The sequence below is a fragment of the Anopheles marshallii genome, chromosome X (assembly GCF_943734725.1).
Source record: "Anopheles marshallii chromosome X, idAnoMarsDA_429_01, whole genome shotgun sequence".
Lineage (NCBI taxonomy): Eukaryota > Metazoa > Arthropoda > Insecta > Diptera > Culicidae > Anopheles > Anopheles marshallii.
Window position 1 is genome coordinate 18,549,828 of NC_071325.1, and position 72,089 is coordinate 18,621,916.

At 38.2% G+C, this 72,089-nt stretch overlaps 5 protein-coding genes across 5 annotated transcripts; 2 read left to right on the top strand and 3 right to left on the bottom strand.

Moving 5' to 3' along the window:
* Nucleotides 1-40: 40 nt before the first annotated feature.
* On the top strand, nucleotides 41-7,601 carry LOC128711220 (protein GVQW3-like). Its single transcript, XM_053806090.1, has 3 exons — nucleotides 41-140; nucleotides 7,069-7,371; nucleotides 7,483-7,601. The coding sequence occupies exons 1-3, from the start codon at nucleotides 41-43 to the stop codon at nucleotides 7,599-7,601; spliced, it is 522 nt and encodes a 173-aa protein (XP_053662065.1).
* Nucleotides 7,602-14,595: 6,994 nt separating this feature from the next.
* On the bottom strand, nucleotides 14,596-17,705 carry LOC128708105 (ubiquitin carboxyl-terminal hydrolase 45). The gene is made up of 2 exons (XM_053803067.1): nucleotides 17,352-17,705; nucleotides 14,596-17,223 (listed from the first exon to the last, which is right to left on the bottom strand). Exons 1-2 carry the CDS (start codon nucleotides 17,703-17,705, stop codon nucleotides 14,596-14,598), a joined length of 2,982 nt encoding a protein of 993 aa, XP_053659042.1.
* A 7,334-nt stretch (nucleotides 17,706-25,039) lies between these two features.
* LOC128711998 (nitric oxide-associated protein 1) lies at nucleotides 25,040-27,207 on the top strand. The gene is made up of 2 exons (XM_053806895.1): nucleotides 25,040-25,699; nucleotides 25,783-27,207. Exons 1-2 carry the CDS (start codon nucleotides 25,040-25,042, stop codon nucleotides 27,205-27,207), a joined length of 2,085 nt encoding a protein of 694 aa, XP_053662870.1.
* A 59-nt stretch (nucleotides 27,208-27,266) lies between these two features.
* Nucleotides 27,267-28,785, bottom strand: LOC128712447 (glycosaminoglycan xylosylkinase homolog). Its single transcript, XM_053807343.1, has 4 exons — nucleotides 28,429-28,785; nucleotides 28,004-28,361; nucleotides 27,536-27,941; nucleotides 27,267-27,468 (listed from the first exon to the last, which is right to left on the bottom strand). Exons 1-4 carry the CDS (start codon nucleotides 28,783-28,785, stop codon nucleotides 27,267-27,269), a joined length of 1,323 nt encoding a protein of 440 aa, XP_053663318.1.
* Nucleotides 28,786-30,619: 1,834 nt separating this feature from the next.
* Nucleotides 30,620-33,031, bottom strand: LOC128711231 (chondroitin sulfate synthase 2). The gene has a single exon (XM_053806101.1). The coding sequence runs from the start codon at nucleotides 33,029-33,031 to the stop codon at nucleotides 30,620-30,622; it is 2,412 nt and encodes an 803-aa protein (XP_053662076.1).
* Nucleotides 33,032-72,089: the final 39,058 nt, after the last annotated feature.

Here is a 72,089-nt window from a genome sequence, read left to right on the forward strand (position 1 = left end):
GCTCACTCAACTCATGAGTCCATAAAATTTGGGTTCCTCGATGGCTCAAACTGCTGCAATCCGGAACTATTCGGGACCACATTTCGGAGGACCAAACTCGGTTGAGAATAGTTCCAAAACTCCGGATTTTGTTCCCTTGGGTAGGTCTAAATGTTCCCCTTGGGCAAACTCCGGATTTTGTTCCCTTGGGTATTCGGGACCACATTTCGGAGGACCAAACTCGGTTGAGAATAGTTCCCAAACTCCAGATTTTGTTCCCTTGGGTTACCATTGTTTATGGCGCCTAAAGACTCATTATCATCAACAACGAACTCATACAATTCGAGGGGGAGTGGTTTGACACGTGTGCTGCAATTCTTTAATTAAAGATTAAAGCATTTGCCGTTACAATTGCACGGATGGCATACTTACAATCATCATGACAAACAAAATTAGTTCGTCACAACATATGACCAGACAAACAACAAACAAACCACAAAACATCACACGTGAATCTACAATAGATTTCTGTAATTATAATTGTACCAGTGGAATGACCGGTAAAGTACAAAACATCCTCTGGGATAGTGTTATGGATATTAAAATATGTTGAGAATCTCACTATGAGCGAAATACATGCGTGCATTGAGCGAATAAATAGCTCTACAATGTTTAAAATGAGTTTTTTGCCATGAATCCCTCTGCGCAAAGTAAATTCACCATTAAAAAGTGAGGTTAAAAACGAAGTATTTTTACAACAGTGGGCTGTGTGTGTACGTTTGTTGACGTTTGTGTATACCTGCAACGGACACGACCGAGAAGGAATGACTTCGAAGAAACGAACAGCACAAGAAATTTCGATCCGATCGGGAGAGCTTTCGAGGGGGGTTCGATTTGGCGAGAGTGAAAGCAGGAGCGAAATAGCTGTTAGAGCGAGCACTTTCCGATTTTGTATGGAAGAGGTCCAATTGTTTTCCTTGGGTAATATGTTACCATTCTTTATGGCGCCTATCGACTCATTCATGTGGGATTTTATACACTCATGTGTATGTTGTTTTACACATGGTTGCGTGCAATAAGAATGGGTTTCAATTTAGTGAGATAAATCAGCGATTTGTTTGTTTTTTTTTTAATGGTATCGGTATCGCTATCAGTACGTATCATTGAAACTAAAATTTAATTAGCAAAATAGGATCAAAAACCATAATATCTTTATTCGCTATATTGATTGTTATGTTATGTTTTAGGATATTTACGGATATTAACGTGGATATTTCAGATACGCGGATTTCTTTGGAACGCATTATCCGCGTATCTCAACGGTATTTAATTTTGATGAAGTGCACTTACTATTTTCAATTTTTATTTCAATTTTATTTCAACAACTATGGTTATTTCAGTTTGTTTACATTAAACTACATCGTACTAAACCATCGTGTCAAATTAGAGAGCTTATTTGCAAAATTTTAAAGAATACTATTCTTGTAAAGATGTAAAGATGTTTTTATATGAATTTTTCAACCAAAAACCTTACCTTATCTCCCATTAGTGACTAGTCGTGTTATCAAAATGAGCGATCACAACTTCAGCCATGAAATCGCACAGCTATTATTTGTCCTGTAGGAACTACAACCGAGTAACAAATAATTTTCCAAGTTAAAAAAACTGCTCAAAGCTACCCACTATTTCTGACATTACACCCTGTCAGTCTTTTATTTTATGTATTTCGTTTCCATTTTCGGAGGACTAGCATATATGCTCACGTGTTCTATAAAAGTTATACAAGTGATGATGAAAAAACTGGTTAACAACAAGAGAAGCTTTTACTTTTCAGAGAAGTGAGCATAAGCAGAACTCCCAAAAACAAGTCAGATATTCTTTTAAAGAAAAATGTTCATCGAAGAAATTATGAACTAAACTATACAATCATAAACAATAAAGGTATGGTGAACCGTGTAATAATTAATATTTTCCAGAGATCCAAATTCCAGAGCCCCACAAACTACCCTCAAGCTAATAGAGATTTTCTCTTTTCATCAGGTAAGAGACGTGCTTTATATTCTAAAATGTGTACTCTTCTAAACGAAAGTAAACTCTCTCAAAATGTAGCCTGTTGCATAATTATCTTTGGATTCATTTTCCATGCAAGTAAATGAACGTTGTAACAGTTCCACATTAAACACTATTTGAGGGCAATCAAAACAATGATTCGTACATTATTCCATTTTTCATATACCACTTGTCAGAGACATCGCTTATTTTGCAATAATTAAAATGGATATTCTTTTATTGGAACTATTTGGAACATGAAAACTATACTTCAATTTATATATAATGTTTACATGTGCATAGAATGTTTTCATTTCCTGTAGCTAAATCTGCTCGCTAAATTTGGCATTGTTTCAACGCTCTTCAAAGGAATTAAATCAGTTAAAATTGAATAATATTACTAAAGACATACTTCACTCTTTAAGGAATTGTATATGATTTCTGAATTGTTCATAACATGTAGCTTACAGCAAAATGCTTGTTCACTCATAAAAACTTGCTTTTTCCCGAAACGAAGGTCCTTATGTAACATTATTCAGCGCGCAAGCCATACTCACCTACATACTGAGACACATACAACTTTTACCTACATCGACACGCACGAACGCATGCTCGGCAGATGTAAGGTGGATCTGATTAATACTGCAACTATTTTGCTATTCGGTTCCCAACTGTTTGCCATGAAAACTATGAAAAATAGACTCTTGGTCAAAGACTAGGTATAGACTGTAAGTAATGCAAGTCACGGTGGAACAAGAACTTCAATGAAAGCTCATAATGAATATTTACATGTACAAAATAAACGAAAAACATTCACGCACAGTAAACACAGCTTCTTCCCAAAGTTGGCAACTACTTGCTAAGTTCTCACCGAATAGAATGAATTTGATAATTTTGTAAAAACCTGCATGAATTACGTATATTTCACTCTACTTCGATTAAGACAACAATCACTAACCACTCACACATTTTTCATTGATTGGCTCATCGTGGTCTATAGTAGAATGCTGATTGACAGGTTTATTGCTGAGGTTCTCTGCTTTTGAGTTATAAAGTTGACCAATTTGACACTAAACCAACACTGTATGTCTAATAGAAATCATTACGATGTGCATGTTAGAGTATAAGATATACTGGCATCTTTATATAACTGGCAGTGATTCTGTAAATAACAAGATGTAAAGATTGTGACAGCCACGCAATTAGGGAGAAAATATGGACATGGATAGTGAACCGCATTTACAACGTTACATCAAAAGTTTCTACCACGCATAATTATTGAATGACCTGTTAGCCTTTAGTGATAGGCTTTATAGCCGGGTGTACATATAATTTACACTTTAACAGAAGTTAAATACACACACACACACACACACACACACACATATATATATCTATATATATATATATATATATATATATATATATATATATATATATATATATATATATATATATATATATATATATATATACAGGCGCGGTTAGTTATCGGTTAGTTAAGAGATTGGTTTACCACACATTAGCTCTATTCTAAACATTCGGATTATTGCATTTACACAGAACTTCTATCACTGTAATGATGTTCGAAAATGACATGCAGATTCCGTATCCTTTGTTACTCTGAATGTCTACCTAAATTTTTAAGTCTACTGTCGCTTAGCATCTCGTACAAACGTAGCTAAACCAATGCTATGTTCTGCCAATCACTGTTTGCATCTTACTACCGTAAATTTGAGAGAGACTTTTCCAGGATAACCTGCCAAACGAATACGAAAAGACTAGAAAAGAGACCTAGGTCTCGTCCATGGAAGATTCTTTTATGGAGCATGCGCCGAATAGTCTACCGTATGTGATAACAACTGAAGGTACACAGCTCCCAAATGTAAAATTTCCATTATTATATCTTGTTGTTCCCAAACACGTGCCTGTCACTGTAATGAGTAGTTATATGAGGGAGATGTCGTGTCCAACGCCCAGCGCCATCGTCAACAGGCGAACATGCTAGAGTATGTTATCTCCCTCTCAAACGAACAAAACGCGGGCCTTTTATTACGATTCCCGCCTAGGGATGGCGATGAAATTCAGCAATGAGTTTATGAGTTATATGTGTTATTACATTCGGGTTAGGGTTAGAGAGGGATTATACTAGTGAGTATAAAAAGCGCTCAAAACAAAGAAAAAACATCCATGGAATTATTCACATAACATAAAAAAACCGAAAAATGTTACATAATGACTCTAACTTGTAAAAGGTTCTATCTAGTAACTTGCAGCAAACACCCGGTTACAGCATTGCTATCACCGCCCAGGGTCGAATGTTGATCAATGTTGGGTATGTGTAGGATACAACTGCTCTCTAACTTAATAACGGATTCATAAATAGGATCTTATTTTTTACTCCTAAATTTAGTAATTGCATTGATATAAAGACATATTTTGTGCTCGTTTTAGGCCCATCTTCTCCACAATGGACATTTTCTGGGATAAAACTCAAGAAACAAATTTTTTGGTTGTTGTTTATTTCCACCATAATGTATCGACTTATTTTTTTCATGTAGCCGAATAGTCAATTCCCCAGTTACGGTGGAATGGTACAGTTGGGATTTTATCTTGATCCTGTCGAGTGAAAACCGGTGTCGTTACCAAAAAACATTGGTTCCTTATCTTTTATGGTTTCTTATTATGGTAATGGTGTGATATGGTAATTCAGAAAGCATATTTAGTTCATAAAAATGTGCACGTCTCTAATTTGAAAAGTTATGAAAATACCAAGAAAAATAACTTGTTTTAAAACTTTTTCATGTTTAATCATGGAATAGGTAAGTTAGTAAGTTGTAAGAATAGTCAGTTGTTATAATACTTAGTATTGTAATAATAATATGTTATATATGTAATACTTTATATTGTAACTAATGCACTAATGTTTTATAAAAAAATATTTGTTCGCAAAACTGCAAAACTACTGACGTTTTTTCATATCAAATTTCTCTTGAAACAGGTAAATGAAACATGTGGCGTAAATGAAATATTCGGCGTGCTGCTACTCTGTTCCCCGGTCAATTATAGCTGTAATCAAACCCACCATCTCCTCGCTTAACTTTTGTTATAATCAGGGTTCCAACAACCATTACAACGAGGGCCTCCAATGGCCGTATTACACGATGGTTTTTTGGCTGGTTATTTTCTGTCAAATCACGTTTGACAAATTTTAGTCAACCCGACAAACGTTTAAGTTCTTTGTAAACATCCACTGTTTGGTGTGAGAATCATCGGCGTCCTCAGGCCTATCGTTTCAACAGTTCAATTTGATGTGAATAAACCAAACTTTTTGTTTTAGAAATAAATTATTGACAAAAAAAAACCTTTGGGCCAGGCTCAATGTATTACACGGTCCAGGTGGATCTTTGCGTCAAAGTGCGGATTTTGACAGAAAATAACCAGCCAAAAAGCCCTCGCGTAATACGGGTTTAAGAGCCTTTATTCGCCACTGGGATCACGGGATTCAGTAGTGTGTCGCAGCTTACTGACAAATGCGGCAAATCGACCTCCATAAGTTCCATTAGAACCGCACAGTCCTTATAGAGGATTAAAAACGAAAACTGGTAATTTCCCAAACCTATAACACAATGTTTGAGTACAGTATGGTTATTTATTTTATTTATTTAATATAACTATAACGGCTCAAAACAGTATAGTTATAAGTCAAACAAAAAAAACTTTTTTTTTGTTTAGTGGTGGACTTCGTATTTTTTAAGAGAAATTATTTTTCAATGTTTTAAAGCTCACATGCCAAAATATACGCCACCTGAACAACGCTGTAAATTCTATGTGTGCTTATTGAATACATCAATTTGCCATACGTACAGTAGGGAACATTTATTACATTACGATACCAGCAATAGTAGTACCAGTATTTGTGTCAAATGCAAATTGTAAAATCATTGCCTTTTGATATATCCCAGATATCAGCTATCTCATACTAGTTTAGTTTTTTTTTTTTTTCATTAGAACGACCTGGCCGTATCGACTTATTTTACCACGTAGCCGGTTAGTCAGTCCTTGCTACGGAAGATTGGCCCGGATGGGATTTTGGTCCGGTCCGTTCGTGTGAAGACCGGCGCCGCTACCATCATGCCACCGGGCCGCCCCTAATTTAGTTTTAATCATTTATTAATTCATCATTTTATATCATTTAGTGCTCGGTCCTGCTCGAAAAAAAACCTGTATTACAGAGTTTAACAAGCCACTTTGCCTTTTGAATGGCATACTTCACCGGTCTTGAAATGCATTTCGTATCGTATGAAATATTTCCTCCCACTCATAATGTAAATCTGCTGGCTCGATATGATTTTCACATCGAGTGCTTTAGCTTTTTCACTGGGATTTTAAGCTGCAAACGCTTCCGAACGGAATGTGTTCATGTTTGTGTGTGTACATGCACATGTGTCAAACCGAATTCGAGTGACATGTAAACAAACCAGCTTTGAGGATGGCAGTTTTTAGTAAAAGAGTGATATATTTCGAATAATGTACCTTAAAAAATTAAGTTATTGCAACATGCGTGAAAAAGTAGTTAAAATTGATATTGAAAATATGGTACAAATCACGACAAGGTACAGCCCGAAACCCTAGTGAAAAAGCTAAATCAATCGACGCGAAAATCATATCGAGCCAGCGGAGTTACATTTTGAGCGGGAGGAAATACTTCATAGGATACGAAATGCATTTCAAAACCGGCGAAGTATACCATTCAAAAGGCAAAGTGGCTTGTTAAACCCTGTATCTTGCACTTATCCTTATCGAGCTTCCTGTAGTTATCATTTGAGATTATCACTGCTTTAAATATTTTCCAGCGAGTTCTACAGTACTAGTTTTATAGTAACTTTTCACTACTAACCCATAAACTTATTAGCAAGATTTCAAAATTTCGGATATTTTATGAATTTAAAACACTTTTTTGTGGCAATTTTAGTGGAGGCGCATAGTGCTTTATTAACACTACTGCTATGTCCGAAAAGTAAGGGGACATTGGATGAGAACCTGAGGAGAAATTGCGGGTGTTACAAGAAGCCTTCGGGGAAGAATCTATGTCGAAGAAAAAGGTGTACAAATGGTACAGTAATTTCAAGAATGGCCTTAAGAAGATCGAAGACGGGAACCGTTCGGGAAGACCATCCACCTCGACCGACGACGCCTACGTCGTCCAAATCAAGGTTTTAGTGGTCAACAATCGTCGGTTGACGATACGAGACCATTCGGAAAGTGTTGGGATTTTCAAATCCTCGGTCAACACCATCCTGAAAGATGTTTTGGAGTTGAAGCGGGTGAAGTCTCGCCTGGTACCGAAATGCCTGAACCTGCCCAAAAAGCGGAATCGCGTCGAAGTCTGCGATGCTGGCAGACTACGCTGAAGAGCTGAAATCGATTATAACTGGCGACGAAACGTGGATTTACGCATACGATCCGGAAAGAACGGACCAGTCCAGCGAGTACCGTTCCCCGAACGAGCCGTGGCCCAAGAAGTCGCTCCAAAGCCGGTCGAAAATCAAGGTGATGCTGATTTTTCTTGATGCTGAATTTCTTCCAAAAGGCCAAACGATAAGCAAAAAGTACTATCTAAGCGTAATGCGGCGGTTGCGAACCTCCATCCGGCGGAAGCGGCCTGATTTGTGGAAAAACAACAGCTGGTTTTTACACCACGATAAAGCGTCCTCCCATACGGCCATCATTTTGAGGGAGTTTTTCGCAACAACTGGCACCCATATTGTTTCGCAACCGTCGTATTCGCCAAATTTAGCACCAGCAGACTTCTGGCTGTTCAACAAGCTAAAACGGCCGCTTCGGGAACACCGTTTTGACACTATCGAGGAGATAGAAGCCGCAGCGACGGCGGAACTAAAGGACATCTTTTCGTATAGCATCCGCGTTTTCCACCTGCTTCGAGGTGTGGGAGAAGAGGTGGAAGAGATGCATTGCATCGGAAGAGGATTACTTCGAAGGTGATGACCTTCATTTGGCCAAATAAAAAAACCATTTAAGAAAAAAACGTAGTCATTTCATGTTTCGGACACAGTAGTATGTGCCTCCATTCGAATCGTCGGTGTTTCCGATACATATCAAATTTGTCAAAATTGTGCTTTTGAAAACAGGATTGCATTTACAAGATGAACTATAAAAAAAACTTTATCGTAACATTTTATTTACACCTTATCCAGGAGAAATGCTTCGTCAATGGTCGCTACCGTGTACAAATACAAACTTGTTTATCCTACAAATTTGACATCTCGTTCCCCAAGGTAGTAACTCGCAACCATTACTGTTATGTCATTTGTTTATTAACGACGTTACGCTGACGACGTAAGTCTATTCTTGTCTGTGCGAGTTATATTGTTTCTGTTAACAAAAGATAGATTTTTTGTTTTACTGACTTGAACCAAAAAAGAATATCTTCTATTGGCTGTCTGTGAGTGATGGTCTATGTCCTTCTATAGATCAATGCGTCAGTTAGTCTTCAGCTGCATATTAACATGAGTCCTAACCAACTGCAGCGGTGTGACACAGGGGCTACCATGACAAGAGATACCATTGATCGTAAGCTCTACTTTCATCACCATTACTATGATATTGTAGAAAAGACCTACAAATTGCTAGAGTTGATCGCACCAAAAACTGTCCATCTAAGGATCAATTCTACGAAATCCAAAATTTGAAGGATTGACCACTTTCTGTTCGCTATACGTGATCAAATCAGTATGTACGAAGCTTGCCTTGTTGAAGCTTTCTTTAGTAATCTTGCCGATCAAGCAAACATGTCTGCAAAACCAATGATAGAATCAGCATGGAAGGCCTACACGCAACTTTCAGGACTTAGGGCTTCAAAAAATTATAACTCAAAAAAATTGGAAAAGTTGGGTGGAGTTGATCGTTGTGTTGGGTTGGGTCGTGTTGTGTATTGAAACACATATTGATTTATTTTATCATTACCTTATATGATATAATATGACCTAATATTTTGAAACACTGGGGATGTTCCTGAAGATGATCTGATAAGTTTAAAAACCTGAGAAAGTGAAGTTTAATTTCCATCAATTTCATCGTTAAGTCAATACGTGAATACACCTGTTTTAATTGTTTTTTTTTTCACCATTTCGTTGGTGTTAAAATAAATACGGGGATTTTGACACTAAATAAATACGAGGATTGACGCTGGTATACGCTGCTTTTTGCGAGTCGTTAACAATATGCAAAATAACGATGCCTGGTTACTACAATTTTTTTCTCTGCCCTTCTATACTTGACAGCAAAACATCATAAACAAATAAAAAAGCTCAACAAACTTTGAAATCTTTGACTTGTATTGACCAAAGTGTATTAACCGTATCCTATTCGCAATGGACGTTACAGTTTAATATGCCATGTTCATAGTGTTTCTAGATGTTAATCTTAATCTAAAAAATCCAAATACTGCCAATCAAACAACAACACACAATTACGTTAAAAAAAAAAACAAACTAATTTATTTCTTAAAAGTTATCTGTATTACGATTACTTTGTCCTGGTAATGAACGTCCTATCACGACTACAATGACGATTGACAACTGTCCGTTTCACGTAGCGGGCTGGTAAGTCATTCGCAAAGAGGATTCGAATATCGCGAACATTGATTCCACAATTGTATATTAAGCAGATCATTCACTTGTATGATACTCGCCCTACAGTCGTTTAAACGTGTTTGATATCATTATGCGAACAATCAAATCATATCCTTTCAAATAGCTACCAAAAGTTCCCTTGAATTGAATGCTATCAAAGTGTTCTGGGTATGCTGATGTACACATTATTTGCAGAATTATAGTAATTCATGTCGGTACAGGATCACAATTTAAAATATCGACCCTACACTTCTGATTACAATACAAAATACCGTAGAGTTCATGCTGCTGGCAGCAAATAACACATTTTTTTGTTGATCTTCATTTGGTGAAAGAACTTAAAAAAATTTTATACAACCGCACACATATACCCAAAAATAAGGAATCATTAAAAAAAATCTGTGGTAGTTGCTTAATCATGTTTTGAATTTTTCTAAAAACTCATATGCTTGTTAAACAATAATTTTAAATTCGACATCCTTAGACTTCGTGCTATAGACCGGGTATGTTAAGATTTGTTGATCGAAATACGTTTTTCATTTATACCTAATTACAAACCTTTGTACAACCACACAAACATGCTCCCTAAAACACCAGGAATCTTCAGTTTTAGTGGATAGATTTTTTTTTATAATAATCCATTTGAATTTAAATTACTCTTACAACAAATTTATAACCCTTTCATTAAATAATTCCATTATTTAATCCATGTTCCTTTTGTCAATCTCAATGTTGCACAATTCAAGAAATATGTTCACATAGATTAGTTAATATTCAATTTTTTATTCACGCGTGGTCTTATTGGCGTTTTAGAACAAATCTAATGACATCCAATGCAAATGCTTTGAACTGTGATTTATTTTCTGTGCCAAATTTACTCTTAAGTACTATGACATTCAATTAACCTTTTCTTAACGAGAATCCCCTTGAACCAATTTTTTTACAATTGCACCTTCTATTGAACAAAATCTCACATTTAGAGCATTTAGGAACATTTTATTTTGCTCGAATCCGAATATCCGAATCCGAAAAAAATATAAAAACCATGGAAATAGTCTGGCGTAACATAGAATGAACGGAAGCTGCATGCGTTTATGATGCCAAAGAATATCCCATTGATGAACTTGTGACGCCGGTCAATCGGAAACTGACAACAATAATATCGAAGAGCACTTAACAACACACTTGGAAGACCCATTCACAGAACAACTCACAGAATTACCAATAGGCAATGTAAAAGAATAAATTGTTGCAGCAGAAATAAATCATTATTTTATTTGACTTTATATGTAATTCGTGTGGTAAAGAACCTCACGTACAACAAGGTTTCCGTACGACTGAACCAATGGAACGGATTGAACTCGTTATTAAAAGGTTTGTAAGTATTTCATAACGTAACACGAATCATAGCAAAAAAAAAACATTTAACCACTTCAAATTGTATGCCCATTGTAGTCTCTTGTACCTCTATGTCTTAACAGCGGGTGCATTTGGTATGGTATTTTTGCAGTAGCCTGAATGCTTATCACTGAGACATAGTGCATTCTATTATTTTGAAAATTTATTTTTTCACAATATTTGTTTCACAGTTCTTTTTCATTACACACATCTGTTACCCTCAATTCTTGTGATAAGTTTTGTGACACGGTTTTTAGAAGATGCTATAACATTTTGTAAGGTTTGTACATACAGTCAATACCCGAGTTCTGCGGTTCTCGGCTTACCTGAATTCAGATATACGGATATTTTATAAATTTGACCTTTCATTAAGTTCTGTAGATAGAATTCAATCGTTATGGGTTTTTTTGTTTATTATAAAATTGCTTTTAACGAAAGTTTACCCTGATTGTATAAAAAAGTAGAAATATCAATTTCTAATGTGCTTCGTAACTTCCCCGTTAGTATTCGTAAGTATACGATACCTTAATACGATATAGACACGGTGTTTTAACGGATATTCTAGATACGCAGATTTCTCTGGAACGCATTATCCGCTTATCTCGGGTAATGACTGTACTGTTTAAACCATGACATTCGGATAGAAAAAGGATTTTAATTGTTTAAACCCTCGCTGCCAAATAAGCTATATTTCTTAAGATCATCTATTAGTTTGAAGTTCCTAACGCTGTGAACTCTTTGTCACCGTTCGTTGTCGTTTTTTATTTTATTTTTTGTATATATTGAGAAGAAAGAATTCGGTCAAGCAAAGAATATTTCTCTAGATTAACGATCCACAATTTTATAAAAAAAAAAAACGGATTCCCGCGGTGAACACCCATCCAACGACGTAACAGGTTATTGGGAAGCATTTTGTTGAAAACATAGTTGATCCATATACGGTCGATTATTTAAAAGATTCCTAAACTTATGGGACAATAATAATAAATGAAGCTAATCATTGTATTTTCCGGTGTATAACGCCCCATTTGTAAAATGTTTTGTTTATAAATTAGAGACATAGAGTAGAAGGAAATTAATAGTCTAGACTTTATAAACTCGTAGTACTAACAAAAAAAAGTTACAGAAGCGATTAACATTTTGAAGCTTCGTATAAAAACAATAATTACCACAGATAATAATTATACATCAACGATCAGTCTTATGATAAAGATGTAAAAAGTATAAAAATAATAAGTTTGTGCAAAGCTACAAACAAAACACTATGATCTTCATTGGAACCATCACACCATTCATTCTCAACGGTACATTTCATGTTAATCACATTAATTTTTGTATTAAACATTTTTACCGTAGTCACGCATAAAGACTATTACATAAATATTCTATAATATGACACCCAATAACCATCATCATCCAACATTCCGAAATTATCTATAATGTAACCACCACTAGGGTATTTCTAATTAAAAAAAAAAACATTTGTGCAGAAAGGCAACCAAGTTGTTAAGCTTTTGACCAGCAATGCTCTTTACGGGCAAATAACAAAATGGCAGGCGCGGCACGGTGTATTCGATAGAAATGACAATCCCACACGACAGGACCGGTACAAAATTCATATTATTTGTAAATAACGGTAGGCAGACCATATTATTTTCAAAATAAAATAGAATTAACATTAAATCCCATCCGAACCGATCCACCATAGCAAGGACTGACAAGCCGGTCGATAAGTCGATACGGCCTGGCGGCTTTCAAGAAACAAAAAGAAAACCAACGTTTCACGAAAATGTAGAAAGGAGAAATTATCCTCTGATTGAAACATAGATGACGGCAAAGGTGAAATATCATCAATTATGGTGTTAAATTTAATGGTTCATATGATCAATGACTTATTTTCACTTTACAATGCAAAATGTAGTGGTCAGCTGTCAATCTATTTCAAACTAGTAACGTGAACGTAAATAAAATGAATACATGTACGAAATTACTATGAGATTAGGTCGATTTGCGTAACTGTTTTGCCCGAGATGGATTCGGACAACGAACACATTTTTGTTTTGCTTTTTGTTTGTAGTCGGTGAGTGGTGGCATCAAAGAATTTTATAGGGCACCCATGAAATTTTAAACAATTCCAACAATTAATTCTTATCCCAATTTCCGCGTGTCCGTTAACTCCAGTGACATTTATAATACCTATTATAATATAGGTTTTACAACGATTCTATTTTTGGATAAGAGTTCAAAATCTAGCCACGTTAAGGTTAACACGTTAACACGCGTCGAATCACTCGAATTCGGTTACCGCCTAGCCGCATCAACCTAATTCAAAAAGTCAAGCAAGCTTTGACTTTGAGCAGGTGGCCCCAAGGTAACAATTGTGATAACGGTAAACGGCGTTAAACGTATTAAAGGGTTTAACTTCTACCTGAAACACATTACAGACAGTTTTTTAAAGTGAAATTGGGGAACCTTAAAATTGTACCATTTTTCTGCATTGAATCGTCACTCCAGTTTTTTGTTTCAGAAATAGATTAGGTATGTTGTAAAAAAGTTACAGCTAACACTTAACATGTAAACATTCAAGCATATTTATACCCAAAAAGATTGATAACTGAACAAACATTCTTGTTTTAACGTTGTAAATGCGAGAAAAGCCCAAATATAACCTACAACGCTCAACATACCATGAAGCCCTGTATGTAAATCCGGGGTCGTTATGCTCTGGAAAATACAATAATTTGAATCAATGAATTAATTAACATCAAATTTACATTGTTTTAACTTTCAATCGCGACATCTCTCATATTTGTCTCTCCATTACGAAGCATACCTAACAATCAAAATCATTATTATTTGCATAGCTAGCCCACGAGAACGTTTGAGTTTGACGAGTTGAATTATCTTAATCAATGTGGTTAGCACCAAAACCATTTACTGTGAATCAAAGTGCAAATGGGCTGACTCAGTTGTCATAGAGCAGCTATTCCAATGGATTTTTTTGCAAATAATTCTAGGAAAATACTAAAATCGATCAAAACGAAAATAACAACTTTAAACATAACTTACTCAGAATTGCGCGGACACAAATACTTAAGCCTGTAGAAGTCAATGTGACGCTCAAATTACCACAGTGACGTTTGATGAAAAATGTGACAAGAAATCACTTTAAAGTCTAAACAAATCTTAGACCCAATTACCGATATACTATGAATGAAGATATGTGGATAGAGTATGAACGTTTGGAGGAAGTAGCGTGAACACTTCTCAGGAGGGAGAGACAGAGAGAGTATCGGCGCGCGCTTCATAATCGTATGAAATTAATTTTGGAACAGACAGTGAGTTCACGGAAACTGCTAAGATTTGGTTAGCATTTCCATCTCAATCATCTTTCGTTAACTTAAATTAATGTGTATACACAAGATTAAAGTTAACAATCCTGAGAGCAATTAAATAACTGTGCGGGTAACCAAATGCAAAAAGACAGAAATGTTGAGGGATAAATGATACACAATTAGAATATACGCTCGTAGAATAGCAAATAGGCCTGTACTTTCAACACGCTTTCCTCTGTTACCTCACGAACATAACTATCCGATACACAATACCATTTGCCCGGTGGAGGCTCTACATCTGGCAACGGTTCGGAAGGCTTTGGGTTATAACCAACTTCACCTTCAGGCTCGTCTTGTTCTTTCTGCTCCTTCAGTAGCTTCTGCCCGTTGTCATCGTTGTCGCTGGTGGTATGGTATGAACTAAGAGAATCGTCACTATCCCGATTGTGTATTCCCATACGTCGCGCCTGCTCTTCGACCATCTCTTGTTCAGACTTACGATCAAGCTCATCCTTGGTGCCCTGTGGAATGAACTTCCATCGCTCGTCTTCTGGGCCAAACTTAGGTCGCACCTTCACGTACGCGACGTAGTGTCCGCCATGCATAGAACCAGAATGCTCCACTAATCCGTACAATGCGTATAAGATTCTTTTCTGACCAGGTCGGATGTGCGATGCGCGTTTAACTTTCGAACCACAGAATGGTGCTATGTCCAGGACGAATGGGAACGAAACCAGCTTGTTCAGCTTTTTGAATACACTTCGTAACCCTACCTGAAAGCGCTTTAAGTGCAAGATCAGCACTGCTGGTGGTTGAGATATAAGCAATTGCTTCGTCGCATTCGTGTTGACCGACTTACCACCCTTGCCGTTGATTCGTTCGGTACATGCCTCACAACATACCTTGTTATTGCCAGTCATCAGTTCAACAGCGGTAAAATTATTAAAGCACGACTGAATCGAGTACTCCCCATCCTCACATTGATAGCGCGGCGCAATCGTGTTACTCCAATCCGCACGACTAAATGTACGCTGACGACTACGCTTTGGCTCACTAGAGCAACCTTTGTCACCTCCATCTCGTCCACTAGTAACTAGATGTAATTCTCCTCTTCGCTTCACAGTATCTTCGTCTGTTTCGCTGCTTCCCGCATTCCCAGGCGGTAGCTGCCGCGCAATGTGTGCTGCTCGCTGTGCGCTAATACCAACTGCACACAGAATATTGTTTCCATCTGTTTCTTTGTTCAAGTTTTCTGGTGTATCGTCCGTTTTTTCCGGTAGAGGACGCAATTGGTTGCCGTTTTGATCCACAATAGACATTGCACCATTCTTTGATAACGGATCGTCCGTCACGTCATTGTCTTCTACATCTGCGTCTGACGGTTCATTCGAATCGTCTGAAGACTCATCGTTCACCTTGGAAACATCGGGCTGGATTGGCTGATCATCCGTTAAAGGTATCATATGAGCCATGGATTCACTTTCCTCACTCCCGTTGCCTACTGTATCCCCCCCAGCAGGCGCTAATATTCCACCACCACTACCGACCGACGACAGGTTAATTCTATTTTTCTGATGCTTTGCAATCCTCTTCGCTTTTTTATTAGATTCTCGTTCTTTTTTGGTGGCAGACTTCGATACTGGTGTCCCATCTGTGGATGTTGCTGACGCTCCCCTGGCACCGGACAACGTCATTCCTCCGGAGGTATGCCCATCTGGCTCGGGACTACTTCTTCGTCTGATTGGAGGTTGTGGCTTCTCTACGCACACCGGTAGCGAAATATCAAGGAAGTATTCATGCTGCGACGATGTGTGATGGCAGTCCTGACAAGTTAAGGTTGAGACGAGCGAACCCCTGAATACCTGCTCCGGACGGAACACCCACTGGGAAATTTGTTCATTGTAGAACTTTGCCACTGCCTTTTGTGTGCTATCCGCGTTTTGCTGCTGTTGCCGCGTATCCAACCCGAGCCGTTGCAGTATAAGGGACTGGTAGCGTCGTAAATCATCCGTGCGCACACTTTCTAACAGATGTCGCAATAATTCATGCGAGTCGTGCTGATCACCCCCATCGAACTGGGGCCACTTGCTGGTCAGTTCCTGAAGCAACCAGTTCGGTGATAGTGATTCTTCCGCATTCGCAGTTAATTCGCTTAGCAACTCGGCTAGCGCTGCTGTCAGACTGCGCCAATTGGGCAATGCACCGTCTATAGGCGGCATCGCCATGTCGGAACCGTCATGTAATTTTAAAATCCCACCAGGTATGTGCACCTTTTCACCTTCGGTCGAAGACTGCTTTAATATATCAAGTAGATAAGGTGTACGAGCCAAACACTGCAAGACGGCGTTGAAGAAGCAAGTGTTACCAAGATTGGACAAACCACGCACGCGAGGCAGTGAATCGACTATGGATTTCATTGGCATCGCATACCGAACAATCGCGGACGAAGCTTGGTTGACCTGTTTTAGCCCAGTTCCACTATACCCACTGTCCGGTTTGGATTCGTAAGTTTGATTGTTAGAGTTCATTTTTGCAGCATCCGGCACATCGAACGAACTGTTTGTATTTGATTGAAGTACCATGCTTCTGACTGACTCTGTTGTATCTCGTAATTTCGTTTGCATTTCCGCAATACATGTGTTGGTAGTACTGGAGAACCGCACTTTCATTACTTCACGTTTAATAAGCTCAACCAGTTCGAGTAACTTTGGTTTTGCGAACGAATCGACTGCCACATTACAGCAATAACACCACACGTCCATCGTAGTTGTATTCATGGCAAGCGCGTGAACGTCCGAACGAGGTACCTATAAGAATATAACAAAAATGGAATAGAAAGCTTTAACATACTGACAGACTAAACGGGCGTGTGCTGTTTCACAACAGCATACGATCGCAATATAGTGACTTTTGTTTTCCTCCCTGCAAAACTTACTGTATAATGTTTTAAAGCATGCTGATTTTGCTTCCGACCACAAAGTTGTGTTCCACACTTGAGACAAAGCCACAACGCCGATTCACAACTGGCATCGCTGAACTCTTTCGATGTTTTGTGGATATGATTTCCACCGTGTGTCGCTGGCTCATCCATACACTTGCTACAAACCTTTTTAAACCAGGCGTCATTGGTTTTGATTTGCTTTCGTATCGCGTTCAAGTCAATAGATTTTTGTATGTGTGTACACACTTCACCCCCATTCATCTTAGTGGAAAGTAATGTTTCATCGTTTGATTCCGTCGAAGATGCTCCACCGTCCACTCGGTAGTCACTGCGCTGCCTTTTTCCCATAATGATGTTTCTTCTTCCGGTGGATACTCACGTGTAAAAAAAAACTCTGCACAAAGGAAAAACAATTACTCGCATATACAAATAGACGATACTGCGGTTTATAGTTTTTTATGTGACTGCGTACTAATAATGAGGCAAATTATGATGTACACCACCGCGTAAATAAATGAACTATAATAAAGTCGCCCCTAATCTTACACAAAAAATATAGCTATGGAATAAAGTTAGAAATGTTACAGCCGAACTACACACGGTTTGACAGCACTCAGCCTCATGGCAGAGCCTGTCGCCTGCTGTCAATCCTATGCAAAAATCGGAGTAATGCGATCTGACGCGGTCTGGTACGTGAAGCTTGAACAGCGTTAGTTTCAGTTCATAAAAATGTTATAGTTGTTGTATAATCAATGTTTAAAGAGTAAAGCATACCAAACATGGACTAATCTTGAGCTGCAAGGTAGAATGGTCATAAAACAACAACCAATTCAACGGATGATTGCGGGTCGTCTAACGCTGTCTGGCCAGACTTGATCCGATGGTCTGGGAACCGACGATTATAGCATCGCCTGCCGTGAAAGCGTGTATGTAGTTTGGCGTTACTTCATTTTAAGATAGCTTATAATATCTTCAACTACACCACGAAAACATTCCTCATTAGAATCTACAAGCATAAAACAACAAAACTTAAAATGCATTCCAGGACAAAAACAAGACTTCAAAAAGAGGTTAGCAATATTATTTTTTATGCATGGTATTTTCATGAACAGAAAAAAAACAATACACTCATATGCTCACCAAAACGTAACTGCAATATCACGAGATTTTGCTACTTTCCGCACTAGATTGTAACTAATTCATGTGCAGCTCCACGTAATTTTGACTGATTCAGCACATTTACTTGCAAAAATTCATTCAGAGTACATCCCACCGATCACACCGCGAACACACCAAAGAACCCGTAGTTGGTCGCGTGCGTGCTGTCAATAGGATTGCTCTAGATCAGATTTCCACAAGGTATAGAAACTATTAAATTTTCGGTAAAAGATTTTTGGGCAAAAGATTTTTGTAGTCCCCCCCCTATAGGGTTTGAAGCTACCCTGGACATAAATTTGACATTACACTATGGGCTGAGTGTAGTCATGCAAGGAAACAAAATAAAAATGAAAGTATATTTAATTTTTTATTTCCGTGGCAATGATGGTTTTAAACGGTGATTTGCGGAAAGTACGACGAAAGAAAAGATAAAATTTTATTAATGTATTTAACTAATAAATAAGGGCCTCACTGCAAAGATTTTATACCCGAGAAGCATGACCCTACGTTTAGACACGATTAATTTTGAGATTAATATTAATCTTTCGATTAATGCGAGATTGCGATTAATCTTTCTGACAGCTCTGCCCACGATTCTAACCCGAGTTTATAAACGCAATTTGTGTCAATTTTTTTTTAATTTGCCTGAAAAATCGGGAGTATTCAAAACAAATCAACGGTTATGAATCGTTACTGTCCCGTGAAACGGTATGCTGTGGAAAACCAAATGTGAAAAAGACGTGTGAAGACGGATACATATGGTAGGCGACAGTGTGGAGACCGTTGATGGTGGGCAATCGAAATGTTCCATCGAAGAGACCAGGCTGGATACCGGTTCATGGACACCATCATGGCCGAAAAGGCTTCATTCGATGTCCTAAAACCAATAAACCAATATATGACAGACAAAACAATTCATTCCTACTCGTTTATTAGTTCACTATAACCCAACTACTTAAGCAATTGAGTGTTTCCGTTACTTTACAGAGCAATGTGGAAGGTACCAAGGGCACCAACAACGGGCAACCCAGACAACCTCACTACGACCACAAAGTCTGTTAAGGGTCGTAGAATTTTTATTTGTTCTGCACTACGACTTTATGGTCTTAAAAGCATATTGGTTCGAAATCGTGCTATTTTATACCAAGAAGTTAATGGTAATGTTGGTGGGAAGTCAGGAGAAGGGGTGTAAATTTTGGAAAGTTTCAGGAATCCCTTTGTAACCTTTCATTGTTGTTTGAAAAATTTCTAAGTTCGTTCATTTCTTTCTGTGATCCATCAGAACTGTTCTTCTTTGCTTCGTTTTGTTTCCTCCATTCTTATGTGGCTGCGTGGAGTGATTAGAGCAGTGCGCTGTTGTGTGTTTTGTCTGTGATGTTTTGTAGTATTAAATATATTATAAAAAATATTTATTAAATATATTATTAAATATAGTCTGTGATATTATTTGGTAGTATATAATTACTGCTGTAAGTAATGCTTTAAGTCCGATTATACGACCGTCTTATATCGGTCTTAATAGGGTCGGATATCAGGTTTTGGCTAACTGGGTTTGTTACGCGTAACGAATTTAGTGTACGTCACTGTAGTATAAGATCGAAAGAAACGATGAAAGGAATCCTAAACAAAGACCTTGATTGTTTAGTGTAGGCGCACGACCGGGTTGCTTCGGGTTCGGTTCGGTTCGGTTTTTGCTGGGATCGAAATCGCGCGCACAAAAACGCCTGTGGGACCATTTCGCGCGAAATTTGGGAGCAGAATTTGAGTTACTTTTGAGTTACCCTGCCATTTGGGTTCTTTTCGAAGTGACGTCATTGACCAAGGAGCCTAGAAGGAGCCGACAAAAGCCCAACGGTTTTCACACGATTTGGCAGCTGGCTTGCCAAAGGGGTTCTTTGATTAACAAACAAACAGGCAGCTGTTTATGGCAGTTCAAGCGTTGAAAATTTAGTTATCTTGTGCGGTACAAACCACCAACCACCAAATTGCAGGGCTGAGAGATCTCTCGCCTCGCTCGAGCTCTCAGCGTGAGGCCGAGCCATGAGAGCTCGAGCGAGGCGAGAAATCTCTCAGCCCCGCAATTCGACAATTACACGCTTCAAACGCCAAACGAAACGCTTAAGCAAAATGGCGGGTAGCTGTTTGTTTATGTTTTGAATACAGTAGGTTTCAGCCATCATCTTCAAAGCCACTTTGCATTGCAATGCACCTGATAGGGGTTTGTAACGCACAAGCAAATATATCAAATTTACAGACGAAGAAGGCAAATGATCATCCTTTGCTCCAAGAAATTTATTTAACGTTTCCAACCGTTAACATATGGAAAGTAGCTCTGTCCGCCGAATCGTTATCGAGTCCATCAAATGAAACAAGTATGCAGAGTAGATCTTATTCAAACACAGTACGTGGAGCATTGGTAGCAGCACCTATGTCGATAGATACAACTGCCAATTGCCAGCATGATCCAACTAACAGAATACAGCTGTAGGCAGGTGCTTTCAATCGAACCGGACCGCATTCAGTACCATCTCATTGTCGGCAACATCACGAGAAGTTCTTTATTTTTAATCGTATGGGGAGATATGTACACACAGCACCAGAATTCGGGTGATGCGTGGCTGAACGTGTTGAACGACGCTGAAACAAAAAAAATCATCCTCCTTTGATTAACAAACAATCAGCTGTTTATGGCAGTTCAAGCGTTGAACATTTAGTTGTCAAATCTCTCGCCTCGTTCGAACTCTCAACGTGAGGCCGAGCCATTATAGTTATCCGTTTTTCAGCCAGCATGCTATAAAACTTTTCTGTTATTCTAAAAAATCTGACAAGCGCTTCACGCTTCTATGTAAAACTGATGGAAAACGTGGAAGAGGCATCGCGATATTTTTTAACTAATGAAATGATAGAGAAATCGAGGTCGAAAGCATTTGGTTCGCTTTGCCGATGGAGATTGCTCCTTGGGTACAATCATAGAATGTCAACATAACACAATGGTGTGTGTTCAGTGTACATAGCGATGGGCCAAGGTCTATTGAACAATGAGATGAGATGATTTTTTTTTATTTAAGCATTTTACTGCGGATAGCAATCATCACGCGTTCGAGAGGAAGATGCTCAGAAGGATTTATGGCCTCGTATGTATGCAAGGACAATGGAGGAGCCGTTACAATGACGAGCTCTATGAACTGTACTTACTGTCGTACAGCGGTTTACATTCGCCAGACTCTGGTAGGCTGGTCATGTCATGAAAATGATACCGGACGACCCAGCCTGTATAGTCCTTTTAGGTCGTTTACATGGACAGAGAAGGCGTGTACGGCCCAAATTGAGATGGAGTGATGGCGCTGATGTGTCCGCCAGAATGGTCGAGATAATGGATTGGCTGACAACGGCCCTCGACCGTGAATGGTTTAGACGACTCCTGTAGCACGCCAAGACTGCGTAGTGGTTGTAGCGCCGGGTACATAAGTGAGTAAGCAATCATCATGGGTGGCCAGGTGGCGTGATGGTAACGGCGCCGGTCTTCACACACCGGTTTAAAATTTGATCCGGACCAATCCCTCGTACATAGCACCGACTAGCTAGCCACAAATAAAATCACAGAAAGCCAGAAATGACAGCCTGGACCTCTGGAGGTTGTTATGCCGATAAAGAAGAAATAATCATCACACGCATACAGTACCAGGATATTCTGAATACGCAACGAAGGCACCTAGATGCAACACATACTTTTTAAATATTAACAGATGTTTGTTAAGTTGCAGGCGTTCATGTGATTCCTGCTTATATCTTGATTTTTTGAATGATTAAAAATTTATAGTCTAGTTTCCTATTCTAAATAAAACAGGTACATTTTATATCTAGGACTACCTACACATTCAAAAAATATCTCTTCTCTTTTCGTTTACTTGATTCAATTTCAGTTTGACGAAAGCCGTCGTATTGCTGCATTGGAGGCCTAGATCCTATTTTTATAAAGAATGTTTAGGGTAATCTTTCCATGACTTTTATTTTATTACACAATGGTGGATTGTGAATTTGCATTCCAGTCGTTAATAATTGAGTCTTTATTTCCAATACTGCGGTAGCATAATTTAAGGACTAAAAAATAGTTTATCCACTGAACTAATCAGCTTTAAAACTTTTATGCTACCTTAAAGCTTATCAGCGCCTATGAATATACTCTTAACTCATTCTTATTAATTAACGGTTAGATTCCCATGCCTAATTTGTTGTACTGGTTATTACGCTCTCGTTAAAGCAGAACAATTCATTAAGTTGGCATTTCCATTGAATTGGCAAAGGAAAAATCAATCGTATTTTGTAGATTGACAAAAACTAGGGCACAAAAGTGTCAAAATAACTAATATACATCCGAATAAGAACAGAACCATTACAACTTCTTAATGATGAATTATAAGGTTATATTGTTTTAATTTACATTATTATATGTGCAAACAAATTTACAGGTATTTGTTTTAGCGTGCAAAAAAAAAGAAATTACCAATTATGCATCTGGCTATATTCCTTACAGGAAGGATTAAATATTGAACCCCATGTCTCGCATGCACTGTTTATGTTTTTCTATCAACGCGCTGCAATTTTCTTCTCCATGGTCCATAATGCTGTAAAACATAAACAGGAATTTGTTAGAATAAATAGTGTTACATAACAACGTAAAAAATATAATACCAAGCATCGCGCGCTTTTTTCGTTTCTGGACAAGCGCAGCAGGCCTTGCACTTGGGTTTTTCCTTGGTTGCGTTTTTCTGAGAATCCACAGTTGAAGCAACAACATTTGGTAACAAGCTAATAGATTGACCCATGTTATTTGTAATTTCGTGAGTGTTCTACTCGTTTACTCTCTCGCAGTACTGCAACAGAGAACACAGCTTAGGGATACGCATTCTAAAGCAATTACAGACAAATTCATAAAGTTCATTAGTTTAGTTACAAATGTTTATACTTACGAATGCCTATAACCCTTACAATTAACCAGTTTCGATTGAAGAAGACGGTGGAATAAAAGAACTTCGATTTCACAACGAATATAATACAATTCTTATTTCAACCAAACAAACCGTAGCGATACAACGCCGTGTGCTTTAGATATCGTATGACAATTCAACTGTCATTCACACGTGACCCAGTGAGCCAACTTCAAACTATATAAAATGAGGTGTGTTGTTTCCTTCCAACCCACATTGCATAGATCCCACAAAAAACCGATTCCTTGTAGTTATGTTACTGGTTAGCGAATTCATTTATTTTAAAGTTCGTTTTCGTGCATATTAAGCGTAAGTTCACCATGAAATCATATTTACTACTATTTAATTGGCAGGAATAAAATTTACTACTATATATTATACTATTCGTATAATTTTACACGTAGCTTTTATTGACAATAATTCTAGTTTCCAACGTTTTTCTGTTTTCGTAGTTTTAAGCCAGCAACCGTGGGCTTTGCTTTTGTTGATGTTGCTAACTTGTAAACAACACCAAGAGATGGACTCATAAATAAACGCGTTTTAAGCGGTTCAGTATTAAAACAACTAGGCAGATGACGAAAGAGAAGTCGCAAGACTCAGTCGGAAGCCTAAAAGGAAACAGTGAGCCTTTGATTATGTGGGGAAAATCAAAGGTTTCTCCTGCATAGAGGGATTTACAGGCAGTCCCCGAGACACGCTATTATAGCGGACCGCTATAACCCGGGAAAAATCCGCGTATCTCGAATTTTCGCGTAAGTCGAATCCGGGAGTAAAATCGTTTATATTTCAAAGTTAGATAGTTGACTTAATTTATTCAGCAAACCAGACTATTTTTTGATAGAATACATTGAAAGAAAAAAACTAAAAACAAATGTTTTATATTACAAAGGAAGCTATTTTAGACCAATTTAACACCTTTTTGCTTAGATTTTGAGCAATAAACTAACTCAGCTGTCAAATTTCCAAAAACCGCGTATCTCCGAATTCGCGTATAAGAGGAACCGCGTATCTCGGAGACTGCCTGTACAGTTTTTAATCCGAGTTACACGACACTCGAGTTACGCAAATCCCAAAATTTATCCTACGAGACAGGTCGTGTACGTGGAATTGAAGTTCGTATTTGTCAAATTTTCCCAAAAATACGTTACATGTTGATATTAAAAACATTGCTTTTGTTACTATTTTTAAATTTACTATAATTGTCGAAATTAACAGAAACATATCAATTATTAAAGTGCTTCGTGACGTGAAAAGAAAAAAATGATCACTGAATACTAACTGTAAACGATATTATAAAGGATGAATCCGAGTTATGCGAAAATTTGAGTTACGCAAATTTCTCTGGCACGCATTATTCGCGTAACTCGGGAAAAGACTGTACGTGGATTTCTCTGGAATGCATTAACCGCGTATCTCGGGTATCGACGGTATTCTTTTTAAATAAAATTCGTATTGTATACACCTTGAACTTCATTGGGTTCAGAATTTATCTGTCATGAGGAAAAAAATACATGTGCGTTAGAAATCAGATTCAATATGTTTCGAAGTGTTTTAAAATCTATCATATTTCGTTGTAGGCTAATACCTACTGCTAGGCATTTTCAATTGAATAGCACTCTGCAATGTAATGCTATTGTTTCGCCGAAATTAACCATCTCAGACGAAGTTTACAGCGCATGGAAGGACAAAATTGTGTACAGTTCGTTCATAGAGAACAGCACTTTAAAACTGGGTTACAAACAAAACAAGATTATGGAATCTAAAATAAAACAATTGCAAAATAGTAACGTTAGGAAATCCTACGAGAACAAACCTTTTTCCGTAGCTATAAAGCAGTTACAAACAGAAGAATTTAATGAATTGTTCGACGATGGTACGTTGTCTTCGCAAAATGCTGAAAATGCATCTGTTTTTCATATGCCTTATAAACAAATCGGTCTAAAAGTGCAAAAGCAGGATGAATTAGCGGAAGAAAACAATGATAAACTATTTACTGGAGAATGGATGTCTGATTATGAATATTACGATGAACATGACCAGGATGCTCGATCGCTTTATGGGACTCCCGATCCTACCATACCAACTTCTAAAATACCTTGTGGAGGATGTGGTGCATTGCTACATTGTATCGAACCCAACATTCCTGGCTATTTACCGAGTGAATTATTGAAAGGAAAATCAAACAAACAGTTGTTGGTAAGAACGACTCAAGTGCACTATGCACATAACTATAATTAGCTTACCATTTTTAATGAATTTATAACATATCTTTTACACAGACTACCATATGCCAAAGGTGTCATTTTTTGAAAAACTATAACGTTGCGATAAACGTGACTGTTTCTGCTGATGATTACATCGAAATGCTGTCTACTATAAAAACAGAAAAAGCTCTTGCTGTTCTCCTGGTCGATATTTTGGATTTCCCCTGCTCAATATGGCCTGGACTCGCCGAAATATTAGGATCTCAAAGACCCATAGTTGTCGTAGGCAATAAAATCGACCTTTTGCCGCAGGATTGTTCCGGTTACCTAGAGAACGTACGACACTGTTTGACCAAAAGCATAATCGAATCAGGGTTTTCAAGAAACAACATCAAACACGTAGCGCTCGTATCAGCCAGCACTGGATACGGTGTGGAAGAATTAATCACGAAAATTCACAACGTCTGGGGTACCCGCGGAGATGTGTATTTAGTTGGCTGCACGAATGTGGGTAAAAGCACTCTTTTTAATACTCTGCTCAGGTCAGACCTGTGCAAGGTTCAAGCGACAGATTTAATTCAAAAAGCCACCGCAAGTCCATGGCCAGGCACAACTATACGTATGCTTAAGTTTCCTATTATGCGTCCATCTGACTACCGATTATATCTAAGGACAAATCGACTGAAACAGGAGCGATATATACAGAGGGCGAATCAGCGGTTAACACGTGAACAGTCGAAAGCAAGGAAAGATGTTAAACATCCTACACTACTTGGTCACATAGGTCGTACCTTTCAGAAGGAGAAGGAGGAAGAATCGTTCGATCACTTTTCTTTGACGCAAAGAAGTGGTGGGCCAACATCGATACTTACATTGAACGAGAAAAACGAAAAGTATATAAACTCCAAATGGTGCTACGATACACCAGGTGTCGTCCAACCCGATCAAATACTTGATCTGCTCACTACGGAGGAAATTCTGCTTACCATTCCAAAGCAGATGATTCGACCGAGAGTATACCTTCTAAAAAAGGGTATGACTTTATTCGTTGGCGGTCTAGGACGTATAGATTTTCTAGATGGTCCAGACTCCATACGCCTTATTCTATATGCTTCTCATACGCTTCCAACGGTTATATGTTATACATCGGAAGCCTGTGCGTTGTACAAAGCTCTGCTTGGCACACAGTTACTGGGCGTACCGTTTGGTACTGCGGTCCGCTTGAAGAAGTTTCCATCGCTAGAATCTGGTCCAAACATCCTCGTACATGGTACGCTAGAGAAACATACTTCCGTTGTGGATATTTTATTATCATCCGCCGGATGGATTGGTGTAAACTTGCCCAAATACAACGAAGCCATATTTCGCGCCTGGACGCCTAATAACAGAGGCATATACGTTCGGCAACCAGCTTTGCTTCCTAATGGATTAGCTTTACGAGGAAAACGTATACGGGGTTCATTAGCCTACCGGTTAGGTGAGGTGTTCAATCCCCGTTAGAGTACAGTTATATAATAAATTTGCTCTATAACCTATCTGTCTAGGTAACTGTAATAAAATTATTTAAATATTTTATTACCAAACTTTTCTTTACATAACTCGACAGTACTATAAATATGAAGTAACCGTCTCTCAAGAGCGATGTAGTGTTCCTTGATGACTAGTGGAAATAATAGATCCAATTTGTTTAATTCTTCAAGCGTTTCGGTAAGTGCTCCTCCAGAGAATATTAATAATCTTTCCCATGTCGTGCGACGAATGCTAGAAATAGAAATATATATGTACGATTATAACAATATTCACAGTAATATTGTCCCCAAATACGTACATACAACATTGATATAACGGTGCAAGAATGTCTATATGGTCTACGAATGGATTTCCAAAACCTTTACCGTTGTCGAGTAACAATACCCGATTTTCTCGCGTTTCATAATGGTGCCTGTCGCCATTTTGGATAAGAAAATCAAATATAGCCGCATCGATGAGATCTAAAAGCACATCCAAGTGCAGTTGTTTTCTTATGGGTGCACAATAATTATCGTCCTTTTCCCATTCGGCCTTCAGCTGATCCTTGTATGTGCGTTGCCATGGAGATCTATACTTCAATATTTTCCCCGGAATAGTAAGCAAAACTGCTCCTTCAAGTGTACCAGTTGTTGGATCATCGCACACCGTTTCCTCGCTTTTACAATAATGGCAAACACCATAGGCACACTGTTGATTGTTGATAACTGGAAGAAACAAAGTATGGAAAGCAATTCATGATGTGTAATGTATAGTGAATAACTTATACCTGTCATCGTTTGGCGAAGATCATTGTCCGCGTATTGTAGATTATTGCGAAGTGAAATTTTCCGTCCAGCAACAATCGGTGTATATCGTAGGTTTAAAATAGCACCCAGATGGAAACTAACAATTTCGGAGTTATGTCTGTCTTTGCCTGAATAGACGGTACCGTTTATAATATCTTCACGAGTATACCAGCTTGGTTTAAAGAGTACAAATTGCGAACCGGCAAGTTCTAGCACCAGTTTCAACTGTGTCCCTCTGCGCGAATTTTTAAGCCTGAGTATCGACTCCATCCCCATTGCATTGATGACAGACCCAATCAATTTGTCCTTGATGGGAAATACCTCGTTCATTTTAGGCCACTGAAAGTAAAGTGATGAAAAGGTTAAGAAATTCCAAATATATAAACATATCTTTCAACCTTCATACCGAGTTAGCAGTTTTCCAAACACTGGTTAAGTTGTATGGTTTAGGAAGAAAGCAGCTTATAAGGTTCTGTTTAATTCCAATGTATTTAGGATTTTTGTTTCGAAACACAGGTTTCAAACCCATTACTTTACGTATTATTGCATTTTGCACAGAACGAGATTTGGTTGATTGAATTTTGTTAAGAATTGGTTGTGTTGCTTCAGCTGCGTTTTCTAACGCTTCGTGCCCAGCCATGTTAATATCATCGTGCGGCACAGTTGATTGCAGGTTGTTAATAAAATACACATTAAGACTATAATAGACCACTAACGATAGACATAATAGAATTATGATGTTGTAAACACTAGTTCTTATCATCTGGTTTTCATTTATATCTTTGAAAAACTATTTCAGATACACTCTTCGCCTTAAACGTGCTTCAAGTTTTATGTTTACCAACAAAACAATTGTCAAATACATTATCTACCCCAGATACGCGATATTGTCTCGTCCACAAGACATTTCCCGAAGTTTATCTTTGATTTTTGCTGTACAGTCTATTTCCGAGTTACGCGAATAATGTGTGCCAGAGAAATTCGCGTAACTCGGATTCCCTTTACGATATCATTTATAGATAGTATACAGTGGTCGATTTCCTCTTTTCACGTTACGATACAGATTAGTAGTTGATATTGGTAAAAGATTCTTGTAGTCCCCCCCTATAGGGTTTAAAGCTACCCTGGACAAAAATTTGACATGCCACTATGGGCTGAGCTTAGTCATGAAGGAAAACAAAATAAAAATTAAAGTTTTTATTTTTTGGTTCTCGTTGCAGTGGTGGTTTTAAACGGCGATTTAAGGGAAGTAAGGTGTAAGTTAAGAAAAAAATTAATACATGTATTTTATTATTAATCAAAAGCATTACTGCTTAAAGATTTTATTCCCGTGAAGCATGAAATTTTGTCGTAATTTTTTTTGTCCTTATTTTGTCATAATTTTCATAACCACCATTGTTTTAACTACTACAGCCATGGAAACAAAAATTTAAACATACCTCATAAAATTTGAATTTTTACCTATCCATGACCAACTCGAGCCCATAGTGCAACAAATATCCAGGGTAGCTTCAAACCCTATAGGGAGGGACTACAAAAATCTTTTGCCCAAAAATCTTGTATCCCAATTCTGAAGCGTAAACGATTTTACTTCCGGATTCGACTTACGCAAAAATTCGAGATACGCGAATTTTTCCCGCGATATAGCGGTCCACTAGAATTACGAATCTCGGGAAGAGCCTGTATTAGTTTCAAAGAAGAATATTCATCGATTTCTTCAACTCTTCTTTGTCCAACGTCTACATATAAACGTATTAGTTTAGATAAAAACGCAAAGAAAATGTGTATGAAAGGAACTAGGGGGAAGATCCTACATACTCTCTGAACGCTACGCATGCTTCTATTAGAGTGACTAATAGTATCCTAGAGGGAACTAGGGGGAAAGATCCTAGATCCTCTACGCTAATCCTCTAAACGCTACGCATGCTTCTGTTAGATTTGTTTTTCGTTAGAACGGCCGGGCCGTATCGACTTATTTTACCACGTAGCCGGATAGTCAGTCCTTGCTACGGGGGATTGGCCCAGATGGGATTTTGGTCCCGTCCGTTCGTGTGAAGACCGGCGTCGCTACCATCATGCCACCGGGCCGCCCAGAATGACGCCCGATATCCCGTGTGTGCCCAGCCTATTGAGCAACTATTGAGCGGGGTTTTTTTATATGTATGGGTGGGATTTCTGGGACAGTAGCACTGATTTTGCCGTGCGGCAATAAATATTTAGAAAAACATTGAATCGTTGTTCAATTGTTTTTCATTCGGAAGTAAAAAAGACAATGAAGTCAATCAAAAGTACGTGAACCATACAACATACTTACAGCGATTCGTAAACCGAGTCATTTTTGGTTATTCGTTATAATTGGTGTAAGATTGTAAATTACGAACAAGCCGTAAGTACTCGTTAGTAATCGCGTTTTTTTTTCACAAGAATCTCTTCGTCATATTATTTTGTGTACATTCTTAACGTTGTTTATTAGAAAAAAATGTGTGGCACAAATGACAACAAAACAACCCAATCATGTGGGTAGTGGTTCATTTAACATTAGATTATTGGATTGTTTTGTGAATAGTTTACTTATAATTTGGCTTCATACTACAGCTTCAGGGGGTTTCAAATTGTTTACTATATTGTACAAAAACATCTCCTATTTGCTTTTTTGATGCAATTCGAATGCATTCCATCCGATCCGCTTCTTCAGGACAATGCAACTTAGAAAACTGTTCACCATAAGGATCATTTGATAGAAAGTTAGATATGCTTCGTCCGTATCGAAGGTTCGGTTCAATCGCCCGTAGAACATGTATCTTACTATTGCTCTTCGTAAACAGGTCTATTATATTCTGTATCATAACGCTGTTGTTGGGCTGTGTTGAGTTCATTGACAGTAGATTCACTATGTCACGATCGCTGCGAACGATTGGTAACACTTGTTCTAGCTGCTTACGTGCGTACACGTAATCATTGCTGTAAAATGATACTACATCATAGTTAGCCCTGTCGAAGTAACCACTACTTTGACCAACATCACAGTTTTCACACGGTTTGCACAACTCTGTCCACTCACATGGATACATCATGAAGCCAATAGGACTATACACCTGGAAGCCTTGAATGGTATTCATCCGAACACGATTAAGAAAGTCTGGTCGGAATGAGGCTGCGTTTGAACACAGCATCACCAAACTTTCTAGCCCTATCTTGCGTAAAGCTAGGTCGACTGCGGCAAAGCTCATATGTGCGAGCGGACCGTAGAACGAGCTGTAATACCGGTTATTATTACTATCTTTTGAATTTACTTCTACGGGTAACCGAATCGACACCCAGGCCACTCTTGAACCATCCTGCTTGTGTTTTTCCGTCAGTGCTAAGGCAATATTTTTCAATGGAAGAAATACATCCTCATCCCCTTTGCTAGGAGTCTCTGCTCGATACAGAAATATTAACATCAAAAAAGTATTATCCTGATTGTCCATGCATGTTTTCTCGTAGCTCTCAAGAAATTGTTCGGTTTCAAGTACTTGATGCTCAAACGTTGGCAGCAGCATCGCAACACGTGTGCTTTCAGTAACATACGGCGAAGGGACAATTTCGATCAAGCTAATAGGTTTGATTACCTCAAAGTTTTTTTGTACCATCTTTTTAAGCTTTTGGTCATAGAAATTTAGTAACAGTCGGTAATCCATCCCCCGAACGGCATCGAAACGCTTGTAAGCAGTGTGGATACCACGAAATTGTGCTTCCGGATTGCGTCGTGTTGCTTCTAAAATTGTTTTATTCAAAACGTTTCGCATATCCTCTTCGTCGACTGCTGATAAGCGTTGAATATTCACCTCGGAATTCCACATGAACGAATGTGTTGTATTAAGCGCTATCCAAGGGACGACGTCGTGTCGTGATTCTGGAGGATTGGACTTCGGCACACCTAGTGGCCACCGTACTTCAAGGATGTCATTCGACAGCGTGCCATTAGAAATTTGCATTGCTTCTTCAAGTAGCATTCGCTTTACTTCACTGTTTTGCTTTAGATGAAGGCGTGAGAAATACGCATGCAGCAGATAGAAGTCATCAGTCGAAGTGACAGGATAAATTGTTGCTGCATTGTTAAATTGCTCTTCTTTTACTATTAGATGGAAATCGCGGTAGATTTTGTAGCTGTTCAGATGGTAGCTGGTAATATCGATACCCTGCCAGGATTGATGACAAGTTTTAATTTTTGTCGAATATTTTACACACTTCCCGATGTTGCTGCTATAGTTGTTCGAGGCAGAATTGCGAACACACCAATCAAGATTCGCCCTGATTTTTCTAATCACACCACTGCTCAGTATAATGCCGGCATGCAGATCACAGTACTCATTACGCGAGGATTCGTCGATTTTGCCATTGTTGTACGAAGTTTCGTCTAGATTTGTTCCCATATACACATCAAGGGTAACGCTAAGATGCTGGAGTTGCCGTCGTACCGTACGAGCATTCACGTACGTCGTATCCATCAGTAGCAGAAAGAAGTCGTACTCGTCTAGGTAGTTATCCGCCAAGTATTTGAGCATATGAAACGGTCGTAGATGTTCTCGGGTGTCTGTAAACCCCACGATGTTTTTCAGGTTGAAGTTAGACTTTACATTATCCGCGTGAATGAAGAATTTTATTTTATTCACCAGATGAGCAGCGGTACGGTTGATTGCAGTAGCAAAAGTGTCAACATTTTCTGTCGTTGTCAGAACTCCCACGAACAATTTTTCTCTTATTCCCAGTTCGGAGTAATAGTATCGCGGGCGTATAATATTTTTAACCACCTTCTTTGCTATCATTGGTTTCTGCTCTAAGTTGAGTTGCGGTTCGAATTCGTTGTTATGCTCAAAGGTTTGTAGCATATCTGTATTTTCCGTCATTTCCGGGCACTCTGCTACATATTCGGCATAATCATGCGGTGAATAGTAGCTAAAAAGAAAACCGCACACTACCCCAAGCAACAAATATTGATTGCGACTGAAATTAATGTTCATTCCCATTGTTGCTGAGGAAATATTTTTTCACTAAATGCACCAAATCATAAATGGAAAAGGTAAACCAAAACCATCTGTAACTCAAAACAAATAGACAAATATGCACCAAATAATCAAAATATGTACAGAAAGGTGTCGTAAAAAGGCCTTTTTGACAGACAGTCCTCGAGATAAAAACAAGGTAAATATATAACTAAAAGCGGGGATATGCCGGATTTCGATCGTTGGGGGAACCAACCCTGGTGGTACAAAATCGCAAAGGGCCTGCTCTGGGAATTGTCGTATACGACCAACGTATTATTTTCATCATAGTTGTGCGAAAAGAATCCCTGGGAGAACAGTTGGACCTATTCCATACAAAATCGGAAAGTGCTCGTTCTAACAGCTATTTCGCTCCTGCTTGCACTCTTGCCGAATCGAACCCCCCTCGAAAGCTCTCTCGATCGGATCGAAATTTCTCGTGTTGTTCGCTTCTTCGAAGTCGTTCCTTCTCTGTCTTGTCCGTTGCAGGCATACACAAACGTCAACAAACGTACACACACCTCACTTTTAACCTCACTTTTTAATTGTGAATATACTTTGCGCAGAGGGATTCATGGCAAAAAACTCATTTTAAACATTGTAGAGCTATTTTGTTCGCTCAATGCACGCATGTATTTCGCTCATACTGAGATTTTTTACATATTTTAATATCCGTAACAATATCCCAGAAGATGTTTTGTACTTTATCAGTCATTCCACTGGTACAATTATAGTTACAGAAATCTATTGTAGATTCACGTGTGATGTTTTGTGGTTTGTTTGTTATTTGTCTGGTAATATGTTGTGACGAACTAGTTTTGTTTGTCATGATGATTGTAAGTATGCCATCCGTGCAATTGTAACGGTAAATGCTACAACAGGATCGAACAGCAGGAAAGGCAACGCACGAGTTCCTTGCCACATGTGTTTGATTCCAGTCATGTTTCTTCTGTTGTGGCTCAGATTCAGATGGTGTTTAGATTCAGGTTTTGTTCACGTTATCAGCTAATTTGTTAGGCAACTGCTATCGTAGTTATGTTAGAACTGTTAGCCACAGTTAAAGATGACAATCGGAATCAAAGTGATCCCTCCGTTCTTTCTGGAGGTTGAAGGACTCATTTTGTTTGTAAACTTTATTATGCATCAGGTTCTGCTCAGGCCAATCGGATGTGCGCAAATAGGTAGCTCTCTAGAGCAGTGACTGAAGGTTTGGGTCTGTTAGGCTGGGCACACACGGGACGTCCACGTCCTGCCCACGTCCACATCGAACTTCGTGCAAATCCGAACATAAACGCCTATCCTTTACCGTACGCACGAGCGAGACACAATAGTCGCACGATCAGCCCGTATGCTCCGTACGCGTCTTTCTAATAGAAGCATATGTAAAATTCAGAGAGGATCTTTTATCTTACCCCTTAGTTCCTTTCATAAACATTTTCTTTGCGTTTTGAGAGCCAGATATGATGTTCATTTTGCCTAGTCTAAAATTTGTTCATGTAATTATATTTTTCATGTAGGTTTAAGATAAACCATTGCAAATAAAGAGTTATTAAAAAAAATAATATTGTTCCAAAATATCGGGAACCGCTTCGCAATATGTTGTGGTGTTTAAACATTTCATCACAAAAAAATCCAATGCTTTTCTTCCTAGTTCTCACAACGGTTCGATCACAACCCATCTTTTTGCAATCCATCCTTTTTACTCTACAACAGCCAGGCTGCGTAAGCGGGTAAGAACAAGTCCACTGATCTGCTCTCGAGAGAATTATTTCCGAATCCTCTTTCACTTCGTGCTTTGTGGACGTCTTGTGGATGCGTCCACGGCAGGACCCAATTTTTTTGAATTTTTGTATGACTTCGTGGATTTTGGACGTCCAGTGGACGTACGTGTGTGCCCAGCCTTAGAATGACGCGTACAGAGCATAACAGGCTTGATCGTACGACAAATGCTGTCTCGCTCGTGCGTACGGTAAAGGATAGGCGTTTATGTTCGGCTTTGCACGAAGTTGGTGTGGACGTGGGCAGGACGTGGACGTCCCGTGTGTGCCCAGCCATAAAATCGTAACAAAAGACTTAAATTAGCTGTAAATAATATGCCATGAACATTTTAAAATTCTTTTACTTACCTTTCGGAATGCACCGCATCTATATTTCACTACTAAATTGAACGCGTCCATCTTGCACTATCTCCAAACAAAGTTTGTCCACTACACGAGGACTGTGTGCATGTGAGTGCTCTTCATTCGATTCTTGTATTTTTTGGGCTCGTTGCGGTGGATGATCGGAAATTGGGTTCGGAGCGTTCGGTCCGCTAATTTTACACCAACACACCAACAAAAATACTCTTTGCGGCACCCGAACGGCCAAAATCACTCAATTAGAGCGAGAGGAACCGATGAAAAACGAGAGGTCAATATAAAATCATCGGTTTTTGTCACTTGGGTTTCCAGCAGTACGGTGAGGTCATCCTTTTTAAATCAGTCAATTTTTTATCGGTAGGACGTTACCGATGGCTTGATAGGATCACTATTTCGCTGAATCTTGTTCTATGCAGAACAGATCCATCAAGCAATCTATGCAAAATATAAAAACATGTTTAAAACTACTAAATCCTTCTGTGCCAATGAAAGGTCCACCAACATGCTCCTGTCTATGCTCCTCACCCACAATCACCTCCTGTTATGATTTCATGAAAGGAACGAAAACGAACATGGTATGTCACCATACAAAAGGCTTCATCAGAACAAACAAAACTTGGTTCAAATTCAGTCACTGCTTGGGAGAGCTACCTATTTGCGCACATCCGTTTGGCCTAAGCAGAATTTTACGCATTATAAAGTTTACAAACCTCCAGAAAGAACGAAGGGATCACTTTGTTTTCGATTGTCATCTTTAACTGTTGCTAACAGTTCGAACATAACTACGATAGCAGTTGCCTAACAAATTAGCTGATAACGTGAACAAAATCTGAATCTAAACACCATCTGAATCTGAGCCACAACAGAAGAAACATGACTGGAATCAAACACATGTGGCAAGGAACTCGTGCATTGCCTTTCCTGCTGTTCGATCCTGTTGTAGCATTTACCGTTACAATTGCACGGATGGCATACTTACAATCATCATGACAAACAAAACTAGTTCGTCACAACATATTACCAGACAAATAACAAACAAACCAAAAACATCACACGTGAATCTACAATAGATTTCTGTAACTATAATTGTACCAGTGGAATGACTGATAAAGTACAAAGCATCTTCTGGGATATTGTTTCTTTTGTGTTTTGCGTTAGGTGGTAAAATACTAATAGGACGAGTCAGTCATTTTGCAATAAAATAACACATTAAATATTTATTACACAACATATTAAAACTATCACAGGACGTCATGACATTCGAGGACACGTCTGATCGCTAGGGTGGCCGCGTTAAAAGAGAGCTTTTATAAATGGAGGCGCGCGCAGCCGAAGGTAGCCGAACGCAACCGCATACCTCGGTAGCTGTCACGTGTCAACACGATGACAGGACCGAGTAACGGCAAGTAACGCTGCGCGCCCACGGTGTATAGAACACCTTACACAAGTTACAGTTACGGATATTAAAATATGTAGAAAATCTCACTATGAGCGAAATACATGCGTGCATTGAGCGAACAAAATAGCTCTACAATGTTTAAAATGAGTGCCATGAATCCTGCGCAAAGTAAATTCACCATCAAAAAGTGAGGTTAAAAACGAAGTATTTTTACAACAGTGGGCTGTGTGTGTACGTTTGTTGACGTTTGTGTATGCCTGCAACGGACAAGACAGAGAAGGAACGACTTCGAAGAAGCGAACAACACGAGAAATTTCGCTCCGATCGAGAGAGCTTTCGAGGGGGGGTTCGATTCGGCGAGAGTGCAAGCAGGAGCGAAATAGCTGTTAGAGCGAGCACTTTCCGATTTTGTATGGAAGAGGTCCAATTGTTTTCCTTGGGTATGCATCTCGCTATCATTTAGAATCGAACTCGTGATGTTTGTGTCTGAATACCTAGTGTGCTACGTATTTGTTTTTTTTACGTCTGTGTTGTATTGGGGGCTAAAAAAATTAATAAAAGCTATATAGCAATAAAAACTACCATGATGGAATCAAGCGAAATATGCACTTCTGTTGTATGCCTTCGACATCAATTTGTACAAAATGCACCAAATTGATGGTGCAGTGAAAGGTCGGTATTCAAGTTGGTTTCGTTCAAACCTCGGCCTCAACGAAAAGTGTTTCCTGAATTGAATTGAGATAAAAACAGTCTCTGTTTTTCATTTAATATCAGACTCTGATTCCAATGGAACAGCTGCGTCATCATTATCATGAAACCGTCATAAGATTGCCTCGTATTGTTTTCGTGGGATTGTGGCGTAAACTATATATTTACACCATTTATGTACACCATCGCTAATGTTTCAATAACTCTACTTGCAAACCATACGTGCGGTTATAACGTCTTTTTCGACGCACAATATCACATGCACATTCTGAGGACGATGGCGGTGATGAAAATTTCAACTAATTTGAACCACTAGTTTATGGCTCTGGAGCTGTTATGCGATGAAATAGGATCATCTATGTGCTCAGGGTCCTCTTCGGGACCAGTATACTGGTGAAAAAGCACATTCATACAACATAGATTTCTTTCATTCCTTTAGATCTTCCGACACCACGATCATGACGGTGGTACCGGTTGCACGATCATGTATTACTGTCATGATGATACTGTCAAAGGCGAATATCGCTTAATTCGATAGGGTAGAAGACGCAAAGGCTCCTCACTGTTGTTTTCTGTATGGAAACAGCTGTATTGCGCATAATTACCGATAAAACTCGTCATTTTATAAAACGGCTTCTCTTCATGTTGGTTACATGATATTCTTCTTCTTCTTCATGACGGAATGACAACCAATGTGCTACCCAACTTACCAACATCAATAATAGCAATGCTCACGATGGTGGGCTAAAATTTGCAAATTGTTGAAACATCGTCCGAATTCCAATGAAACGTGATTGAAAAATTAGGATTAAACTTCTTAAGGCCATTGCAGAAAGAATTTCCGACCATAAATCAATAAAAATGCTTCAAAAACACGTGCACTCTTGGACTTCGTAGAGTAAATTGACAATGTTAGCCCGTCCGGCTGCCTTTGGCATGCTGGGACCTTAAATAAGTTAATTTTTGATACATAAACTATGGGGCGGGAATCAAAGATTCATCTTATTGTATGCTACGTAACAAAAAGTTAAACCACTCTTCCCTCCTGTGTAACAAATCGTAACGATGATACTAACCTCTTCCCCCCCTATCAGCGTTACATAATAATTGAATGAGTCCTAAGCTATGTGTTGATGCAGGATACTGCTTTCGGAATTTCTGGTGTTTCTATTGCTAAAATAAATAGCAAAACTGCTCTTTTTTGTGTCGTTCTTTGTGCTGTAGAATTCTGGTTGTATTTCACGTGGTTTATATCTTCTTCTTCTTTTTAATAATACCAAACTGTCAAAGCAAAACAAACTCAACTAACGTTTACTGAGGCGTAGGTGTTAGTAAATGTTTTGTTGTTCAACTTGTTGGATGACAACTGATATATATGCGTAAACACTATGGTTTGTTGCGTCGGTTTGTGGCACCCAGTCAATGGACATAGCCTTGGTCTCTAGCACCATACGATCATTCCTCTGAGATGGATTTGGAGGATTCCGAATTACTTAGCAACAACTGGCCCCAAATACCAACAAATTGCGGTGGACTAAACTTGCACATTCCCGCCGTTAACATAGCGGCTGTCCTGGTTAGTCGGTACGTTGCAGAACAGGAAAGTCTGATGATCGGAATGGAATACATTTTTTGTACTGATAACCCTCCGGAGATAGGCTCCATCTCAACCAACTATCTTTGCCTCAGAACAGTGATGCAACAACTGGCTTACTTACCATTGCACACCAACATCAGCTCCTAAGCCCTTCGACGTTAATTGGAAGAAAGACTTCTGGGTGCGAAGGGAAGCCGTGGAGTCGATGAGTCTAGACAAATATTAGCAACCACCAACTATCATCGGCTATGAGGTAAACGTTGTATTTATTGGTGAAGAACAAGATTCCACACGGCGTACTGATGCAGAGAATAAATCGAGCATCCTCGGCCTGCTCAGTATGTTCCCAGGTAGAAACTCTGGAGCACAAATTTGCAACGTGCTCTAATGTATTATTTGCTTGGAGTATACTCTAGCAGGACATAGCAGTAATATTTCCTGAACATTCTCTAAACTTCCTTTCCCTCTTTCTGACTGTTCTAAGTAACGTTAGAGCAAGTAAGAGGACTGTAATCTTACGTTTGTTGCAAATTATATCGTCCACGTTGTTGGAAACAACAATGCTGTGATTGATGTAACAGTCCTTGAATGTTCTTTCTAATCTATGTACGTCAACCCTACATGTTTCTCATACATTTTGTACACTTGTCTGTAAGTTTGTGTGTATTTTTTTTTTCAATAAATATTCAAAACTTTATAAATGCACACCAATGGAGTATGTGTCTCAACCAACACTTCTAACTTAACTCCTCTATCTTTTTCATTCTCTTATTCCTTAAAACATAGTTCTCGTCGAGTCTATGGGGATATTGCCCATAATGTATGTAATATAAGGATGAAAAACGAAGCGTACGGTTAGCTGGTCAAGATAACACTATTTTTAGTTCTATCCTTATTTTCATGAGTTCTGTGTTGCTGCGATCGCGTTTACACTTCGCGTCCCACAAGTCGTCCTTCCAGAATCGAGAAATCGTCGTTCTTTTTAGTGAAGGAGCGAACGAATACAAGGAACGGAATCTATTTGCATATTGAAACAGCTTGCAGTCAGCATAATTATTCATATTAAAAAAAATAGTTAATTATCGTTCAAATATGTGCACCATTGCAGTGTCGGAAGTAATGTGTATGCGTAATAGTATTGTAAGCGTTAGTAGGTAATAGTTGTAAGCGTTAGTTGTAAGTGTATTGTATCGTTAGGAAATAAAGAGACATCAGTCGTGAACGAAAGCTAGCCGGATTTACATCACAATAATAATCATCATACAACCATCATATGATCCTTGAACCTGTGTGCTTACGTCACTTTTATTAACCTTGCTTTCGGATTGGATAAATAAAAAATTTTAATACGGAATCATTTACGGAAATGTAGCAGCTGTGTAGCAGGTTCCAAGTTTTTTTTTAAATATAATTATTATATTATATTCATAACATATAATATAAAGGAAACGTTACATTTAAATGCATTTTTACCGGATAACAGTAGAAATCATTTTTGCAGAATATTGCGTTATTGAGGAGCGTCCAGACTGTAGACCATAACAGTTATACATAACAACATTTTGTTATGTTATACTTGTTATGCGTAACAAAAACAGAATAGCGAAATGTTGAATCCGTACCATAACATATGCTCCAATTTGGCACATTCGAGTTGATTTGCAGTGGAAGCAAGTTTTAAACATTGGCGATTCAAATAAGAACTGAATTAAACCTTTTTTTCATGGACTGGGTGTGGAAAAGATATATTTTAGCAATAAAATAGAAACTTGTTATGCTATGCAAGAGGTTTTGCGTCCACACTTGTTGCGGTCACGCATAACAAGTATAACATAACAAAATATTGTTATGTAGAACTGTTATGGTCTACAGTCTGGACGCTCCTTTACACTATAGGACGGTATCTATCCGTCGTTCGCCCTGCCAGAGCCTGGTTTGACAGCTAGACGACAAACTTGTTTGGCAGAATCGGTCAGGTCTATTAACCGCATTAGAGAGACATTGGTGTACAAACATAATGTGCAGCTTCGAGATTGCCATGTTAGGGAGACTTTCCAGCTTTTAGAGACATAAAGTGAATTGCAAATAAAGTACTTGAAATATTTGTATATTTAAACCGTAGTGAACGGCCAACAGACGGCCTTGCGATTCGATCTTATTAAACCACGAAATAAATGACGGGCACCAACCTACCGAACAGAATTCTAGTAGAGATCTTACAAGTGATTTATACAGAGAGATGAGACAACGTGGGTCAGAGAACTCTCTCGACTGCCTTCGAAGAAAACCTAATATGTTATAAGCTTTATCGATGATTTCGTGGTGGTAAAGATGGAAGTCAGGTTTGCGGTCAAGTGTAACTCCTAGGTCCTTAATGGCATTGCAGCGTTACGATTTTATAGCTGATATACTGTAGTTGAAAACAATAGGACAGTTAGAACGGTGGAGCGACATTGACGAACACTTATGAACAGAAATGTACAGGTCGTGAAATAGACACCAGTCAGAGAAGACATCAATCGATGATTATAGGGCAAGACAATCACGAGAACACCTTACAAGAAGAAAAAGTCTGAGATATATTTAGTTAGTTAGATATTCGTTTTTAGTTGAAATAAAATCAGGACATGTTCCTTTATATAGAGCTAACCCCTCCCAGCTTATGGTACAATAAAATCTACTGGAAAAACATCTTTCTCATTTTTCGCCATCAAAAATTTAAATTGAAATATGTATTTTTGTTTTTTTTTTCGTTAGAACGGCCTGGCCGTATCGACTTATTTTACCACGTAGCCGGATAGTTAGTCCTTGCTACGGGGGATTGGCCCGGATGGGATTTTGGTCCAGTCCGTTCGTGTGAAGACCGGCGCCGCTACCATCATGCCACCGGGCCGCCAAATTGAAATATGTTGTTTGATTTAAATTTAAATCAAATTAAAAAAAAAATAACATTTATACAAATCATAGAGTAAACATTTAGACAAGTAGGAAACCTACACGCAAGTACAATTGTATAGTGATTGCGGTGTAATGATTTTTTATTTGTTCATGATGATGTCGATACTAAGGTGTTGTTAAAAATTATATTTATTTATTATAATTATAACGGCTCTTAGCCGTATTATCAATCCCATAATGACTGCATAGAGTACAAATTCCTCAAGACATTTTCTCCTTGTCTACTGCCTTATCCCGGGTATGCTCGGTTGGTGTTAAAAATGTTGGATAAAAAATATTCTTATAAATAGGTGTTTAAATAAAACAAAACTATGTACAGACGCGTGAAAGTGGAGGATTTCATGAACTACCTCAAAAATGTTGTATTTATGATTGTAACTGTCATATGTGAAATATTCGCGTTGCGAAGTGAATAAGTAAGTACTTATTGAACGGGGACTAGGATTTTTTATGTGCAATACGTAGCTTTCATGGAATTTAAATCAAGGAAAACTATTCACTTGATGTACCTGCAAACATTTGATTCATTACGAAGGCCAAGGTCGATAGCCACTATCGCGATCTTTGAATTGAGTTTAATGATTTTCGGGTTGCACGAAGACTCCTCGCAGAAAGTATATTCCTTCGTGATTTAAATAGCAGGACGAACTAAAGCCGATGGGATTTGTAGCAGCGATGAACACAGAATGAACACAACATCTGCCGATGTTAGACGATGACGACCCGAACATCCTGAGAACAATCCTTCACCAGTGTTTATCCTCTTTCGAGGTTTGAAAGTTGTTTGTGTTGTCCTGGTTGCACCAGTGTACTAGCAGACTGTGAATCTTAAGCACACGAACTAGCAAAATTCGACAGTGTAGCCGTATACTATTTTCTGTTGTGTTTGCAACTTATAGATTTTGTGCATCATTCCACACGTTTGGCCCCGGGCACGAATGTCACGAGTCGTCTTTACTCGAATGTCAATTCGTAAGACCCGGTCCCCCTTTCGAACTCCACTCTGCAGTGTTCTGAACTTGACTCGTCTATCAACCTCAATCAATCGAACGACACTCAAACCTAAACTGGAACTGCTCAGTTATGTTAGGTGCAGGCTGCATCGAATGCACCCGTGAAACATGGGTATAAGTGAGTGAATTTCTGTTCAGCTACCTAGTGTTTATGTCAAGGCATGATAGTTCTTTTTTATGCTGTAAATGCTTTCACGAATTTAAGCGCATATTTATTTACCTTTTTTGCCAAATCCAAACTGCAAACAGCAAAACTGTGTTACAAATTGGGATTTTGGGAAGTTCGGTTGAGTGTGTCTACTTGTATCTATCAGTGTACTAGTGAAAAAGATATACTAAAAAGTGTTTGCTTAAGAGATAACTAAGACGTTATTCAATTACATATTGTACCAAATCATATTTTACTATTTTGTTTATTAGGCAAGCAAAGAAAGCACAACAACAATTATTCATGTATTGTTTCCCCGAATACGGTTCATTTACGTTTAATGGTTTTATGTTTATACTTAGTTTCCCATCCATTATTATCGCTTCACTGCACCATCATCCAATGTGTGTTTTCCAAACATAGTATTAAAACTCGTTTAAATTGTGATAGTGTTTAGCAACGATTCTGCACCGCTACGCTAGTGAAAGTGTGGATACCGCAAATACCAAACCACGTGGTACAATGGTCTTTTCCATTTAAATAGTTCAGGTACAAATTCCAAATTCAATCAGAATCTATTTATTTTGCCCTGTTTGGTTTTGAGTGGATGTCTTACGTGAGTGCAAGGTTAAAACAAGTGCTAATCGTTAAAGTGCAAGTGCATGAACACGTTGTCTAGCGCTGAAAGGATCTTCTACGGTGTAGTATAGTGGGTGTAAAGTAAGTTCTAAATTTAAATGAGATTTATGGTTCGTCGTTTCGTTTGCTATATTTATAATTCAGTCGTTGTTTATCCCAAATGCTACCTAAAGGTGCTTGCATGTAGTTTAATGTTATAAAAACGTTTTGTTTACCATTTTCCAGTAAATCTTCGATAAGCGTATAACGAAATCCTGTGTATTATTTGTAACCGTAATGATATATTCTAGCTTCGCAGTTTTATTGGATACATAAAGATAGCTTTGGGAGACCCGGTGTGATAATGGTAGCGCCGGCGCTGGGCTCACAAAATAGGACCGGTCCAAAATCCCATGCGAACTGTTCCTCCATAGTAAAAACTGACTATCCGGCGACGTGTTTAAATAAGTCTATTTTATATTTAAATAAGCCAGAAATGACAGCCATGGCCTAGTAGGTGGTTACGCCAAGAAGAAGAAAAAGTAAAAAAGATAGCTTTATAATATGCTGATTCAACTTTCATATCTGAACAGCTGTTTTTTCCCAATGAAAAAAATAGATTTAAAATTATCAAAGATTAGGAAGTTAAGAAGATTCCTTAAGAAAAAGATAAAACTATCCTTTTGCCTTTTTAAAAAAAAAACTCGAAAAGAAACCATCATTCTCACGTTGGAACAACCGGATCGTAATCGGTTCATTCATTTGCTTCATTCACACCTATGGTTAATTTGGCAATGCTTAAATTGTGAAAAATTTTCTAGGAAGTTTAAAAATATAGAGAAAAACGGAAGACGAACACATTGATTACTTTTATGTTGTTTTAACTATATTTTACTTACAAAACTTTATATTTTTTCATGATATTTTTTACATGTTGAAGTTAATGTTATCATGTTACAATAAGTTTAACATTTTTTTTCTAGTACAGGAAACGTGAAACTGTGTTGCGGTTAATTTAATTTACCATAATAAATATAAAGAAATTGCGTTACCTTGAAAAGATAGTCTCGAAAATAGTTCAATGGAAAGTAAGGTAGCCAAATCTTTGTATATTTGCCATAAAATACATGATTTGACAAGCGATCTGCTCATGTGCTCAAACAAAGTAGTTCGTAGTTGTTTGTTACTAATGGGGCTATAAATGGAGAGAGCTACCTCAATGTGTAACTACCAATGCATCTGCTTCTTCTCTAGAAGCCGCACAAGGCCCTTTCGATCTTCTGACCTGATCTAGCTTCGTTCCATTATTCTTTTTTTATCTTTTCCTGGAGCGGTATGAAGGCAATGGAATTATTTTCTTACCAAAGGACAAGAACCTTTCAAACGCACCAGAACTAAGGCCCATCGAGAAATATTCGGCTATTTTGAAGCACGTACTATGAAAACTACTAAAGGACATCAAAGCTTGGGTAGACATGAAGAAAAAGTGTGTTTAAGTACATATAAAAAAAACTGCAGGCAGATTTTGTACAGAACCTGACAAGTGGTGTTAAACGCAGTGTGCGAGCGAACGGGTATGGCAAAGAGGATAAATGACATAAATTAACCAACGGCTTGGTTACACGTTTCATTTTATTGCCTGAAATTTTGAAATGGACGTATTAACTAGTTAATTTTCATCAGGGTTTCAACTGTGATGCATTTTGATCTGGGACACCCATTAATACAAACTGTTCAACGATGCAAATATACGGCTTGCATACCAAATACATAAAAAAATAAAACATATTTCAAACGGAAGCGAAGTTCAAAGTTCTTCACTCTGAACATCGCACAAAAGTAAAAATAAAAACACTTTTTTAGTTAGCAGGAAGTACTCCGAAATTCCTCATGCATAATTACTAACTTTTCAGCAAAAACAACCGCGCGCAGTCTTGCTTTGTTGTAAGAATATTTTAAACCATTAAACCATTGACGGCATAACCTACAAAATATTTATGCTGCTTTGAAACAAACATGAAAATCGTTGCGGTCTGGTGGTGTATTAGGTAGCAGCTCCAGTCTCACACGACAGAACCGAGAAAAAATTCCATCCGGATCGTTCTTCCGAAGCAAGGACTGACTATCAGGCTATGTGATAAAATAAGTCTAGTAAGCCTGGAATGGCAGACAAGAGCTGGTAAGTCATTATGCCAACAAGAAAACAAGTGTTTAAAGTATGAGTTTCAGACAATAATTTAGTCTAACTTTATCAAAAAACACTTCAATAATACTTTAAACAGTGGAGAATAAATAGATCAGTTGATAAAAAAAGTCATTTTAATTCGACTGGACCGTTTCTCTATTTAAGTTAATTAATAAATTTTTTTATAATTTTTCATTTCGTTAAGAACGGCTTAATCGAATTGCTCGTCCAACAAATGATACATAGCAAAAAGAGAAGCCAAACAAATTGTATTTTTTCTATATCTGAAACACAAAAAAGATTACAATAACTTCAAAAGTTGATTGTTGTTTGATATATTTTAAAAACAAATATTTATGTTATTACAAATCCTCGCATTGAAGAGGAACCAATACACCAGACAAAAAGGTGTCTAGTTAATAATATTGGAGAGATTCTGTTCATATAGTCAAATACTAATAAAGATACCGGTGCAAAAAATAAAAGCTACTGAGGCTGGTTATCATAGAAAGGCCCTACGCATAGCAGAAAGCATAGCGAAAAGCATAGCCCTTACGCTAGTGATTGAGCATATTATGAAGCCCTTTAGAACACATTCTAGACTTTTTTGCATCAGAGACACGAAAACTTCAGATCCCTTTTATATTTTTAGTTACCCTTTTTTCCAACACACATGCAGACGGGAGGCTATCTACGCACTGCTCGATTCAATCCAAATCCTACTCTTCCGTCCACAACAATATATTTCAAATCTCGGGACTGCTTTAACATTTTCTTCGTGCGCTCTTCGTTTGGGTTAATATTTTGTCTTAACCCCACCCTTCGCTGATAAATGAATAGATCCGTTCGCTCCACTGCGTTTTCTCTTAATATTAGGCCACAAACAGAGTCTGCAAAAAAAGATCGATTCTTTCACTTGATGAACTACTTAATCAATCAATGTGGCAGTACCATTTCAAGGAAGGGTTTGGTAGTAAATAACTAGAGAAAGAGAAAACTGGCAAAATCATTGCAAATTTCGTTTTTTGTAAACAGTTAGCAAACATCCGTGTAAACTATATCACATAACATTGGCCATTAGCAGCCATTCTTAAGATTGGGTACAGGGGCAGTCATGCCCCTTAGTTACGCGAGATATAACTGAACACTATTCGTATTCACTGTTACAAATATTCCAGAAAATAATTGGGATCAATGGTACGGAATAGGTACCGTGACACGATTCCAACATTTGACTGCAATTCTTAGATATACCATCACATACAGTAACATTAAAAACGATTCACATGTGTTTCGTGTTCAAATTAGAGATGTGCATAAAGAGTAAGAGTGAGTAAATAAGGCGAAACGAATTAATTAATGAATTGCAGTCACTCGTCACGGGGAGTTTTAATGACTCTTTTTTGTTTTATTCAGTCATGAGCGTTGACAAGTCGCTGCAGTTTGCTCCTGAAGGCAAAATTTCAAGGCTATCTAGCTCTGCCTAACTATCAACTTACATGGACATGGACTTAACTATCACTTATCAACTGTGAAAGCCAAAAAGTATGACGATTTTGCTCGCGCATGCCGTTGGCAAAAAGAGTAAGAGAGTTTTACTCACTCATGAGTGTTAACTAGTCGCCACGGTGAGCCGTTTAGAAAACGAGTAAGTAAGCGAATTGAAACGAAAGACAACAACTCGTTTGACCCATTTTACCCCCAACAGGCACAACCCAGTAATGTGTAAGTGGCCCCCACGCTATCATAGTTTCAATCAATGCGGCCCGCGGGATGAAAAGTTTGGAGACCCCTGCAATACACCAAAACATGCAAAAAAAGTACCTAATGAGTTTTTTTTTGTTTTTGGCTTACAATCAGTTTACACAAAATTCAACACTCAATTCAAATTACAATTACACAATTCAAATTAATCAGTTGTGAACCAATAAAATGGTATAAAGTAATATTTAATTTGAGTAAGTTTACGTGCTGGAATAAATTAAGAGAATGTAAATATTTTTTATTTATTGATTATTACATTTTGGTACCACCCGGTGTTACCCGTCGTCGAGCTTTCTCGATGATGACTGTTTTCAAACACAATCACTAGCATTTCGTCAATCAATTCGCGTCAAACTCATTAACCAACTCTCGTTCGGTGAAATAATAAAAACATTATACACTGTACATTCTTTTACAGCTTAATTTAATTAAATTCGATAATGATTTCTCGCAACCGGTTCGACCAAAATCGCAAATAAATTGTGTGTTCGTGAAATTGTAAACAACTTTGACAGCTCGGGAAGTCGCAAGAATGTCGCAAAATTTGTTTGTGAAAACTGAGCTACGTCGCAGTCGCAATTGCGACAATTGCTTACGATGTAGAGACGGTCTAACGGCCTTGTAGACCGTTGCTTATCTATTACCGTGCAATTAGACGGTGATATTTGTCTCGGAGACTTTTTTAAGTAGCTCAATCCAGCAAAAAAAGTTTGTTTCTCGGAGACATTTCTGCGCTGATTTGTTTGTTTACATGCCACTTGTGGGTGTTTTTTTATTTATGCAGTTAATATTACAGTGTTTTACACTTTAGTTTTGACTGGCAGCACACATTTTTTGACGCGCCGCACATTTTTAATTTTATTAACGGAGCATTTAATTTTATCAGCCCGACTCTTGGCAGTTTTTAAGCTGCATGTTTATAACCCCCCATGTGAAAGATTGGTTTGAGTTTGAATCAGTTGTTTATTTGGATAGACTGGAAGTTGAACTTTCCTATGCGGGGAATTGGTACTGGTTCCGTTGTTTGAAATAATGTTTCTGTTATTACCTTTACCAAACAGCTACCCTAACGGTTTGGATGGGATTTAATCCGTGGTAGTTATACAGAAATTTGGTGCAAGCTAAAATGCATGTAAAATGTCACCGATTGCGTACTATATAGACGATTTTGGTACCACCATCAACTTGGTTTTAGATTATTTTATTATTAGATTATTTTTTATTATTTTGTTAAGAGCTAACAGCGATTATTTGTTAAGAGCTTACAACGAAATAATTTTTTTTTATTCTATTTGACCATCGGTTTATTTTATGAGTTGATTTTCCGTTTAGATTTACTGGTTTTATGTGAAATTGTTGGAATTGTGAAATGTGGATTGTTGGCTGGAAACAAAAAAAAAACCAATACGAACCTCGAATATCTCAATATAATGTTGCATATCTCAAAACCTAAGTTTTTACAGATATTTTGAAAATGAAGAAATATCTAGATCTAATTCAGTTCATGAAAGTATGTGTTGAATATCAAAATACCCCCACATTCGAACAAGATACATTGACAAAGACATACCACGCTAGAAGCAATGCGCTCGTAAGAAGGAAGAGTTTTGAGAAAATATTTATGCTTACCCATTTAAATATTAAAGAAAAAATATAATTAGATATAATTAAATTAAATTTAGAAAGCATAGACCTGTTTCACAAAATTGTTTAATAGTAGATTTGTTTTGTATAGACTGATTTTTGAAGAATCAAACCGAACAAATCATCGAACCAAAATCGCTTAAAAAATACTCGGTGTATCTCATAGATCTATGCTAAATAATGGTAATAATAAAAAAACTAAAGGCGCTAAATTAAAAAAAAAACTGTTGTTTTTTAACTGTTAAACATACTCATTCTGCATTCCTACACAATTCAAATTAAAATACTTCATACAAATCAGCATCCTCACAGCTATTGTAACACTTTCATAAAGTGGTTGATTCCGAATTGATATTTGCATTTATTAGCACATAAATTGGTTCATGGTTGGTGGTCCATAAATGATTCATTAAAAAAATTACTGGGGTTTTCAAATCTAATTCAACCTTGTGCAATGTTCCGCTAATGATCAATTGTGTGTGAATATTTTCATCGAAAGTTCTTCCATATTAATTCATAATGCCTTTCATCTTTAAATAAAATCGCCTCACCATTCGCGGCACGTGGAGAATGGTTAACTTCTAGGGCAATTTCAACATCTCCAAATTTAGTGTTGGTTACGCGAGCTTTACGTTAACTGCGTTAGGATTCGTAGGGGTTGTACTGTTGTGTAGATTATCGTTGTTTAAAATAGGTCTTTCGGAATCATTCATGGTTCAATAGGTTTGGACATGGAGTCGTATCATCACTATGAATGTTATTGTTGTTCTCGTCGTTATTGATTAATTTTTAGCGGTGATCATAAACGTGAACCTTATACACCTTTGTTTCCATCATACAGTATCGGTTTCCAATGTATTATTATACTTCGTAAAGGTAAAAAGTATTGATAGGTTTGAGGGTTTGTGCACAATTTTTTTAAATATTTCAATTTAATTCGCTTCTTGTATTTTGTAGTATTATTATATATATATTGGTCGGCTCATATATATAATAATAAGTCTTGACTCCCTTTTACTAAACCAGCTCTTTATTTCTTAAAGATCAGATTCAAAGTGCCTTTTCAGAGCCTTGCGCGGTTCATCCAACTGACTTTAGTGTAACTGTCAGTTGGGCATGGTTGTGTGGTTCGGGTATGACATTACATTATATTACAAATAATGTAATTATATCACCTATTATTTCTCCTGGAGGTGTAGCTCGGACGTCCTCGTTCGATTTAAGTTTAAAATAGAAGGAGAGTTTCGTTTTCAAATTATTATAATATGTACAACTAAAAACTATTTTAAATTATCTTATCTTATTTTATTATCCTATCTAACTGGACCTATAAAAAACCATTTACGAAAGAATAAAAAGTTACAAAAGGGAAAAAAAAATTAACAATTCAATTCACTACGACTGCAGCTTAAAAAAAAGCTTTGAAAGGGGTCTTGTTATTTTCGCGTAATCTTTAACAAATCTACGATAGTACCCAGTTAGACCGAGAAACTGTTTAATTTCTTTTTATTTTGAAGGCAATTTCCACTCTAGGATTTTTTTTTATATTTTACTGGGCTTAGGCTTAATACCATGCTGAGTTATTATATGCCCTAAGAATTTAGTTTCTCGTTTGAGGAATTCACACTTGTCTACTTGGATTTTTAGATTGAATGACGCTAATCTTTTTAAAAATTTGTCTAAATTATCCAAATGCGAAGTTAAATTGGAACCAATTACAAAAATATCATCCAAGTAGACAAAACAAATTGAACCAATGTATCCTGCTAATACGTGATTCATAGCACGTTGAAACGTTGCAGGCGCATTTTTCAACCCAAACAGCATTGTCGTGAACTCAAAGTGACCTTGGGCTGTCGAGAAGGCCATTTTTTCGCGATGTATGGGATCCATTTCTATCTGGTGGAATCCAGATTTTAGATCAAGCGTTGTAAAATATTCAAATTTTCCCAAACTGTTTAAGATTTCCTCTATTTGCGGAATAGGAAACTAATCTTTGATAGTTTTCTCCTGTAGCCTGTAATGCGTCGGATTGTTTCGGTACAACCCAAATGGGTGACGAGTATGGACTGTTAGAAAATACAATTAAACTATTATCGAGTAACTCCTTAATCTATTCTTCAACGTCTTTTTTGAAATGGTTGGCAAATCGGTAGATTTTTGTGTACTTTGGTTCTTCGATTTTAGTAAATATTCTGTGCTTTATCACGGTAGATTAACGGTTAAGAAAGTTTTTCATTGAGCTTGAGAAGTACTTGCTGATTTTTCTTAATGACATTTAAAAGATTATCTTTTTTAAAAGGTGTTAAATGTTGCGAACGTATAAGCATGTTTGTGGATTGTTTATCAAGTTGATCAGTATTTTTCAACGCAATAGGACTTATTGTTTCGAAATTATTAACTTTCAGATGAAAGGTCTGTAATAATTTTGGACTAATTCGGGATTGGCTCAAAATGTTGACCGTAGACTTATTTCCATTTGAATTATAAAGCCCTGGTTCAATTATGATATTATCACATAGTTTTGAATAAGAAGGAACAAACCAATCACCATTTTCTAACGTGTTAATAGAGACAATATGGTGACAATATTTAGAACAATATTTTACGGAGTAGAACAATATTTTACGAATGGAACAATTATATCTCCAAAGTAAATTATTTCTTTGCCATAATCAATCAATGCACATTTAGCTAAATATTCTGATCCAATAATTCCAACAAAAAAATCATGGAGATTCATTTCTAAATAGAGTTGCTCAGGAAGATTTTTTTTCCAATTAAATTAATAACTCCTTTTCGAGGTACGTTATGGTTTCCAACTATATTTTTTTTATTTTCTATAATTCTATTTTCTATTATATTTTTTTATTTTCTATTATTGATAACAGTATTAATTGGTTGAATTGAAGAAAGAATACCGCTTCTTAGAATATTTTTGTTAGCACCAGTGTCTATAAGCAATTAAAATTGATTTGCGGTATCAGGATGTGTCCCTATTATACATGGTTTAATTCGGTGCTTTTGTTTTTGCAGCCTGCAAAAAAATTACCATAAAAATTTTGTCGCTTGAGGTTCATTTCAATCGAACGTTTCATTCGAATTAAACCCTTTCCTGTTCAATGTTAGTTTAGTTCTGCTAGTCTCAGTTTCCATAGGAACAGGATAATTAGAGGATAAAGGTGGCGTGCTATTATTGTTCTGCTTGTTATAACTTGATCTCGGAGACTGATTCTTCTCTTTGCGGAATATATTTGAATAAGTTGACAAACGCTCTTGAGGTGATTTCGAAACTTTTGGGTTTGTTTCTGACATTTTTCTTGATTACATATTAAGTGTTGTAAATTCGTTAGATTTAAATTTGCATAAACACGAATATGCTTGTTATTAATCTTTAACACGTGCTGCACATATCCGAAATATGGATGGGAAAATCCAGCAACGAATGCAGCTAAGCTTGTTTCATCTATGAAAGTGATAATTGCAGACCAACTGCTTTTAGATTTTTCATTCCGTTAGGCCAACATTTTAATTTTTTGAATAAGCTCCTTTGTTTGGAAATAATAACTTCTATTATTAGAAGTGCTATTAATTTTATTTTGAGATAGCTGGTTTATATGAGTTGATAAATCAAATTTATCACTTAATCCATTTAATAGAATTTCTTTCACCTCATTAAATTCATGTGGCGTGCCCTCGAGACAAATTATGTCTCTTGCACGACCCTGCACTTTATTTATAACAGCTTCCTCATACATTCGGAAGATAGCTGGATTAACGTTATCTTGGCAAATATTCAGAGCATTTTCAGCGGTCCTAATTCACAAGAATAAATGTTTTTTATTCACTTCAAATCCCGGTATCGCTTTCATTGTGTCCAGTATTTTGTAAACCGTTTATCGACAAGGTAGAGCCAACGCCCTCAGCTCAGTGTGCCGCTGCTTGAACCGTCCTTGTTCATAGATGACAACGATAGAATTTGTTGCGTTTGTCGCTCCTGCGTTACAGCAAGTGTCTGAACAACGTGCGTAAGCTGTTCAATTTGTGATTGTATTTGTTCCATGGCCCGATTATTTTGATTGTGTAACTTACCAATCGGAAGATCTGCTTTTATTGGTATGTGAGAGAGATTATCCGAATCGTGAGATAACGAATCTGAATTTGATGCAATTTCTGTAATTTCTCCAATCCATGAATAAGGATAACCAGGTTTCGCTAGGAATGTGTGTGTATTGCTATCAACATTAATCACTTCTTAAATCACTTAATTTACGAATACGAATACATTAAAAAAATTATGCAAAAATATTCGTTGCACAGTAGCACATTTTTTTCTACTTTGTCTATCACTGACACACAAAAGATAAAAAAAACAGAAGGTTCGGGTATGACATTACATTATATTACAAATAATGTAATTATACCACCTATAACTATATATTCATGGTAGTGTGTTAGTAGCAACGTCGGTGTTCACACGGCAGAACCGGTCCAAAATCCCATCCGGACTAATCCCCCGTACGCAGGACTGACTATCCAGCTACGGATAAATAAAGTCACAGAAACCCAGAGTTGGCAGGCCTTGAGGTTGTTGCGCTGATTTAGTGAGGAAGGAGTATTAATATCAAACTAAAAATTACTAAACCAAAAGAAATAAAATAGTTGAAATTCAGTGGGCGAAAATGAAATGAGTTTACATTCTTCTATTTTATAGTTCAATCACTCAACTGTTTCAGTAATATGTATGTCCTCTTTTGTGCTTAATAACTTCTGCCAAATGTTTAGGCCTAGATTAGACCAAGTTGTTAGTTGATTCTGGACGTAGACTGTTCCATACAGCTTATATCTCATGCATTAACTGCTTTCTGTTAAGGATATGCTTCTTCCGTTCACGTCCGATTTTATCGCATAGGTGTTTGATCGGGTTTAATACTGGTCTTTGGGGAGGGTGGTCCACAGTTATCAGGACTATAAATAATTTCGTGCAGTTTTACAACAAGCATTATTAATTATTCCATTTTATTTTGGTGCAATCTGGTAACACTGCCAATTTGAAGTGTTATCTTCAGACTTTCTTTTCTCCTGGGTGTCATTTCACTGAAGTGCAAACTAAAAAATTTCAATGAGCTTCTAAAATGGCTACATTTGTACCATTACGTATGGCAACATAATTACCATTACCGTTACTGTAACTGCTTCATTACTTCTGCATGAACCAATCGACTACCGGAAGTCATCATATATTGGTGGAAGTTTATGGTGACCATGCTCTACCAGAAAGGACTTGTCAGAAGTGGTTTGCACATTTCAAAAGTGGGATTTTTTCTTTAGAGGACGAAGAATCCTCCGGACGGCCCTTGAACTATAAATAAAGATTACTCGAGGCAACGTTCGATAAAAATTCTTCACAAACGCAAGAAGAATTTTGGGGTAACAAAGGCGATTGGCGTAACCTGTCATTTGCGAACGACAGCTATTGGAATGATCTGGAAGATAGGACATTGAGAACCGTACGAATTGAAGCCAAATGACATTGAGCGCTGTTTAGTCACTTACGAATATAACAACTGCTCCAAAGGCAAAACCAAAAGGGTTTGTTACACCGTATTGTGACCGGCGATTAAAACTGGGATTACGATAATCCAAAACTTCATGCAACATATGGCTACTCAGGCCATACCTCCTCCTCATCGACACACAGGCCGAATATTCATGGCGCCAAGGTCATGTTGTGTATTTGGTGGAATCAACTGGGTGTGGTATACAACGAGCTGCTACAATCGACCGAAACGATCGCAGGAAATGTCTACAGACGACAAATTGTGTGTTTGAGCCAAGAATTAAAAGAATAACGACCGCAATACACCGGTAGACACGCCGAAAACATTTTACTACACGATAATGCTCGACCACATGTCACAGCACCGGTTAAAACATATTTAGAAACACTGAAATGGGATGTCCTACCCCAACCGCCGTTTGCCCAGACATTGCACCTTATGATTATCAGCATTTCCAATCTATAGAGCAAGGCCTTGTGGCCTAGCTGAGCAGCAGTTCTCCAATTATGGAGAAGTGAAAAATTAGCTCGATGCAGTCCGGAGACATGATGGTATTGGCGCTGTTCTTCACACGAGCGGACCGGACCAAAATCCCATCCGAACCAATCCCCCGTAGCAAGGATTGACAATACAGCTACGGGTGAATAAAGTCGCAGAAAGCCAGAAATGGCAGACCTCTTGAGGTTGTTGTGCCGATAAAGAAGAAGAAAAAATAGATCGATGAATGGATAGCTTCCAAAGAACTCTTTTTTTCTCGATGGAATCCGTAATTTGTCAAAAAGATGGGAAAAAGTAGTAATCAGCGATGGAACTTTGGAATTTGAATGAGTTTCCAGTTTTTAATAATAATTTGCTACTGCGTGCTTTCAATTTAGCAGAAAATCTGCACGAACTTGTCTACAATGCTGATGATATATAGATTCAAAAGCCTCCTGAAAGGTATTTGAATGTAATTTTAGATGCAGTGCGGAAAGAAATTAAAAAATATTCGATCGTTTGAAAATTTTCAGACAGAGAAATTACTATACAATCGACTACATCCAAATCTGACAGTTCGAAAGTTTGTGCCTGAAGTCGAGTCTGAGTCTGACGAGAATCAGCTTACTATCATTTGCTTTCAAGAACAAATCTGTGTAAGAATGTAAAATAAATCCGATTAGCCAACTAGCTTGGCGCTTAAAGTGATAACGATAGGTTCAATTTCACGGACGGATTATTTTAGGACATTTGAAGTTTTAAGTTTCATATTTAATTCAAAATTTAGCCCAGTTATGGACTTGCAAAAAAAAGTAGTTTAATATTGTAAAATTTTGTTTACTTCCAATTTGAAAAAAAAAAACCGCACGAACTTATTTTTTGTATCCCTGATATTTTTTAATTTGCCAAATTCTCCGTCACCAGTTTCGACTTATGCTTGGGGTCATTGACGTGCATAAATACTTGTCAAGACAAACTCTTTGCTACCGTTTTCTTTGACCCTAGCGGCCCTGGAAGCTCTAATAGTTGTAATAGGTCTTACGTACACTATTGCTAACGTCATAACCTGTGACAACATTATTGTAACTGAGCATGAAGTACTTGCTGCACTCGCCATACTTAGAGCTTCCTACAACTCAGGTCCAAACGACATTCCATCCGTCGTCTGCGTGCAACACAGCCACTTTGAAAAACTGGCTAGTGCCGATTTTCAAGAGAGATGGTGTTCGTGCTCCAACCATCGAGGCATGGCGTTAATCTGCTCCCCGAGTAAAGTCTTCGAATCCACCATCCACTCCCAATTACTTCCCCGTGTAGTTAATCATATTTCTCCTCAACAACACGGGTTTATGCTCAAGCGTTCTACTACCACTAACCTTATGTGCGTTATGTCCTTTGCGTTCTCTAACTTTTCACTCTAACCGCCAAGTCGATGTTCGTTATTCTGACTTTAAGGCGGAATTCGACTCCATTCCTTTAAAACTCCTACTCTCCAAACTAAAGAAACTCGGCTTCGGCGACCCGCTTATGTCGTGGTTCAACTCATTTCTTCTCGGGAGATCTTACAAGGTTAAGATATGCGATAACTTCTCCGAAGCTTTTAGCGGGCTTTTCGGTGTTCCCCAAGGAAGTATCCTCAGTCCTTTTTTATTCCTATTGTTTGTGAACGATTGTAAATCTATACTTCCATACACTTTAAATTCCCACTCGGCTCACGCGGTATGGCCAAAACGATCCTTTTCTTAAAACGCTGTCGGCTTTTAAAGAAACCTTCAACCTGTTCGACTTCAATATTCCTATATTCCAATTCCGTCTCCTTCTTAGTGACTACCTTGAATTCTCCTTATCAGCTTCCTCGGGCATCATGTTTTAGTTTTTAGTTTTTGTTTAGTTTTAGAAACAAAATTGTGGCGGTGCTAAATATGAACGAAAAGATGTTACTGTACCAAGAGCATATGGTTCTTTTCGTCTAAAAAAAATAAATTAATCGAAGACATTGATTTCGTTATAACTGAATCTGCGCACGAGTTCATCCTTGGGAGTGGCACTATCTAAAATCGAGTGGAAAGGGACATTTCACGTACGATTGCGGCTAATCGATATCGATTGATAACGATTGTGGAAAATTATATGTAAAATAATCATCATCAAAAACTGTTTCACTTATGCCTTTTCACTACTTAAATAATTTTGGGTGTAAATGATACAGTTTTGCTTGGAAGCAACTTTGCATTCACCAATAGCTTTAACAAGATTGTCATTCCTTCCAATTAAAACGCGAAGTTTTGTATAAATGTACAATAAGAAAAACATAGAAATGATTAATTTTAATCGGACAGAGGAACACTGTTGCAATTCAAATGGCCGGTGTACCATTTCTGAGGGATTTTGCAGGCTGTGAAACGCACCTTCCCTGTCAAATGCACCTTCTAGTTTTTCGTCTTCTTGCTTGTCAAAATACTCTACATTCCACCACCTTATCTCCTACAATAGCCTTGGGTAAACGTTATGACCGCACACTTATCGACACAGAGCTTAAGGCCGTTCGTGGAGCACAAGGACTGGATTATACTCAACGCATCTTGGAGAAGCAAATGGTCTGCTTGGTTGTGGATGGGAAGAAACAATTTTGCATTGTCAGCATTAAACAGGATACTTCTCCGAGGAAAACACCCGTGATACGTCCTTGATGTAGATCACGTAGAGGAGCCGGTCAAGGTTGCTACCTTGTGGCACTCCGAGAGAAGCATTGATACAGTGCGAGGTGTGGGGTCCCGTTTTCACTTGGTATGCTGAGGTAGGACCACATCCAGGCCATGATTTGTTCAGGAAGACCTATGACTTCCTAGGTCAAGAAGCTTGGTAAGGGTGTTGGTGCTGGAAGGTGCTTCAAGCTTGGCAGGAGGAAAGGATTCTCGCTGAATGGAATGGAAGAATGGGACGCTGTAAAAAAAACCTTTAAGTCAGCATACACAGCATCGACCTGTGAATTGGGGCTAACAAATTCCACTAGGTTGGTGGTACATTAGAACTACCACCAACCTAGTGGAATTTGTTAGCCCCAATTCACAGGTCGATGCTGTGTATGCTGACTTAAAGGTTTTTTTTTACAGCGTTCCACTCTTCCATTCCATTCAGCGAGAATCCTTTCCTCCTGTTCCTAGTTCGAAGCGCCAGCAAGAAGTGGTTCGTACATTACAAGCTCGAAGACCTTTGCACAGGCGCAAAGCGAAGTGATGCCACGGTAGTTAGAAGCATTTGATTTATTACCTTTATGTATAAGGGAACCAGCCACGAGGTTTTCCAGCAGGCAAGATAGACATCCAAACGTAGAGATTTGTAAAAAATTGTAACCAATATGGGGACATTCGCAGTGGCGCAGCAAAATCGCCGGATCCCGTCAGGTTCCGGAGTAAGCGAGAGTTTGAGCTGTTCGATCGCCGGAAATCGATTGACGGAAGATTGGGACCATGGCATCTATTGTAGAATTAATGAAGAGATCCCACCACAATCATTGGATTGAGATGGTCGAGTTATCTATTGATATTAAAATATTTCAACTAAACAAAGGAAAAGGTGTCCAAATATTTGACAAAATATTTGACGTAGAGGTAAGGTTTCCACTTACAAATAGCTTTCTTCCTCACTCACTACACCCAAATGTAAATCCCCAAACAAGGCGCAACGAAGGCACGCGTGTCTCAATTCAATGTAGCCTCATTCAATTTCCTTTTTTTTATTCCAATGTATTTTCCAGCCAAACTACACTCAATGTTTAACAGCAGGCGTCGCTATAATCTTTGGTTCCCAGGTTCGAGTCTGGACAAACCGTGTTAGATCAGATTTGAGATTTTATCATCCAATAAAATTGCTTTGATGTTGCGTTTGTTGTTGTTTTAGTGCGTTTAACATTGTAACTCAAAATAAGTACAAGTTTGGTGTACTTTGCTTAGTAAACATTAATATTATATCGATTCGCATATTGTTATGAATTGAGCCTGACACTTTTCAAACTACACGTACAAAACCGCGTCAGATCGCAACAGTCCGATATTTGTATGGATATGACAGCAGGCGCAGACTGTGTCATAATCTGACGACTTGTCAAACTGTGTGTGTAGTTTGGCTGTCACGGTTACCAAAAGCTAAAAACTACAGGTTCTAATGAACATTGAGCACATTTTTTTAAACTAAGGTGCTGAACTCACATCGACAACTTCTTGCGTCGAATTGTTATACCACTGAATACCCTTGTGAAACAAAAAGTTCCTGCCTCCTGCCATCATATAGTTTGACACCTTTGGAGCGTTTGCTCGCTTATGAGGGCTTTATTACTTAAAATTTTTTACACATGTGAAGGTGTAGAATAGAAATTTAACATATATTATAATTAACATATATTATAATTTTTTTACGAAAGGTATTTACTTACATATAACATATTTTAGTTGTTACTTTTATAATAATAATCATGATATCGTTACAACATTCGAAGAACATTCGATGAAATTGTTGTTCTATTGATTGATTTGGCACTTTAGATTTCAAAGCCTGGAATATAAATAAGTATTCTAAAAACACTTGTCAAACTTAAAATCTTACACTTCCACGTAGTTGAATAACGATGAAAATGACTGCCATGTCGCTCTTAAAAGCCCACTAGTTGAGCAATTTTAACAAAAGATTTGATTTAATTAATTTGGAAAAAAGCGTTTGGCCGTATAAGGTTATCTTAGGATGAGGGTTTCACTTAGCCATGTAAAATTACGTTGTACAATCAGTAGTTTTAAAGTTACTATAAATTCTCTCGATTTATTTATATATGTGTTTGCATTGGTTGACATTTTTATTTTAACTTTAAATTTCTTCAACCAATTGGACCGACCAATCCGACCCGGTGGCATGATGGTATCGGAGCCGGTCTTCACACGAACGGACCGGACCAAAATCCCATCCGGGCCAATCCCCCGTAGCAAGGACTGACTATCCGGCTACGTGGTAAAATAAGTCGATACGGCCAGGCCGTTCTAACGAAAAAATTAAAAAATAAAAACCAATTGGAATATGATAGTGCTTCATCAAAAAATGTAGATTTTTTTTAAAAACTATGAATGGCAATATCTACAACGTTATGGTAGGTGTTTATGTGTTTGTAAATGTTTAATCTTACATTTCATGACATTTTAGCCTGTATGTGTAACATCAATATTCGGTTTGCTCTACATTTTTTCCATACAACTGAGATTTTATTCTCGCATACTTCGCGAAGGAATTTTCGTCTACTGCCTTTTATTTCCCTATCCGTGGTATTTCCAGGAAATGATGAGCATCTCGAATCAAATTTAATAAATGAGGTTATAAATAAATTGACGCTACAGGCTATACAGTTAGGAGAGTAGAATGGACGATTCCTTGCTTGCTATTCCTGTGCCATGCGAGCATTTGTCAGACGATAATGTTTATATCGTAGCTATGGGAAGGAAATTCTTGATAAGGTATCAGGACACATTTTCATGCGTAATATCCGCGAATAATCGTCTAGAATCTATATACTAGCCATAGTTAGGTCTGGACTGCAGAGTAGATCTATTGGACGTATTTCATTATATGCATTGACAAAATACTATATTACCTACTACTATAACTACTACGCTGAAACTACTATATAACCATGGCAAGACAAGAATGATAGCACTGTATAGAGATGGTATGTGCGAAGTAATATGATAAATATATAAGGACGAACTCTACGAATTATAAGATGCACCCACTTTCGAGGTATGTAGTACACTTACGTTGCTGCGTTGGGCTGGTCACCAGATTAAAATGACATCCATCTCAACCCTCATACTCTACGTTTGCCAGCAAATTATTTCGTCCACATTTTTGAAAACAACAATACTGTGATTGATGCAACAGGGTATAAAAGGTTTTTTGCAATCTCTGTACGCCATGCTGACTATTGATCGTATGAAAATTTGTGCAAATAAAAATCATATAAAAAATCGTATTCGTAAAAAGCCGATAATTTAAATGTGTTACTTTCTAAGTTGCTAACTGCTTGTTGAGAAAAATATAAGGAATAAATAAATGGATGAACTTCTCACACACTCTCAAAATCTAGTTAACTAGTTCTGATGTTAAGCTTCTGAATCAATCTCACGTTTTTATCCGGAATTCATCTTCGGTTGAGTTCTTTGCGAAGGGTTGCGATAATTCTAAATGTTTACTACCTTCGCACCAGGGAGATGGAAACATCTGTAAACTATTCTGCCTAGCACTTAAGTGGAATGGAAAGCTTATCGGATCCTGGGAGTGATAACTTTAATAACCATGTTTCAAGTAATCCAGATTCTGGCATACGCTGATGACATATACACCAATACTTTGCAGCTATTCTACATAGTCGATGCCGATGAGAAAATGCAGTTGTATAAACTGAGATATATGTGACAAACTATTACGGCCGCCATGGTACTCGCCAACTGGTACTCGCCGTGTTAAGTTCCAGCTTGTCAACCCTTTTCGCTTCTACTCGCGAACCATCACTTGGTGGACTTCGATATTATCGGACTTCACGTTTTGGATTGTTAACGGTAGAAGATGCATTGAGGCCTTACCGTGGGTCGGGGACTCTCAATTATCGAGAAATGAAACCTCGAAACGCAGGTCCTTCCGTGTTGTGCATGTGCGCAAACCTTCCGTGTTTTGCATATGCGCGTGTTTTTTCATAGTGTATGGTTTTCTGATTGTTCGGGTCTTGTAACTTAAAGCTTAAAGGTAATGTTTTTGTGTGGCCTTGTGTGGTGTTTCATTTTGGGTTCGGGTTTGGTTCTTCTATTCGCCTAATGGGTATGCAACGTTTTATGCTTAATAGATGTTAGCAGATATGCTACATATATCACACCTGCTTCCACCTTCGTTCGAATCTCGTGCCGCTTGCTTTGATTCGCATGCCATCTCGTTCGGATGTGTACGTTCGAATCATGTGACCAAGGCTATTATAGGAGACAAGGTGGTGGAATGTAGAGTATTTTGACAAGCAAGAAGACGAAAAACTAGAAGATGCGTTTGACAGGGAAGGTGCGTTTCACAGCCTGCAAAATCCCTCAGAAATGGTACACCGGCCATTTGAATTGCAGCGGTGTTTCTCTGTCCGATTAAAATTAAACATTTTTATGTTTTTCTTATTGTACATTTACACAAAATTTCGCGCTTTAATTGGAAGGAATGATAATAATTAATAAAGTATAAAAGAGAATGTCCGTTGGGGACGGTTTATCTTGTTAACGCTATTGGTACGCTATGGCAACGCTATGCAAAGTTGCTATCAAGCAAAACTGTATCATTTACATCCAGAATTATTTAAGTAGTGAAAAGGCATAAGTGAAACAGTTTTTGATGATGATTAAATTTCATATAATTTTCCACAATCGTTATCTATCGATATCGATTAGCCACAATCGTCCGTGAAATGTCCCTTTCCACTCGATCTTAGATAGTGCCACTCCCAAGGATGAACTCGTGCGCAGATTCAGTTATAACGAAATCAATGTCTTCGATTAATTTATTTTTTTAGACGAAAAGAACCATATGCTCTTGGTACAGTAACATCTTTTCGTTCATATTTAGCACCGCCACAATTTTGTTTCAAGTCATACAAGTCGGCCAAGCACACCAAAAATGGTGATGACTGTCGAGATCTTCACTCATATTTTATTTTATTCTGTTTAATACAAACGTTTCAAAATACAAATAATTCCGTCCAACGTCTACGCTTCTCGCGATCAACCACAAGACTGACGATTCCTCTTCCTCTCGTAGTTTTTCGTTTTTTCTTGCCTGACTTTTGCATGACAGCTCTCGATCCCTATACTGACCACAATGCGTTTGGAAATATAATTCAAGCATATTTTGCAATATTCTTACTTTTTAATAGATAAGCTGGTATCAATTACCCTCATTGCTGGGTGAAATGAATGATATATTCTAAAAATAATTATTTAATTCCCCCTTCTCAAATGATACACTGCCTATAGGCTTTAATCGATTCAATGGCCGTATTACACGATGGCTTTTTGCCTGGTTATTTTCTGACAAATCGCGTTTGACAGATGTTAGCAAACCCGGAAAAAGACATTCGGCATGACCAATTCTTTTTTGCCATCGGATGGTTTTTTTTCTGTCAAATTTAAAATTGTGTTTAAACATCCACTGTTTGGTGTGGGAACCATTGTCGTCCTCAGGCCGATCATTTCAACAGTGATGTTTCGTTCAATTAGATTTGAATAAACCATGCTTTTTATTTTAGAAATAAATTAATGACAGAAAAAAAACTTTGGGCCATGCTCAATGTATTACACGGTCCAGGTGGAACTTTGCGTCAAAGTACGGATTTTGACAGAAAATATTTTTGTATAATAGGCCCTATAGGCGCTTTGGCCCCGACCACCCGGACCCACCTATACGTATTATACAAACTAAGTATTTGAAGAATTTGAAAAAAAAATATGAATCAGAATATGAAAATTTCTAACTGTCAAATGCATTAGCAATGGTTGTCAAAAATCCAATCGTAGCAGCACATGATCAAACCGTAACGGCATGCATCCGAACGCGATTGAATGCGACTCGCAGCAAGCGGTACGCGATTCGAAGAAAGCGGCATGAGATTTGAACGAGATTATTATTTAATTTCCAGTATGACGGCTTTTACCGTATTTTCAACACCGCTTGTGTTGAGTGTAATACAAATGGTACAAGGCATTTCCTCCTTGCAATTTGCCTTATCGCGGGCATGCTCGGCTGTGTTGTTGTATTTCGATGTCGTTGACTTTGCTGTCGTACTATTGCTGCTATTGCTTGCATTTCTTTTTGCTTAGTGTGATGTTCATGATCCGATGCTATTGCTGTAGTTGTTGTAGCGGTTGTTGTAACGGTATTGCCCGTGTTCGGGCTATTATCCATGGTGTGGTTGGTATGCGACTACGCCGCTCTATCTGGAACCATCTTCTGGGATCGACGTTGACGAGCCTTGACGGGACTAAAACAACAGGCAACAAATAGGTTTAGCCTATTAGAATGCAAGACAACAAGAATACATTTATAAGTCTGCCTTCCTTTTTGTGATTTTGGCGTTATCCTTGGTCTGGCGGTTTCAAACTCCACGCAGGACCACAAAAGGTGGACATCGTGAAATCCTACACCTTTGATATTGCCAGATTAATACGATGTAAGTATTCATCCAAAGCGAAATGATTCGACATAAGGTGGGAGAACATCCGGATGATATGTCCTCGGGAAAAGATCATGAGGAATATTCTTGATCTCTTCACGCAATGAGAAGTCTTTACTAGCCTTTGTACTGTAGCACTCAGGAAGGGCACGGTTTACTGATTGTGGGGTGCTAGGATTGTCTTGTAGAGCAACAAAATCATTATAAATTTTAATGATTTTGCTCTTAGGACCTGTCTCTATACGGTGCCAGGACATCAGCACATCTGTCTTATACAGTGCCCGGACATCTGATGGGTGTGCGCCCCACCAAAATCCTGTACCAATGGCAAGTGTTGTCCTTAGAAAGTTGATTATTTTTGAAAAAAAAAAAATTTTATCAGTTGGGTGATGTATGCTCCAGTTTAGCCTGAAGTTCAACCAAACACCAAGGTATCGAAAATTGTCTGAATTTGCCTATTGTCTAATACTGCAGTTGGGTGTTAGGCAAGAATCTATTTCACCCACATAAAAAATATACAGCAGGGGGCTCAGAAAGGATCCTTTTGCCAGTCCATGATAGTTGGTTCGTTTTAATTGAACATTGTTAAAATTCATAGCTTTTTCCGCCAAAAGATTGAATAAGAAATTATTCATTTCAGGTTCCAACCCGGCAGTTTGCAGTTTTTATCTCATTTTAAAACTCAGAGCGGGAAACTTAGTCAAACACCCCCTTTATATCTAGAAAAATAGACCCGATGTTTTGCTTGAGAGCACGAGTAAGTTCAATTTCTGTTACCAGAAGCGCTAAACAGTACCCTTAGCTTTACGGAAACCAAACTGGGTCTTTGAAAGCAGGTTGTTGGATTCTAACTAGTGTTGGGTAATTCAGATTCAGATTCATGAATCTGAATGAATCTTTGAACTGAATGAATGAATCTGAATTCCTATTCCAAAGATTCATGAATCTTCGGGATTCATTAATCCCTTCGGAAACATAATTATTCACTTTTTTATTATTTTTGCGTCCGAAATAAAAAAATTTATACAAATGAAGTTATTATTAGTACTGCCAGCATTAATGCTAACTTGCTGAAACTAATCGAGCTGAATTTTATTCCAGTGACCTGTGCATTGCCCTTAGAGTAATCTCAACGTGTTAATGCGTTTTTGGAAACTAAAAATATTTCGATAGTTTAAAGAATAAATATAATGAAATTAATCTATGTTTCGCGCTCTTTTAACTGCTGCCTGATCTCGTGGCCTCTACGTGGACTCTACCCACAAACCGTACTACTTTTCTGTTATTCGGACCGGAATCCCTTCAACATAGGCGAATGACGGCCCAGTGAGTTTTTGTATATCGTATCTTGTCCAGTCAATGTTCCTCGTCAAGTCACATTTGACGGGAATCCCTTAAACAGGACATACTTGATATAAGATATTTCTATCGGCAAGTGATCACTTCTGTTCGGGGGGATTTGATCACTGTTGATCGGGGGGGATATCAACAGATGCAATTGTTACGTGAAGACCTTCAAGTTTTCAGGAATAGAAGGATCATCGTTCCTTGTTAGATTGATGGGAGAGGGGTTAACAGGTTTACTTCCCACGCTTCCCTGTGATGCCAAGGGTTTTTTCCTTTTTTTAATGACCTTTTTTGTTTTTACCATTTTGTGCGGTAATACGGTTTTGTACGGCCCCACAACTCGATCTCATCACCGTAACTTGATCCAGTGCAGACGCGTTAGTTGTAGCAACATTGGCCAATACGGAAAAAGGGTTGTTTGCTTTTTTCTGAGCAACACTGTAAGAGCCGCGTGCAGTTTATGATACACGGGGCACGAAACTGCCAAATGCCATTCGTCCCGACAATGCGAGCATTTCGGCGTCAAAGCTTTGCATTTCTCGGTAGAATGCGCCCTTTTACATTTTCCGCAGCACGTTTTACGCGTGCAATATGGTTGTGACCCATACAGTGCGTGATGTGTGACCCATACAGTTGCACTTTGAGCAAGTGGACACCTTCGTTTTGTACGGCCGTTCGATAGGTGTCCGGAGGCCCTCAAGGATGATTGCCTGCGGAAGTACCATGCCCACAAACGTAACTCGAAGAATGGAAGAAGTCGGTAAAAAAGTTATAACATTTATCTCGTCATTGGCACCTTGGAAGAGCTTTTTCGCCTCCAGAATTTTTACTTTGGGCGTATTAGGGGATGTAAATGTCCCTATCCCTAGCTTTACCAGATCTTCGGGTAATCAAAATCTTCGATCACGCCGGTAACCTGTACCAAACTGCCAGGGATGTAAACCCGGTAGTGCTTCGTATATTCTGGGTCAGTCGCAATGACGTTGGCTTTTGCCCGGTCTTTTGCTGTGACCTTGATCTTATTGGGATGCATCCGAAAAACATCGGTCTCTCCCTGATACTTTTTAATCAGCGATGCGACTATAGAACGTACATCGAGCTGTTTAACACGCGGCATAAAATAAACAATTGGCTTACTCTGCCATGATGGTGGGTAAGCGCGTGCTCTGTGTAGGCCATTGTCACTCGGCCCACTCACACAACTTTGAACGGTTGTACCGATGTTGACGGTTTGTTGTCAAGTACCACTTTTTTAGAAGCTGGACCGGGCCTCGGGTGTCCCGTCTTCCTTTTAACGCACTGTTCAACTTCCCCATCAGAATCAGAAAGCTCTTCCTCTACCGCCATGGTAGAGCCTGACCGAGCTCCTACACAGTTGGCGATTGTCGCAATTGCGACTGCAACAAAAGTTTTCTCCAAAAAAAATTCGGTACATTCTTGCGAGATCTCTAGCTGTCAGAGTTGCTTACATTTTCACGCACACATACACAGTTTATTTACGATTTTGGTCAAACCGGCAAGAAATCATTTCGAATTTTATTAAATTAAGTTGTAAAAGAATATACAGGGAGTCATGTATTTATTATTTCAACAAACGAGAGTTCATTAACGAGTTTGATGCTAGTTGATGTAAGAAAGGCTAGTGATGGTGTTTGAAAAACAGTCAACATCAACAAAGCTCGACGACGGGTAACACCGGATAGTACCAAATTGGCGCATCAGCAGCCTCAACGCTTTTATTTGGCGCTTTCGAAGCATTTGCTTCGAGCCCAATTTATGATAATCCTTTTCGTTTTAGCCTGCAGTGCCGGTGATTTGTTTCTAGTTCGAAACAGCACTTTACATCGATTCTGGTCGTGATTGAGGTTTCGGATGCAGCATTAACAACATCGAAGCAAGTGCATCGTAAACAATAGTGTACATGCCATTGTGCACGGGAGTGGAGCATTTTTTTTAATTCACGGCCATTTTATGGTTTAAAAAAACCCAAAAATAATACTACTAATAATACAGTCTCTTAACCGAGCATGTCCCAGATAAGGCAAAAAAAGGGGAAATGCCTTGGGAGATTTGTACTCTCCTCAGCCAATATATGGTTCATAATACACAAAGAGTCGTCAAAATGTAACGATAAATAAATAAATAAATACCTAAAATTAAAGTATCTCGATTTATTCTAGCGCGAAAACTTACTCAAACTAAGCATAACTTTATTCCATGTTATTGGCTCACTACTAAATTAATTTGAATTTAATCATTTGAATCGGCAGCATATCTAGCAACTCATCCCGTGATGACAGATAGAATGCCATGGTGTCCAAGTCGCACAAAGTCGCAGAAAATACACACATCGCGACATTTCGCAATTTTCTTGTATAGAGTTTGACAAAGTCGCAGTCGCAATTGCAACAATCACTAATTGTGTAGGAACTCGGTAAGACAACGGACCAGGGGCAAAGATGTATTACCCTGCATCTACACCTAGCGGTCTTCAGGTGGAACTTTTGCCAACGTACCATTTACCATGGGGCTGGGTGCGCTACCAGGTACGTTTGGAGCTTCCCACGAGTTGTGGGAGACCAAAATGACAGGTACGCTGGCCAGTGTACCTTGGAAGACCGTTAGGTGTACATGCACCTTTATAGTTACCGGTTTCAAATTCACCGACATACAAAGTTGCCCGTTGCAGGACACGTACTACATTATCAACTAAAAAACATAGATAATTCTACGACAGAACAAGTGTTGAACGTACGCTCTGGTCAGCTTCGACCGTTTCGGATAATTCCGACCGTTCCGGAAGATTCCGGACGGCTTCGAACGATTTCAAACGGTTCCGAGCGGAGTGGGGGTTCTTTTTCCGGAATCGGAACCGAAGTCACACTAGCCGGAACTGGATCGAAACCGTGGATGCACTCCACAGAACCCGTCACTAGTTGCTATGCTGAGCACGCTTATCGCAATTCGATCTCTACACTCGCAACACACACGTCTACCGAACGAATATCGGAGACAAACGGCGACACCGATTAGCACGCTACATCCACAACGGTAAACACGATAAGTACGCAATCGAACTTCGGGGCACTGACCACTGACTGCCAAATGCAGAATCCGTAGGCACGCTTCCAAACGAAATACGTCCTCTCGCAACGGAGGCTGGAGGCAGTCTGGAAACAGGTGTATGTTGTTTATTAAACTTTTTATGAACTTCAAAATTAACGTAACGAGAGAAAAATTAGCGCGATTCTTGGCATACTTTGGTAAGCTGTATCGTTAAGTATTTGCGATATGTTTGTTTTCTTGGAAAGGCTTGACAACACTACACATTTGAGATTCATCTCAGATTACTCGTTCAACATGTATCATTGGGACTTATTACCAAAGAAATAAACAATCGGTTGGTAATTATATGGGTTGGTAAAATGACAGCAATGGCGGAAAGGTATCGCAACGCAGAACAACGCAACAACGCAGAACGCCGAACTCGTAAAACGGTGTAGGCAGATCAAAAGGCAAAAAAACTCGAGCAATAGGGAAAAAAGTAGGCTATTTGTATCGCGAACGAATCAAATTGTTGAGAGGCGAAAAAAAAAACAGTAAAAGAGTTTACTGTTGTTTAAGAGAACTATCGGCTAATCCAACTAAAATAAATCCAGCCAGTGAGGGTCGACTTTAGGTTTTCCCCGTCAGTATCTTGAACCTCCATATAAAATAACGCGTTCAACAATTTTATACCATACTTTTACTACACACTACACTTTGCATCAACCAACTGCGGTCGTTGTTTTAAACACACTTTACTTTTTTTGACAGATGACGAATGTACTAGATGTGTGATTATACGTGTTGACATGATTTTACCAACCGGTACGTGAAGTTAGTTCGCGATACCATTTCGAGTAGGTATAAGTTAATGGTCGATAATACTGTGCGAATTTTTTACCGACTGGTTTCGCGATAGATACCATTGTGACAATAACGTTGATAACAGTTTCTACATGTGTTACGGTGTCCTAATTGCATGCTTTACATTCCTTCGATCCTGCAAAATTACCAAAACCTACATGAGAATGCCTATGCGAGAATCAAACGGATTAAATTATAGAATTTGTCCTTTTCCTGCACGTCATTTACAATCCCTCCCTGCATATCTCTATCTGCTTTTATGTTCCTCGTCAACAAATTCATCCTTACTCTCCCCTCGCTATCGCTATTCGGCGCAGATCTGTAGGTGCAACTGATAGGCTGACTCCTGCATTCCTTCCATAATTCCTGACACTTGTTTGATTTCTCTCTCTATCTTCTTAGTCGTTTCCTTCCTCGTAACATAATCGTATCGTTAGGGACCTAGATTCCTGAGTATCACCTGAAGGCGGTCAACGATATCGTGCTCGTATCGAGTTATTATCGATCGTCCAACAGCAAGCACGAATTTGCAGAAAGTTAAATTGGTTTTTAATTTAAAATAGCTCTAGATGGTGCCATGCAAAGTAGGGTTGTAATTTTCATCCATTCTCTTTAACACCTTACTTTTTCGGATGTCATCAACTTCCTCAGACGTACATCTCGGTTGCAATTCCAAAATTCCAAAATATAAACAGTGAAACAAAGTAATGGGGATGTATTCTATTGGCACAAGTCTTGGACGATACGCGAGCGGAAGTTGCTACGCACTATCTTAGGCAGAATTTGTGAGCAGGATGTCTGCAGCACAAGAATGAACCACAAACTAGGAAAGTTCTTTGACAGATATTCTAAAGATGGCGACGGCCGGAAGGGCAATTCACTGTTTTTTAACATGTGATGAGGATGTCGAACGCTTGTCCTATCAGAAAGGTGCTTAAGAGCCGATCAAATGAACATTAACTTGTCGAAGATCGGATATAGGCATGAGTGGACGGGTATTGCTTTAAAGCATCTTTGCCAGAAACGGATCGGCAATTACGCCATGTCAGCAACATGGCCTGATCCAAAAGCAGACAAAGAAAAAGAAGATGATATGAAATGTTAGGATTTTGGTTAGAAGTTAAAATGTATAGCTCAAGGTAATCAATTTCTTGATGCAATAAGTACTAAGAAACAACTAACAACTCAAGTAACAGATTGACAGATTGTTGTCCCCTCATTTTATTCTCTGATGCAAAAACAATAAATTAGACAACTTATAAATTCACCAATGGAATATCAATCAATCGGAAAAAGTAAATGTAAGTTGGTCTCTTCAGCCGACCGCACCACGAATACTACGGTATTTTTCTTCCGAGCCTTGCTACAGAGGACAAATTACTATTTTTTCCCCTCACATCAATCGCAGCTTTCGTCATTGATTCATACACCCACACAAACATGCGTGAACACTTGGCTTCACGCATATACACAAGAACCCAGCGCGATCACGAACCTGGTATTACAGCTAACTTGGGTACCGATACCGATTCGATAACAAAGTACTCCCATACGTTGAAGAGAGCAATGTTTAGCGTTAAACGTCCGCAAGCAGCTTTGATGTCATAGGCAAAAAATATATCTTTCTATTTTTCTTTACACGTCTTTCGACCCAAACGCTGGTATTTATTAATAGTCTAATGAAACAAAAAAAAATAGTGTACATGACGGACGGACATTTTCACATGAAGCAGGGAGCAACGGGTAAGGGAAGCAAAATCGCTCATGTGCAATAAAGGATGTATAGATACGGTCAATCATCGAACCGTTGAACATCGATTCACATTATGATACCCTGTTCATTCCTTATTGATGAGAATGACTGGTTATTGAGCGAAGAGGTTGTTGAGTAACAAAAATGAGCAATAGCTGATGGTGAAGCGAATAGGTGCATGCTAATGAGGATATCGATTTTGGCTGAGGTTTAGGGATTAAACAGTCTGTTTGGTATTGATTTCAATCACAAACCTGTTTAATGGAAAATAGCATCGTTGAAATGGAGCCTTAAATATGACACTGCCACTCCATCCATACTTCGTTTTAAAATTCTTTACTGTGAACAGTGAGTGCATACCAGACCAATTATACAAGTAAAGCTCAATTTACAATTGTATCTGTCTGTTTTAGTGCAATCTTAAGGTATAGTGGTTATTCGATAAAGAAGATGAATGAATTTAGAATTTTGTTTAACAAAATTAAACAATTTTTTGCAAGTCCATAACTGGGCTAAATTTTGAATTAAATATGAAACTTAAAACTTCAAATGTCCAAAAATAATCCGTCCGTGAAATTCTTTGGTCGTT

Coding starts and splice junctions, on each gene's coding strand:
- LOC128711220 (XM_053806090.1), top strand. CDS start 41: ATGGCTCAAACTGCTGCAATCCGGAACTATTCGGGACCACATTTCGGA. Junction 141..7,068: donor TCCGGATTTTGTTCCCTTGG/GTAGGTCTAAAT, acceptor ACATTGGATGAG/AACCTGAGGAGAAATTGCGG. Junction 7,372..7,482: donor GCGGGTGAAGTCTCGCCTGG/TACCGAAATGCC, acceptor GAAACGTGGATT/TACGCATACGATCCGGAAAG.
- LOC128708105 (XM_053803067.1), bottom strand. CDS start 17,705: ATGGGAAAAAGGCAGCGCAGTGACTACCGAGTGGACGGTGGAGCATCT. Junction 17,224..17,351: donor ATGCTTTAAAACATTATACA/GTAAGTTTTGCA, acceptor ATATTCTTATAG/GTACCTCGTTCGGACGTTCA.
- LOC128711998 (XM_053806895.1), top strand. CDS start 25,040: ATGTTTCGAAGTGTTTTAAAATCTATCATATTTCGTTGTAGGCTAATA. Junction 25,700..25,782: donor AATCAAACAAACAGTTGTTG/GTAAGAACGACT, acceptor TCTTTTACACAG/ACTACCATATGCCAAAGGTG.
- LOC128712447 (XM_053807343.1), bottom strand. CDS start 28,785: ATGATAAGAACTAGTGTTTACAACATCATAATTCTATTATGTCTATCG. Junction 27,942..28,003: donor TCTTCGCCAAACGATGACAG/GTATAAGTTATT, acceptor TGTTTCTTCCAG/TTATCAACAATCAACAGTGT. Junction 27,469..27,535: donor CCGTTATATCAATGTTGTAT/GTACGTATTTGG, acceptor TTCTATTTCTAG/CATTCGTCGCACGACATGGG.
- LOC128711231 (XM_053806101.1), bottom strand. CDS start 33,031: ATGGGAATGAACATTAATTTCAGTCGCAATCAATATTTGTTGCTTGGG.